This window comes from Phacochoerus africanus, chromosome X, assembly GCF_016906955.1.
Source record: "Phacochoerus africanus isolate WHEZ1 chromosome X, ROS_Pafr_v1, whole genome shotgun sequence".
Taxonomy (NCBI): domain Eukaryota; kingdom Metazoa; phylum Chordata; class Mammalia; order Artiodactyla; family Suidae; genus Phacochoerus; species Phacochoerus africanus.
In genome coordinates this window covers 90,887,143-90,959,231 of record NC_062560.1, presented here as the reverse complement: position 1 = coordinate 90,959,231, position 72,089 = coordinate 90,887,143, and the positions used below count along the sequence as shown (strand labels likewise).

The following is a 72,089-nucleotide window of genomic DNA, read 5'->3' as shown; positions in this document are numbered from 1 at the left end:
TACCTTAAACATTTTATAGAATTCTCTCATGGTTCCAAAGTAGTTTTGTTTTGTTTTTGTTTTTTGGGTTTTTTTTTTTTTTTGCTTTTTTTAGGACCACACCTGCAGCATGTGGATGTTCCCAGGCTAGGGGTCAAATTGGAGCTACACCACAGCCACGGCAATGTGGGATCTGAGCCACGTCTGCAAACTACACTACAGCTCACGGCAACACTGGATCCCTGACCCACTGAACAGTCCAGGGATCAAACCCATATCCTCATGGATACTAGTAGGATTCATTTCTGGGAATTCCTGGTTCGGAGGTTTTATTTGTTGGAATATTTTTTCTCTATGAATATAATTTCTTAACTAGATATAGAACTATTAATGCAGTAGATTTCCTTTTAAATGACTGCTGGTAGTTTCAGGCAGCTAGTTAATATTGTTCATGTTATTGGATTTATGCACAAAAACTTGTTCATAATATTCCCTTATTATATTTTAATGTTTATAGTATCTGTAGTCATGTCCTATCTTTAATTTCTGATAATAGGTAATTTATTTCTTCTCTCTCCTTTTTCTTGATCAGTCAGGCTAGAGTACTATCAATTTTCTTGACCTTATAAAATAATCAGCTTGTGTTTTCATTTGTTTTCTTTATTGACTTTCTGCTTTCAATTTCATTGATTTCTACTCTTATTTTTATCATTTCATTTTCCTGACTGCTGAGGGTATAATTTGCTATTCTTTGCTAATTTCTTAATGTTGCAGCTCAGATCATTAATGAGGGATCTTTATTCTTTGCTAATCCAAATTTTTCATGCTATAGATTTCTCTTTAATTATTGCTTTAGAAACATCAAAAAATTGGGATATGCTGTGCTTCATTTCTATTCTATTCAAACTAGTTTCTAATTTCTCTTATGGCTTTCCCTTTGACACATTGAGTTATTTATGAATGATATTTAATTTTAAAACAATGAGGATTTAAAATTTTTTCTATAATTTACTCCTAGTTCAATTCCATTATGATCAGAGAAGACAGTTTGTATAATTTTAATATTTTAATCTTATTGAATATTTTTCGTTGTCCAAAATATGGTCTTTGTAAATGATGCATATGCATTTGAAAAGAATGTTTATTATTCCAGTTGTTGTATAGAGTGCTCCATAAATATCAATTAGGTCACTTAGTTGATAGTTTTGTCTAAATGTTATTCAAACTTACTTAGCTATTCATTCTATAAATTATTGGGAGAATAGTGTTTTCTTTTTTCTTTTAATATTTTATTTTTTCTCCTTTAATTTCTGTCTTTTTTTTGCTTCATTTATTTTGAAGCTCATTTATTAGGCGCATACCTATTTGGGATTTAAATTTTTTTATAATGATTTTTTTCTCATTATAGTTGGTTTACAGTGTTCTGTCAATTTCTGCTGCACAGCAAAGTGACCCAGTCTCACACACACACACACACACACACATACACACAACATATATATACATTCTTTTTCTCACATTATCTTCCATCATGTTCCATCATTAGTAACTAAATATAGTTCCCTGTGCTATACAGCAGGATTTCAATTAATTGAATCCTTTGTCATTGTTTTGTCCCTCTTTATTCCTTTAATATTTCTTGTTTTGAAATCTTATTTTTTTAAATGGCTGATCCTGAGGCATATAGAAGTTTCTGGGTCAGGGATTGAATCCAAGCCACAGCTGCAACCTACACTGCAGCTGTGTCAATGCAAGATCCTTTAACCCTCTGCACTGGGTCGGAGACTGACCCTGTGCCTCCACTGTGACCTGAGCTGCTGTAGTCAGATTCTTAATCCACTGCACCACAGCAGGAACTTCTGAATCTAATTTTTTTTTTTTCAGGGCTGCACTTGAGGCATATGGAGGTTCCCAGTCTAGGGGTCAAATCAGAGCTACAGCTGCTGGCCTACACCACAGTAACAGCAGCAGCAGATCTGAGCCATGTCTGCGGCCTACACCACAGCTCACAGCAATGCCAGATCCTTAACCCACTGAGCGAGGCCAGGGATCGAACCCACAACCTCATGGTTCCTAGTCAGATTCGTCTCCACTGTGCCATGATGGGAATTCCCTGAATTTAATTTTTATGGTAGTAATATATCTACTCCAGAATTCTTTTGATTAATATTTGCATGGCATGTCTTTTTCTATTATTTTACTTTATTAAATGACTGTACATGGGTATATTTGACATAATGTACACTGTTAGGTATTAAAATCATGTAATACAGTTTTTGACATTTGTAAAGCTCATGAAACTATCACCAGTCTCAACATAGCCATATTTCATTCATTTCTAGAAGCTTCCTCATTCTCCTGATAATCCTTCCTTGTTTCCAATACCTGCAACCTTCCTCCTTTTCCACAGGTACTCATAGGCTTTGTATTTTCTATGATTTCATACGAATGCAATAATGAAATATGAGCTTTTTTTCTCAGATGTTTTTATTTTTTTAATTTTTATTTAATTTTTATATATTTTTTTGTCCTTTGTCCTTTTAGGGCCACACCCGGGGCATATGGAAGTTCCCAGGCTAGAGGGTCAAAATGGAGCTGTTGCTGCCAACCTACACCACAGCCACAGCAATGCCAGATCTGAGCTGCCTCTGAGACCTACACCACAGCTCAGGGTAATGCCGGATCCTTAACCCACTGATCGAGGCCAGGGATCAAACCCGCAACCTCATGGTTCCTAGTTGGATTCGTTTCCACTGCGCCAGGATGGGAGCTCCTCAGATGTTTTTATTTTTAATAAGTTTTACTGGAGTATAGGTGACTTAACAATGTTGTGTTTGTTTCATGTGTACAGCAAATTGAATCAGTCATATATATACATATATATCCATTCTTTTTCAGATTCTTTTCCCATATATTCTATATTTTTGCTTGTCTTCTTTCCTTATGATAATTATTTTGAAATTCATCTGTGTTTTTTTTTAATTCTTTTTTTTTGGCCACAGCTATGGCATGTGGAAGTTCCCCAGCCAGGGATCTAATCCACATCATAGCAGTGACAATACCAGGTACTTAACCTACTCAGCCATAAGGGAACTCCCTGAGATAGATCTATGTTAATAATGTTAATGAATCAGTAATTCATTTTCATTACTAATATATTTCTATAGATATATAGATAGATCAGTACAGAGATGTGGAAATAGGTGTAGATGCAGGTATAGGTATAGATATATTACAGTTTGCAGTTTGTTCATTTACTTGTTAATGGACATTTGGATTTATGTTGTTTGCAGTTTTTGGCTAATTCAAATAAAATGACTATGAACATTTGTGCATAAATATTTCTATTGATATATAATTTCGTTTCTCTTGGGTGAATATCTAAGAGTGGAATTTCTGGATCACATGGTAGGTGTGTGTTTAACTTTTCAAGAACTGCCGAATGTTTTTTTCCCCAAATAATCATGTTTATTGACACCCCTGTGATCAGAAAGGAGGCCAATTAGAAATCTTTGGGAGGAATTCCCATCGTGGCTCAGTGGTTAACAAATCCGACTAGGAACCATGAGGTTGTGGGTTTGATCCCTGGCCTTGCTCAGTGGGTTAGGGATCCGGCGTTGCCGTGACCTGTGGTGTAGGTTGCAGACATGGCTCCGATCTGGCGTTGCTGTGGCTCTGGCGTAGGTTGGCGGCTTCAGCTCCGATTAGACCCCTAGCCTGGCAACCTCCATATGCCGCGGGAGTGGCCCAAGAAATGGCAAAAAGACCAAAAAAAAAAAAAAAAAAAAGGGAGTTCCCGTCGTGGCGCAGTGGTTAACCATGAGGTTGCGGTTCGACCCCTGCCCTTGCTCAGTGGGTCAAGGTTCTGGCGTTGCTGTGAGCTGTGGTGTAGGTCGCAGACGCAGCTCGGATCCTGCGTTGCTGTGGCTCTGGCGTAGGCTGGCAGCTACACCTCCGATTCGACCCCTAGCCCGGGAACCTCCATATGCCACAGGAGCAGCCCAAGAAATGGCAAAAAGACAAAAAAAAAAAAAAAAAAAAAAAGGGAATCTTTGGGAGAGGCTAAAATCAAGGGAAAAGAAATTATGAAAAAATATAAAAAAATACCTATGGCAAAAGTAAACATTTTCATTTATACACAACCATTTATACTTCATATAGATTGCTATATAAACATGCTGTAACAGGAATAACAAAAAACGGGATATAGGAAACAAATGCCCCACCTACTACTCAGATGGCTCAGAGGACAATAAACTCAGCTGACCTTTTCTATAGCATCAATCCTTTAAAGTTGTTTCTTCCTCTTTATTTTTTTGGGAGATATAGTTGATGTAGAATATTATGTAAGTTACAGGTGTGCAGAGAGTGATTCAATATTTTCATAGATTATACTCCATTTATAGTTATAAAATATTAGCTAAATAAATAAATTATATAAATAATTATAAATATTAGCTATATTCTATGTGTTGTACAATATATACTTGTAGCTTATTTATTTTATAAATAATAGTTTGTACCTCTTAGTCCCCTACCCCTATCTTGTCCCTCACACTTTTTCTTCCTCCACTGGTAACCACTGGGTTGTTCTCTATATCCATGAGTCTGTTTCCTTTTTGTTATATTCACTAGTTTGTTTTAGATTCCACACATAAGTGATATCATAGAGTATTTGTCTTTCTATGTTTGACATTTCACTTAGCATAATATCCTCCAAGTCCATCAATGGCACTGCAAATGGCAAAATTTCATTCTTTTTTATGGCTGAGTAGTATTCCATTATATATACATTCCACATCTCTATCCATTAATGTATTGATGGTCACCACTTAGGCTGCTTCCAAATCTTGGCCTTTGTAAATAATGCTGCCATGAACATTAGAGTTCATGTATCTTTTCAAATTAGTGTTTTCATTTTTTTAAGATATATACCCAGGAGTAGAATTGCTGGGTCATATGGTAGTTCTATTTTTAGTTTTTGGAGGAAACTTCAATTTGTTTTCCACAGTGACTGCACCAATTTACATTCCCAGAAGCAGTGTATAAGGGTTCTCTTTTCTCCATATCCTTGACAACATTTGTTATTTGTGTCTACCAAACTGTTTTTCAATGTGTCTGTACCATTTTCTATTCCCACCAGCAGTGTATGACAGTTCCAGTTCCTCCACATCCTTGCCAGTACTTTAGTATGGTTAGTATCTTTAATTTTATTTATTCTAATAGGTGTGTGGTGCTAACTCGTAGTTTTAATTGAATTTCCCTAATTAAATAGTTAAACATCTTTTGATTACTAATTTGCAATTTCTATATCTTCTTTAACAAAATGTCTGTTGAAATCCTTTTTCCATCCTATGTTCTATTTTTTATTAGCTTATTATTGAGTTTATTTTATGTTGTTTTGTTATTTATTTTCTTAGTGAGTTCTGAGATTTTTTTGTACATCTTGGATACATCCTTTATCAAATGTGATTTGAAAATATTTTCTCTCTATATTTTAATTAACATTGTTTTGCAAGGAGGATAGTTTTAATTTTGATAATGTTCAATGCTTCAATTAGTTTTGTTTTGAATCATGTTTTTGGTGTCATATCTTAGAAATCTTTGCCTAACCTAAGGTCACAAAGATTTTTTTCCTACGTTTTCTTTCAGATGTTTTATAGTTTTAGGATTTTTTGTTTGTTTGTTCTTTTTGGCTGTGCACATGGCATGTGGAAGTTCCTGGGCCAGGGACTGAATCCAAGCTGCAGCTGTGACCTATGCCATAGCTGTGGTAATGCTGAATCCTTAACCCACTGCACTGGGCTGGGGGATTGAACCCACACCACTGCAAAGACAATGCTGTATCCTTAACCTGCTGCTCCACAGCAGGAACCTGATGATGCAGTTTGAAAAAAGAAAGTATGTAATGTAAGGTGTATCTCAAAGATGAAAGTAAAAAGGGATATATCCGTGATCTCTATGAATGTTAGGCATTTCTTTTCTGATTCTTTAAGCTCTCTGGAACTCTCACTTTCTACACTGCAGTACCCACTTCTAGGTTTCAGAGTGTATTACATCCAATGCAGGGAATATAAGAAGAGCAAATATGTTAAAATCATTGTCAGTTCCATGATATTTTGAACTTGGTTGTTCTTTCCCAATTTGCCCACTGCTATATACATTTCAGAGTTCTCATATAGCTTCTCTATGCATTTTAGTCAAGTTTTAGTTGTATTCAGTGGCAGAGATGGGAAGTATGTGCTTATTTTGTATTACCTGGAACCAGAACCAGTATTCCCATTTCCATGTGTTTGTACCACTACTTTCACCCCACGAACATACACATAGCCTACAAGCCAACTCCCTTTTCTTCAGAGGATTAAATATAAATGCTGATCATACCCATAGGCCAATAGTCAAGCCTTGCATTAGATGCCAGAAGCACCAGAAAGTAAAGATGTATAAAATATACTCCATTGTTCACTGACTGAATAATAAACTTTGTGTATATAAATATCCCAATACTGCAAGGGAAGAGTTGTTTCTTACAGATATGCACACAAAACTCTCCCTTGCCTAAAAAAAAAAACGCCTTACTTTTTACTATGCTAAGTAGTTCAATCACATACCTATTAGCTGGACTCTCAATATGGATAAACAAAATGTTTTCTCATTGTACACAATCTATGTCAATAACTTATCCCAAAGTTCCCAATTTTTTTTTTTTTGGCTGCACCCATGGCATTCAGAAGTTCCCAGGCCAGGGATCAAACCCCTGCCACAGCAGAGACCTGAGCCCCAGCAGTTACAACACTGGAACCTTAACCTGCTGAGCCACTAGGGATTTCCCCAAACCTCCCAATTTTATGAGAAGATTTTTTTCAACTTCTTATTTAGTATAATATTTTCTCTTATCTAAAATTACAAATACAATTGAATGCTTTCTTTTGATACAAAGGCAGGTTTATATAAATATGATATTAAATACATGTGAAGATAATTGTTTGTGAAGTATACCCTGGGATTAGAACTCTCTCAGACCAGTAGCCCACGTTCTGTATTGCTCACCAAAGAACAGAATTGAGAAAGGCCTATCAAGAGAAATTTCACGGATTAAAGAATCTATTCTCAGTGTCTAGTATAGTGATATTTATTTATTTATTTGCTTTTTAGGGCCACACTTGTGGCATATGGAAGTTCCCAGGCTAGGGGTTGAATTGGAGCTACAGCTGCCAGCCTACATGACAGCCACAGCAATGTGGGATTCGAGCTGTGTCTGCGACCTATACCACAACTCACACAACGCTGGATCCCAGACCCACTGAGTGAGGGAGGCCAGGGATCGAACCTGCATCCTCATGGATACTAGATGGATTCATTTCCACTGTGCCACTACGGGAACTCCTAGTATAGTGATTTTTAAATTTGAAACTTGGAAATATCTTCCAAAGTTCCTGAAATTGAACAATGCACAAGAAATATTTCCCACATTTCTCTTCCTGCTAATTATTTATATTTATATTAAGTCACCTGGAAAACTCATGAGATTTGAACTACTTTATTTTTCTTTCTTTCTTTTTCTTTTGGCTACCCTCCTCCCTGGCATGTGGAAGTTCCTGAGTCAGAGATTGAATCCACGCCACAGCAACAACCAGAGCCACAGCAGTGACAACACCAGATATTTAACCTACTGAGCCACCGGGGAACTCCTAAACTGCTTTATTTTTCTTTTTGAGATTAATACAGCATATGTATTAACCACTTCTTTATGTTCCTTAGATTAGAATCAATTGAAAAATGAGACTTAGATGACTGAGAGGAGGACATCAAAACGCTAGCTTTATTCCTGCTATTTAATCAAAATGCTTGCAAATAATTCCCTCTTGAGCTAGACAAATTTACTTATCCAGTCTGATGCTGTTAGAAAACCGATGCCTTCATATCTCCTAGCACCATAGAACAGGTCCATTTTAACTTAAAGCATAAAGAAAGACAGAATGAACCCTCAGGGTAGACAGTCAGACCCAAAAGACAAAGGAAGGGACTGATTCAGGCATATTCAAGTTCTTCTCCCAAGCTCACCAATCAGGAGTGTTACTATGAAGTCCTTCAACAGGGAAACAAGTACCCAGGGAAATGGAGGACATTCGATCTGCCTTCATTCCAATGTTTCATAAGGTCTTTGTTCTTCCAACTCACATGTCTTAACCATTAATTAAACTCTCAGTAGGCCGAGTGTGTAGCTGCATATCCTGTCATCAGATTTTATTAGAGGTGTCTTTTCTTTTCACTCCATGTATTGAAACTTTCTTACTTGCCTATTGAGCCCTGTGCTATTGGCATTACAATCACAATTCTTTGTGGACTTTGTCAAGCCACCTAGCCACCATGTTCTCTTTAGCAAGATCCCTCATGGCTGTAGCAGCAAATTATTCATTTACAAATATAGCCTTGCTCTCTCTGTAGTCCTAGTCTCCTACTCTATGTTCACTCCCTCTCCTATTTCCTATCCTTCCTTACATCCATCTATGTAGTTCAATACAGTTCATCAGAAGTTCTAAGATCACATTTACATATATAATAATAAAATGACCAGAATGTAGAAATGCTCCAAATTTGAATACAAATCAAAAACTCTCCTTTCCCTTTATGAGCTTCCCATAAGTAAATAAACTCCAAAGAATTTAATAAAATTATTTTGCTCTTGTGTCAAATTCAATAAAACAAAGATTTAAAACTCCTCCAATTATTTTTTGTTTGTTTGTTTGTTTTTTTGCCAAAAGTGTTCCTGATGCCTGGATAATGCTGAGCTTATGTCAATAGCTCCATCCTCTGATGTATTTCATTGGAATGAGTACAGTGTTTTTTAAAAAATCACTTTATTGAGGTATGATTGAAATAAAAAGCTGTAGATTTTAGATGTATACAGCTTTGAGTTTGGACATAAGTATACAACTATGAAATTGTCACCACACTCTATGTCATAAACATATTTATCACCTTCAAAAGTTTTCTCCTGTCCTCTTTATTTATCACTATTATTTTTGTGATAAAGCACTTCACATAAGATTTACCACCTTAATAAATTTTTAAGTATTCAGTTTATCATTAACTACAGGCACTATGGTATACAGTAGATCTATAGGGCTTATTCATCTTGCATAGCTGGTTGTACTTTTTGACTAATACCTCTCTGTTGGTAAAGTATTTTTAAGCCTCAGAAATCACAAGAGTTGAATGACAGGTTTCTCATGAGCTTCACTAAAAAAAAAAAAATTACAAAGAAAGGGCAGGTCTCAAAAGATTTGATTTCCATACTATTCCTTAATTTAATTCATTTAACAAATATATTGGCGGTACTTCTTACATGCCTGGCACTGCTCAAGGCACGAGATATGAAGCAAATGTAAGAGAGGCAAAAATTGCCATGGTCCTGAAGCTGGCATTCTAGGAAGCTGATCATAAGTACGCATAGAAAACAGAAGCAACAGCCAATTTTTTTAAGGCAATTATGCCATGGAAAATTATGTTCCCAGAACATAGTACATGGTGTTGCCAAAGACCATAGCAACATTTGAATGGTATTTGATGAAAAGAGGGTACATGGACACAGTCTTAGCTTCAGTATTGCCGATCATTTATTAAACTTGTTTAGATAAAAAGCCCAATTGTAAATTCAATGAAAGAAATCTCCTTTCCCCCCCTTTTTTGGGCTGCGCCTGCTGCATATGGAAGTTCCCAGGCTAGGGGTCGAATTGGAGCTTCAGCCGCCAGCCTATGCTACAGTTACAGCAACACCAGGTCCGAGCTGCATCTTTGACCTAAACCACAGCTTGCAGCAACACTGGATCCTTTAGCCCACTGAGTGAGGCCAGGGATCGAACCTGCATCCTCATGGATACTAGTTGGGTTCTTAACCTGCTGAGCCACAATGGGAACTCCTGGGAGAAAACTTTTTTTAAGAGGTCAATATGGAAACATATTATTTAAACATCTACAGATGAATGGGAAAGATCCACTCATGAATACTGTCTCTTTATCAGAGGGTATCATCTGAGACATTGCTATCTTCTAAGTTTGGACATTTGCATTGATTGGCAGCCCAAATCACTAGTTTTATTTTTATTTTTTATTATCCAAATGAATTTATCACATCTGTAGTTGTATAATCATCATCACAATCCAATTTCACAGGATTTCCAGCCCACAACCCAAGCACATCCCACCACTCCCCAAAATGTCTCCTCTAGAGACCATAAGTTTTTCACTGTCTGTGAGTCAGCATCTGTTCTGCAAAGAAGTTCAGTCTGTCCTTTTTTCAGATTCCACACGTCAGTGAAAGCATTTGATGTTGGTGTCTCATTGTATGGCTGATTTCACTTAGCATGATAATTTCTAGGTCCATCCATGTTGCTAAAAATGCTGGTATTTCGTTCCTTTTAATGGCTGAGTAATATTCCATTGTGTATATGTACCACATCTTCTGGATCCACTCTTCTGTTGATGGACATTTAGGTTGTTTCCATGTCTTGGCTATTGAAAACAGTGCTGCAATGAACATCAGAGTACATGTGTCTTTGCGAGTCATGGTTTTCTCTGGATAGATGCCCAGGAGTGGGATTGCTGGATCAAATGGTAGTTCTATGTTTAGTTTTCTGTGGCATCTCCATACTGTTTTCCACAGCGGTTGCACCAATTTACAATCACACGAGCCAAAAAAACAAACAACCTCATCAAAAAATGGGTAGAAGATCTAAACAGACAGTTCTCCAAAGAAGACATCAGATAGCCAAAAAACACATGAAAAGATGTTCAACATCACTCATTATTAGAGAAACCCAATCCCTAGTTTTAACTTGAAGTGCCTATCTTTACAATTAAGTACATTTAAGTCTTCTTAATTTCCATTTAAACTCCATTATTCTCATACAGTGATACTTAGTACATGTAAGTTTTGTTTAGTGACATAGTTTCCAGACTCCTTTCTGAGTGTATATTTTTTATCCTATGCCATAACTGCTCCTGTCACATATTCATACAAAGGAACTGTATAGGCTTGTGAAATCTGCTTAGAACAAATGTTAGTTTGGTAAGGTCACAGGATGAAGGAGCAACACACAAAAATCAATTGTATTTCTATATGCTGACAATGGATATGAAGAAACCAAAATTTGAAAAAAAGCATATAATTTACTATAACCTCAAATATATTGAAATACTTAGGTATGCACTTATCAAAACATGTATAGGATCTATATGTTGTTAATCACAAAATGCTGATGAAAGAAATAAAAGAAGACCTACATAAATGGTGAGGCACATTGTGTTCGCAGATTGGATGACTCAACATAGTGGAGATGTAAATTTATCTATAGACTTACTTCAATTCCTATAAAAATCTCAGTTAAGTCTTTTGTAGATGTAGATAATCTTATTCAAAAGGGTGCATATAAAGGCACAGGATTTAGTATAGCCAAAACAATTTTGTAAAAGAAGAGTAACACCACTGTACTAGTGTTGTGAGTATCTATATCATAATGAAGATATTGTTGTACTGGTGGAGAGATAGATACATAGTTCAAGTAAACAGAATAGACAACTCAAATATAGACTCATAGGATTAGCCCAGCTGATTTTTGACAATGTTGCAAAAACAATCTAGTAGAGGAGGGATAGGCTTTTCAATAAATAGTGTGGAATGATTGGACATCCATATGTAAAAAAATAATAATAATAAGCTTTAACCCTAAACATCATGTCTAATTTAAAAAAAAAACTTAAAATGGAGCATAGCCTTAAATGTAAATATAAAATATAAAATTTCTGGAAAAAGTAAAGCATAAGGGAAAATCTCTGGGAAATAAGGTTAAACAGAGTTCTTAATTCTTACACTAAAAGCACAATTTAGAAAAAAGGAAAAATTGATCAATTAGGCCTCACTGAAACTGAAAGCTTTTGTTATTGAAAGTCCGTGTGAAGAAGGCAAAAATAAAAGCTACTAACTGGACAAATATTTGCACAGTACACAGCCAACAAAGACAAGCATTTAGATTATATTAGAGAATTCTCAAAACTCAACAGTAAATAGAAACTAGAGAGTAGGCAAAAGACATGAACAGACATTTTACCAAAAAGAATATACAGATGGAAAACAAGCACATGAAAAGGTATTCAATATATTTAACCATTGGAGTAATGCAAATTAAAACTTCAACGAGACATTATTACATACTTATTAGAAGGGCTAAAATAAAAGATAGGGCTAATGCCAGATATTGGTAAGGATGCAGAGAAATGGGACCACTCATATACTGCTGATGGAAAGTTAAAACAATTTCTAGAGAATTGTTTAGTATGTTCTTATAAGGCTGAGCATGCAATTACTGTAGGACCCAGTATTTCTATTCTTGGGCATTTTTCTCAGGGAAATTCAGATTTATTTATTTATTTATTTATTTATTTATTTACTGTGGCTGCTCTCATGGCATATGGAAGTTCCCAGGCCAGGGACTGAATCTGAGCCACAGCTGAGACCTATGTGTGGCAATGCCTGATCCTTTAACCCACTGTGCTGGGTTGGGGATCAAACCCAGGCCTCCACAGCAACCTGAGCCACTGCAGTTAGATTCTTACCCCACTGTGCCACAGTGGGAACTCCAGAGAATGAAGATTTATCTTTATAAACAATATTCACACAAATGTTCACAGCAGCTTTATTTGTAATAGTCTAAAATGAAAACAACTCGGTCATCCTTCAAAGGATAAATGGTTAAAGAAACTATAGTACAGCCATTCATTACAGTCATACTGTGGAATGCTACTCAGCAATAAAAATGAACAAGTTATACACACAACAATTTGAATGACTCTCCAGGAAATTAGAGTGGGTTAAAAAAAGACAAACACAAAAGGTTATGTATTTTATTTCATTTACATTTTTGAAATAATATTTGAGAAACGGAGGACAGATTAGTAGTTGCCACTGGTTAGGAATGAATGAAGGAGGAGAAGGAGGTGAATATGTTTATGAAAGAGCAACAAAAGAGATCCTTGCAGAGTTGGAACTGTTCAGTATCTTGATTGGGGTGGTGAATACACAAACCTCCTCAGGGTAAAAGATGTATATAATTAAATACACATACACAAGCTCAAGCAAAATGGGAAATCTGAGTAAGAATGGTGGATTGTGTCAACATAAATATCTTTGTTGGGATATTATGCTGCATTTTTGCAAAGTGTCACCACTGAGGCAAGTTGAACAACAAAATGTACAAAGGCCCTCTTGTGCTTTATTATAACTACTTGTGAACAGACAATTATTTAACAAAAGTTTCATTTTCAAAATAGTTTTAATAAACAGAATTGAGCCAAAAAATGGTAGAGTAGGTAACAAGCAAAGTCTGTCCTCCACAAAAACAATGACTAAACCGGGTGGGGGGATGTGTTCACATCAAGTTTTTAAGAACTCTGGACACTTACCAAAAGCTTGCAGTGTAGAATCAATCAAAAAATAAAAAGTAAAAAAAAAAACAGCTGAAGTTTGGCAAGAGAGTTTGGTGACATTTTAATTATCCTGGTTCCATTCCCCACTCCCCAGTTTGGTGCATTTCTGATACAGCTGTACTGGAAGGTTAACAGGGACCTTACTCTCAAAGAAAGAGGAGTGAGGAAGAATTCCCTTCTCTATTTTTTTCAAGATTCTGAGAAAGATAAATACCTATTTTTCTTTAAAAGTTTGGTAGAATTCACCAGTGAAGACTAGTCATGGGCTTTTCTTACTCGGGAGGTTTTTGATTAATCATTCAGTCTCCTTATATAGAATTATTCATATTTTCTATTTTTTCCTGGACCAGTTTCGATAGTATGTGTATTTCTGTATGCAATTTGTCCATTGCATATAACATAATTTGTTGACATCCATCACTCATAGTATTCTTATCACCCTTTTGATTTCTGTAAGTTCAGGAGTGATGTACTCACTTTCATTTCTGGTTTTAGTAATTTTTGTCTTCTCTCTCTTGTTTTTTTTTTTTTGCTCAGTCTTCATAAAAGTCTCTCAATTCTGATCTTTCCAAAGAACCAATTTTGGTTTTGTTGATTTTTTCTATTGTTTTTCTATTCTCAATTTATGTCTCTGCTGTAAGCTTTATTCTTTTCTTTTGTTAGCCTTGCACTTAGTTTGTTCTTCTATTTATAGTTCTTTAAGATATGAAGTTAGATTATTGATTTGATGCCTTTTTTATTATAGGCAATTATGACCATAATATTCTCTCTGAGTCCTGCAGGTGTTGTGTCTCATAATTTTAGTATATTAAGTTTTATTTTCATTCCTCTTAAGTTATTTTTAAATTCCCTTTGTGCTTTCTTCTTTGATCTGGGGTTAAGTGTGTGGTGTATAATTTCCACATACTTGTGAATTTTCCAGTTTTCCTTCTGTTATTGATTTCTAGTTATGTTCTTTTGTGGTCAAAAATATACTTTGTATGATTTCAATCTTTCTAAATTTATTGAGACTTGTTTTGTTGTATAACACATGGTTTTTCCTGGATTCATGTGTACTTGAGATGAATGTGTATTCTGTAGATTTATGGTGAAGTGTTTTGTATATATCTATTATGCTTGGTTGGTTTATAGTGTTGTTCATGTCCTCTATTTCTTTATAGATCATTTCTGTAATTCTTTCCATTCTTGTAAGTGGGATATAGAAGACTACATCTATTATTGTAGAATCTATTTCTCGCTTAAATTCTATTCACATATTTTGAAGCTTCGTTTTACCTGTGTGTTTTAATTATTATATATTCTTGATTATCTGATCCTTTCAATCAGTATATAATGTCCTTCTTTGTATCTTGTAATTTAAAAAATCTAATATTAGTATAGCCAACCAACTCTCTTTTGGTTATATTCTCAGCTTAATTTTATTTTCTTTGCTTTTGTATTTTTTACTTGTTGGTTTAGTGACTTTTCTAATTGTTCTATTTTTGTAAATAGCAGATTCTTTTTCATGTATGGTCACTGAAGTCTCTGTTCCATTAGCCTAGTGGCCAGCTAGTGATTTGACAGAGGTTTCCTTAAAAGTCTGGAGTCATAGAACAAGAGAAAGTAGAAGAAGAAAAAGAAGAAGAAGGAGGAGGAGGAGGAGGAAGAGGAGGAGGAAGAAGAGGAAAGGGGGAGGTAGAGGAGGAAGGAACAAAACACAGACAAACAAACAAAAACAAACAAAACCTCTCCTAATCTTTGTACCTTGGCTCAAAGTTGGGGTATGCTTTCAGGGCTTAGCCAGGCCTTTGAGAACTCAGCCTTAGGTTTCACTTCCTGCTTGCATTGAGCCTTAAGATTGAGCAGAGGTGAATGTGTCCAGCACTTCTCAGGTCTTTTGTGAGTATGCATCTAGTCTTGCATGTGCAGGTGCCCCTTGAAAGGCCCCAGTATAAATAAATCATTTCAAAACCCTTACCCCTCCATGTATCTCCTTCCTCAGTTTCTTCCTTGCATGGCTTTTTCGGTTTGCCTGCTTCCTACTGTGTCTGTTACTCCTTGCTCCAAAGGGTGGCTTGTATGTATCTTTACATGCTTTTGACAAATACCTCTGCTTCAACTTTAAGAAAATTCTGACGGATGCAAAACAAAGGCAAGCCCCTGAGCAATCCCTCAGGGAGCTGCTGGACAAGTCACAATACACAACAAAATTTCTTTGAAAACAAGGTTCATATTGCTCCTCTGGCACTAGCACGCCATACCAGGCTTGTGGGCCGTCATCCCCATGGGTATCTCTGAGCTGGGGAATGGCAGATGATAGGCAGGTAAATGAAAATTCCTCAACACTCTCTTGACAAAATATTAGCAGCATCTTTCTTTTTTAAGAACTCCCCAGGTTGTGGTATGTTTTAAACTGTGGTTAAAAAAACACATAACAGGAGTTCCCGTCGTGGCACAGTGGTTAACGAATCCGACTAGGAACCATGAGAGTGAGGGTTCGATCCCCACCCTTGCTAAGTGGGTTAACGATCCAGCATTGCTGTGAGCTGTGCTGGAGGTTGCAGACGCGGATCGGATCCTGTGTTGCTGTGGCTCTGGCGTAGGCTGGCAGCTACAATTCTGATTGGACCCCTAGCCTGGGAACCTCCATATGCCGCGGCGGGAGCGGCCCAAGAAATGGCAAAAAAAAAAAAAAAAAAAAGATGGAAAAAAACACCAAAAACAAAATTTAACAAAATTTATTATCATAACTATATTTAATTGTAAAGTTCAGCAGTGATAAGGATATTTAAATTGTTCTGAAACAGATCCCCAGAACTTTTTATCTTGCCAAACTGAAACTCTATTAAAATAAGTCACCTTTTCCTCCTCCCCTAGCTGTTGGTAAATCCCATTCTACTTATGTTTCTATGAATTTGACTATTTTAACTAAATGGAATAATACAGTATTTGTCTTTTTGTGACTGGCTTATTCGACTTAGCATAGGATCCTCAAGGTTTATCCATGTTGAAGCACATATCAGGATTTCATTCCATTTTAAGGCTGAATAATAGTCCAATGTATGTATACACCATACTTTGTTTCTCTATTCATCTGAGAGTGGATATTTGGATTTCTGTGGAATGTTTTTGATTAGATCCTAGAGTTTGAAAAAAGTTGATTCTGACAACTTTTAGAAGCTTATTTGTTGCTTCAGTAGACTGAAAGATCCTTGGACTTCTCTGCTCCACAATTTTAGCAACAACAATGGATAAATCTTCTAAAAAAATTCTGCATCATACATTGAAATCAACATTGAGAATGTGGGAGTCTTCTTGTGGTTCCATGGGCTAAATATCTGGCATTGTCACTGCAGCATCTAGGGTCGTTGCTGTGGCTCGAGCTTAATCCCTGGCCAGGAAACTTCTGTGTGCCATGGGCACAGCCAAAAAACAAACATTGAAAATGTGTAAACATATTACAATTTTTATTTGCAATTATTTTGCCTGTACATCTCTATTCTTCTTAAAATGTTAACTTATCAAGAAAAAGGAAAATGGACAATCACCCATTGAATAGGAACTGCAGTATAATTTTTATTAAAAGAGCTTCTCTAAATTGAGGGAGAAATCAAGAAAGCAATCTCATTCTTCTCAAAAATTCAGCCACAATAGTCACTACTGTGAAAAAATATGTAAATGACACCACGTGATGTGCAGTTGACTTATCATGAGAGTTAAAAATGCAATTATGTCTAAGTTAAAACTGTAGTATTTATTTTCACATCAAGTTTTTGTTTGATTTTTTTTTTTTTTTTTTGGCCACCCTGTGGCATATGGAGTTCCTGGAGCAGGGATCAGATTCAAGCTGCAGTTGCAACCTACACTGCAGCTGTGGCAATACTGGATACTTAACCCACTGTGCTGGGCTGGGAATTGAAACTGCGACCCAGTGCTCCAGAGACCCCTCAGATCCCATTTGCCACAGTGGAAACTCCCACATGAAGTTTTAAAAATACTTTTTCTAACATTTTTTTTAAAGTCTTATTTCAAGTTAAGATAAACAGTTAATTGGCTTCAGATTTTAACTTTTAATTATGTATGCAGGCATACTCCACTTTATTGTACTTCATTTTATTGTGCTTGGCAGATACTGCATTTTTTTGGTCTGTCTTTTTACGGCCGCATCCATGGCATATGGAGGTTCCCAGGCTAGGGGTTGAATTGGGGCTGTAGCCACCAGCCTGCACCTCAGCCACAGCAACACGGGACCTACACCACAGCTCAGGGCAATGCCGGATCCTTAACCCACTGAGTGAGGCCAGGGATTGAACCCACGTCCTCATGGATGCTAGTTGGGTTAGTTAACCACTGAGCTATGATGGGAACTCCAGATATTGCATTTTTAATTGAAGTACAGTTGATTTAAATATTGTTAGTTTCAGCTGTACAGCATAGTGATTTGAGGTTTTTTTTCAGATTATATTCCATTATAGGTTATTACAAGATATTGGGTATCCAGTAAATCCCTGTTGCTTATCAGTTTTCTGTATAGACATTTTTATCTGTTAATCTATACTTCTCATTTGTCCCTCTCTCTCCCCTTTGGTAACCACTAGCTTGTTTTCTATATTTGTTAGTCTCTTTCTGTTTTACATACACATTCATTTGTATTATTTTTTAGATTCCACATCTAAGTGATATCATAGGATTTGTCTTTGTCTGGCTTATTTCACTGAGTATAATATTCTGTTTGCAGCAACTTGGATGGACCTAGAGAATATTATGCTTAGTGAAATAAGTCAGAGAAAAACTAATACTATATGATACCGTGTTTTGTACAAGTTCAGGGTTTGTGGCAACCCTGTGTCAAGCAAGTCTATCGGTGCTATTTTTCCAGTGGTATTTGCTCACTTTGTGTCTTTGTGTCATATTCTGGTAATTCTTGCAGCATTTCAAACATTTCCAGTATCATTATGTTTGTTATGGTGATCTGTAATCAGTTATCTTTGATGTTACTATTGTAATTGTTTTGGTACTCCAAGAACTGCACCCATATAGGATGGCGATCTTAATAAATGCATGTGTTCTGACTGTTCCACCAACTGGTCATTTCCCCATCTCTATCCCTCCCCTCCCTGTTCCCTGAGACACAATATTGAAATTAGGCTAATCAATAATTCTACAAGGGCCTTTAAGTATTCAAGTAAAAGGAAGAGTCACTTGTCTCTCATTTTAAATCAAAAGCTAGGAGTTCCCATTGTGGCTCAGCAGGTACAGAACCTGGCTAGTATCCATGAGGATGTGGGTTCAATCCCTGGCCTTGCTCAGTGGGTTAAGGATCCCGCATTGCCACAAGCTGTGGCAAAGGTTGTAGATGCCACTTGGATTCCACATTGCTGTGGCTGTGGTGTAGGCTGGCAGCTGCAGCTCCAATTCGACCCCTGGCCCAGGAACTTCCAAATGCTGCAGGTGTGGCCCTAAAAAGGGGGTAAAAATCAAAAGCTAGCAATGATTAAGCTTAGTAAGGAAGGTGTATATTATAAACTGAGATAGGCAGAAAACTAGGCCTCTTGTACCAAACATATGGAGGTTCCCAGGCTAGGGGTCCGATTGGAGCTACAGCTGCTGGCCTTACGCCACAGCTACAGCAATGCAGGATCTGAGCTGCGTCTGTGACCTACACCACAGCTCATGGCAATGCCAGATCCTTAACCCACTGAGCGAAGCCAGGGATTGAGCCCGAAACCTCATGGATACTAGTCGGATTCGTTTATGCTGCGCCACAATGGGAACTCCAGGAAACACTCTTGAAGGGAATAAAAAGTACTAGTACAGTGAACATATGAATAATAAGAAAATGAAACAGGCCTATTGCTGATATGCAGAAAGTTTTAGTGATTTGGACAGAAGATCTAATCAGCCACAACATTCCCTTAAGCCAAAGCCTAATCCAGAGCAAGGTTCTAACTTTCCTCAGTGCTCTGAAGGCTGAGAAGCGAGGAAGCTGCAGAAGAAAAGTTTGAAGTAGCAGAGGTTGGTTCGTGAGGTTTAAGGAAAGAAACCATCTTATAACATCAAAGTACAAGGTGAAGCAGTAAGTGCTGATATAGAAGCTGCAGGAAGTTATCCAAACCATCTAGCTAAGATCATTAATGGCTACACTAAACAAAGATTTTCAATGTAGCTTTATATTGGAAGAAGATGCCATCTAGGACTTTCACAGCTAGAGAGAAGTCAATATCTGGCTTCAAAGCTTCAAAGTACTGGCTGACTCTCTTTAGAAGCTAATCCAGTTGGTGACTTCAAGTTGAAGCCAATGTTAATTCACTGTTCCCAAATCCTAGGGCCCTTAAGAATTATGCAAAATCTGGAGTTCCCGTCATGGCACAGTGGTTAACGAATCCGACTAGGAACCATGAGGTTGCGGGTTCGTTCCCTGCCCTTGCTCAGTGGGTTAAGGATCCGGCGTTGCCGTGAGCTGTGGTGTAGTTTGCAGACGCGGCTCGGATCCCGCGTTGCTGTGGCTCTGGCATAGGCCGGTGGCTACAGCTCCGATTCAACCCCTAGCCTGGGAACCTCCATATGCCGCGGGAGCGGCCCAAGAAATAGCAACAACAACAACAACAACAACAAAACACAAAAGACAAAAAAAATTATGCAAAATCTACTCTACCTGTACTCTGGTAATCAAATAACAAAGCCTGGCCATGAGAACATATCTGTTTATATGGTTTCCTTAATATTTTAAGCCCACTGTTAGATATACTGCTCAGGGAAAAAAAAAAAAGATTCTTTTTAAAATATTACTGTTCATTGACAATGCACCTGGTTATCCAAAAGCTCTGATGGAGTTGGACAATGAGAAAGTGTTCTTGAAAGGAAGAGTCAATCAGTGTGGCAAATTTCACTGTTGTCTTATTTCAGGAAATTGCCATAATCACCCCGGCCCTCAGCAACCACTACTCTGATTAATCAGCAGCCATCAACATCAAGGCAAGACCCTCCACCAGCAAAAATATTATGACTCATTGAAGGCTCAGATGATGGATTGTGTTTTTTAGCAGTAAAATATTTTACTTTATTTTATATTTTTTTTTCTTTTTACAGCTGCAACTGTGGCATATGGAAGTTCCTAGGCCAGGGGTCGAATCAGAGTTGCATCTGCAGGCCTACAGCACACCACAGGCACAGCAACACCAGATTCGAGTTGCATCTGTGATCTACACCACAGCTTGTGGTGGCATTGGATCCTTAACCCACTGAGCGAGGCCAGGGATGGAACCTTCATCCTCGCCAAGACTATGTTGGGTTCTTAACCTGTTGAGCCACAACGGGAACTCCTTTAGTAGTAAAATATTATAAACTTAAGGTATGTACACCTAACAGACTACAGTATAGTGTAAGTATAACTTTTATATGTACTAGGAAACAAAAAATTTCATGTGACTTGCATTATTGCAATTCTTGCTTTATTGAGGTGGTCTGGCACTGACCCCACAATATCTCTGAGGTACACCTATATTTAACCCTATTCAGCTAATTGTCATATTTACCTAAATGGAGGCTTTTTAATGTAATACATATCCAAATTCCTAGATCCTGGTTCATCTATTCCTTCTAGCAGCCTGGAATGACTTACCAGTCAGCATGCATATCACTGGAACTTATCGGAGCTACTCTATGAATAAGCCAGATGGTAAAGCTTGCTTGGCTTATGACAGATGACTATGTTTTTGAAGATAAAAGTGTCAGAACAAAGTGCTTACACTTCCTACAGTTTATACCAAACTAGATGGACTCTTAAGCAGTCAGCCTGGACTCACAGAGTGGCCAGATAATGAATCCAATGACTCTAGTTGCCTTCTCATGTTAGATGGCTTAATAAGAGGATCCAGTCACTGTCAGTTAGGAAGGCAACTGGAAACCTGTCTGTTTTAAGAAGTCTTTCAGCCAATGAAGAATTGTTATGCCTATAAATGAAATATCAAAGAAGTGTATAGTGAACTATCTTTCTCTAGGCAGCCAGAATGATTAATATATGCTGAGACTTCATTCACACATATATAGACTGTATTAACTTTATGTTTAAAAATGCAGATTTTTTTTCTTGCAAAACCAGTTGAAGTGAGTGATAATATATAAGAAAACATCTCTGTCATTGGTTTGATGTCTCAAAGCTATTTTTTCCAAAAATAAATAGGCATAAAAAGGGAAATTTAGAAATTATCCTAAAGAGAAATCCAACAATTTATATGAATGAAGCTACAAAAAAGGAAAAAATGGTTTACATTTCTGGAAAAAATATAAATTAAAAAAATCGAGGAGTTACCGTTAGCAGAAACAAATCTGACTAGCATCCATGAGGACGCAGGTTCGATCTCTGGCCTCACTCAGTGGGTTTAGGCTCTGGCTTTGCTGTGAGCTGTGGTGCAGCTCACAGATGTGGCTTGGATCCCTTGTTGCTGTGGCTGTGGCATAGGCCAGCGGCTACAGCTCCCATTTGACCCCTAGCCTGGGAACCTCCATATACTACAGGTGTGACTCTAAAAAGACCCCAAAAAATGATACTGCTTGGAAGTTCCCTTATGGCACAGTGGGTTAAGGATCCGGAATTGCCACAGCTATAGTGCAAGTCACAACTGCAGCTTGGGTTCAATCCCTGGCTTGGGAACTTTCATATGGAGTGAGTGTGGTAAAAAAAATGGGTATTGCTTAATATCTGACACCAGTGCCTTTTTATGTAAAAAAAAAAAAAGAATGTGACTTTTATTTTAAAATATTCAGTACAGTTAAAATAAATTAAATGAAACATTTTCCTTTAAAATTATTTGAGGAATTGTTCCATTTCACCTAAAAATTGAGGGTCCAAGCATCAGAAGTTGCTCTTGGGGAGTTATACCTTCAGAAGTAGAAATAGCATAATTACCCCTGGCAAGAGAGAACAAGTGCTATTGAATTCAAGCTTAGGCTTCATCCCTGCCACCATGATAATTCATGGATTCATTGTGCCAGAACTAAGATAAGTGAGGCGAGAAACTGTTTGACAGCCACAGCATGAGTCATCAGATCCACTTGGTTGTTAAATGCCTTCTCTACAGTCAGTTCCTTGGCTGGCCATGAATATGAGGCACAGAGACACATATGCTTTATTTCCATTTTTATGGTCCTATCCACATGGGTCTTATCCAAACTTTTATATCTTCAATTTCCAATCATCATTCTTCTGAGACCATGACATACCGGACAAATCATTCTCCACAGTCCAGAAGACCACCTAAAGCTACTATTTCCTCCATACAAAGTGAAGGACCGGGTGTAATGCTCATAGTTCTGCCAAGCAGAGGTTTTTCCCTTTAACATTATTCTTTAGGGCTACTCCAACTGAAGATGAAATGTGGTGGCAGTCCACTTATAGCTATCATCAGTGTTTATGCTAATACCTCTGTGTACCAGGTTTAATGATTTCCTCTTCCAGTAGTTGGTCATAGATCACCCCCATCCCATGACGGGCATCAATGTAACAATGGACAAAACACGGGGATTTGTGCAAAATGCTGATTTATTTGTGCTTTCTCAGGCTGGATCCTGGAGAATTTCTATAATAGAATGGGTTGCTATTGAGCCTTCCAGAGCTTATCATTTGGTGAATCTTATAATGTACAGTTTATGGTGGACAGCTCCTGTCATATAGTCACATGCTACCTCTCGGTTAGGCACGCCATATATACTGACCTCAATAGCACATAAAGAGTTTTTTCTTTCTTGGCCACAGCTGTGGAATATGGAAGTTCCCAGGACAATGATCAAATCTGAGCTGCAACTCCGACCTGCCCCACAGCTGCAGCAACACTGGATTCTTAACCCACTGCCACCATAACAAGAAATAGCATATAAGGAGCTATTTTTTTTAATGGCCAGTAGTTTACTGGCATAGGAGTTATGGATTTTGCTCAGAACCCCAGGATTCTGTGCTGCAACTCCCATATAATGGCTTAGAATGACTTAGATAGCACATCCTTATTCACCAGATATGCTGGGTCATATGCTTGAGTAGCAGAATATCTTGCACTGCAGATCTGAAAACTTGATGTGGGACCACCGTTTTTCACTGCAGCTGACAACATATGTTAGCAAGACCATGACTTGCTAAGTCTCTTGTTTTTCTTTTTGGGCTGCACTTGAAGCATATAGAAGTTCCCAGGACAGGGATCAAACCAAAGCTGCAGCTGCAACCTACGCCACAGTTGTGGTAATGATGAGTCTTTTACCTACTGCGCTGGGCTGGAAATCAAACCCAGGGCTCCACAGAGACAGCACTGGATCTTAAACTGCTGTGCCACAGCAGGAACTCCTCATGCTTTAATTTTTGTACAAAAGAAATAATATGCCAGTCAACTGTCCATACATTTAGCCCTAGAATATTATCTATAAAGCAGTGGCTCAGATTTATGTCAAACTAGTATGACTCCATCTGACCTCTGATGTGTGCTTCTCATTATGGTAATGACACCCAACTTACTCCTGAGGTTTTGTGCTGTCACCTGGGCCCTGACATTCTAGAATCCTATCATCTCTATTGCAACATAGTGTACTTCCAATCATGCCTTGTGGAGGAGAGCCAACGCTGAGTTTTTAAAAAATGTGAAGTGTTCTGCCTTACCAACACAGTTCTTATTACAGTAGTGTATTCTCTGCCATCTCAGGGAAAACAGGTTAGATATAAGTCCTTAGACCTTTTTTTTTTTTTTTTGCTTTTTATGGCTGCTCCCGAGGCATATGGAAATATGGAAGTTCCCAGGCTAGGGGTCAAGAGCTGCAGCTGCAGTCTACGCCACAGCTACAGCAACTTGGTATCTGAGCCATGTCTGTGACCTACACCACAGCTCATGGCAACACTCAGGGTTCGAACCTGCCTCCTCAGGGATACTAGTCAGGTTCATTACCACTGAGCCACGATGGGAAGTCCAAGAGATAAGTCCTCTTGTATCATGCAATAAATCATTTCTAATACATTCACTCCCTTTGACTTTCTCACCAATTCCTCAGTACTCTGGTAAGGAAGTTCTAATATCTCCATCTCATTTAATGTAGCCTGTTGTCTAAGCTTAAAGATGCCACCCAAGCAGCAGATGAAGGCAGATCCAGGGCAATGAACCCTGAGTCATAGATGTGTGCTCTCAAGTAAGTCCTCAAAACCCATTCTAACATATATTATCCCAGTTCATACATGTACATATTAGCCAGTTCCTATAATTCTTTATGGATCTTCCACCTAAACAAAGACTGTATTTTGGAAGGATTTTTTTTTGGCTGCCCCCTTGGCATATGGAGTTCCTGGGCCTGGGATCAGACCCAAGCTGCACTCATGAACTGTGTTGCAACTGCAGCAACGCTGGATCCTTAACCCACCTTGTGGGGTGGGAGATTGAACCTGAGGCCCAGTGCTCCAGAGATGCTGCCAATCCCATTGCACATCAGTGGGTCCTTGCAGAGACTGTATTTTGTTCCTTGTGCCGTGATGATACCTTATCCTTGCCAAGAGTTGGAAGCAATGAAAAATATGTGTTAAGACAATGTCTTTTGAGGTAGCTGCCTTAGATGAGGCTACTGCCTTGTTTCTAGGGACAGGGAGGCTGGTTTCCAATAGTAAGGGTTAGGGGGCTGTTTTTGCTGGCTGAGGGTTCAGGGGATCATAGGTATTCAAGATTCTCATACCCATACTTAGAGTTCTATTCTTTCCTTATTAGGATACATATTGATATAGAGATCTATAAATGTTGTGAATGCAGTTTCTATGCAGCTCTGCAGCCTCACATTAGAATCTGGGCCTGATTTTCAGCAATCAGCCTTTGGACTGGATGAGATGAGGGTCTTTTTTATCCAATGGGTTAGGGTGAATCACAGGCTCTGCATTCTCATCAGACACGCAAGCCTGGTTACAAAGTCAGATAAGGGTGATCTTACAGCCTCCCCTTACAACCATTCAGCCTGAAAGGGATCTTAGAATCCACACTGGAAGCCAAACTGATCTATTTCTACACGCCAAATGGCAACTCACTCAAAGAGGAGAATAAATGCATGTTTGAGGCACACCTCCCTTACTTCAATACGTGCCACAATATAAATGACATTCCAGGAGGAATTAGGTGTCCTTCCTTTACCCTAAACCAGAATCCTAGGAACTCACAAATGTGCTTTCTCCGCCACCCCTTCTGCACTGAGCCCACACCATTGTAGGTGTGGTTTTCAAATACAGGTAGTTGGTCCATGAGGTTAAGAAAAACTGTTATGATGAAGTGCATCCTAGTCATTTTGGAAATTAAAGCTTGTCAGCTGGCTGACCTTAAATCTGGCACCTTAAATCCCCAGAGCAGAGCTTTAAACCAAACTTGGTTTGCTCTCTTGACCTGCAATTGTATGAATAAATGAATGAATAAATAAAGTAGTATAGAAAATACCAGAACCAAGAGATAGACATAGCTCTACTGAGAAAACTGAAGGTGGGTAATATATTAGAATCAAAGGAACACAATACTGTAGAGGAAATACAGTGTTTCCCCAGGGTATAAGGACTGCATATCGTGTGGTGATGGTTTGTTGTCAAATGATCCTCAGGATCATGATGACCATGAGGAAAGTATGTGGACTGATACAGGTTGTATGCCTGAGGAGTCTTGGTCTTTTTCAGGCAGGAAGTTTCTGTGGACTCTGAAGCTTATAAAATTGTGAAGATTTCTTTTAAAATAACACAAAATCAATCATGAAAGTGAATATTTATTTAGAATGATAAGATAATGTATAACAAGCATTAAAATGATGACAACTACAATAAGTAAAAATTCCAAACAAATCACATATATGTGTATATATATACACACATATACATGTGTATATATATACATACACCACTTATGTAGATGTACAATCTGAAGTATGATGAAGTGAACATCCAAGGTGTAATATATAATAGTTTTATTGAAAATCAAAACATAGGACTTCTGCAAATTTTACATAAACACATGGCCATATGAACACGTAACAAAAGCCCAAGAGTGGCAGTTGTCTCATTCGACAGGTTCATGTTAAGCCTTTAGCATTTATTTTAACATCGAGATTTTAAAATAAAATAGCTCTCATATTTATTCTCATTAAAGTTTTGTTTCAAGTTAGAATAAACAGTCCATTGGCTTCAGACTTCAACTTGCAATAGTGTAAACAAGTCTTGTTTCAAAGTAGAATAAACAGTTCAATGGCTTCAGACTTTAACTTGCAATTGTGTAGTTTTAAACATATTGGGATAATTGTCATATCTAGCCAAATAAAGACTTTTTCTGTGACCCATTTCCAAATTCACAGATTCTGGTCCATCTACTCTTTGCAGTAGTCTGGAATGATTTACCAGTTGGAATTTATATTATTAGAAGCAACTGGAACTACTGTATGAATAAGCCAAATGATAAATTTGCTTAGTTTGAAACAAGTGACTATATATTTGGAGATACAATACTCAGAACAGAGTGCTTGCATTTTCTACAGTTTATATCAAGCTAGATGGGCTCTTAAGCAGTCAGTTTGGATTCATACATCTAGAGTAGCCAGACCATGAATACAATGATTCTAGCTGCCTTCTACATGTGGTCAGAAGGCTATATTAAGATACAGCCACTGTTAGTTATGAAGACAGCCAAACGCCTGTTTTAAGAAACCATTCAGCTATTGAGTAAAAGACACTGCCATAAATGGAATTTCAGGGAAGTGTAGGCTGCCAAAATTATTTTCTGCATGTTAAGATGTTCTTCATACACACATAGGCCGCATGCAGATAATATATTTACTTTATTTTTGAATTCCAGATTATTTTCTTGCAAAAGTAATTGCAGTTAGTTATAATATATAGCAAAGCATCTCTATCTTTGGTTCTATATCTCAGCGATATTTTTTCCAAAAATAAATTAGCATGGCAGAAAAAATAATTCAGCTATCTTACGAGAAAACCCAATATCTTATAAAAATTAAGCAAAAATATATAATTGATGCCTCTGAACTCTTTTCTAATTATCTTGCTTAGTATCTAATCCAGTGCAACTTTAATATTAAAATGATTGTGCACACTGTATTTAACTATACAGCATAGACACAAAAATGTCAAAAAACAAAATAGTGCTTTCCCTTATAAAACATTTAGGAATTATGCATTCTAAAAATGCATGGGAAAGTAGAATTGCTGAAATATGTTAATAAATTGACTTCAAAGAAGCGTAAGAAAACGGAAGTGAAGATGTAGCAATTCTCACAGATCCTTGAGATCGCAAAAAACAAAACAAAACAAAACAAAACAAAACAAAACACCAGTGAACACATCACCAAATGTCTCCCATTTCTGGAAAATATTTATTAGAGAGAATCACTCAAGAGATTTTTTTTTCTTAAATCAGTATCTATGGAAGCTCCCTGTTATGGTTTGGACTCTTAGAAGATTTAACGAGCCTCATTTGTTAATGGTTTCCGTCTCTTTTCGAATATGATTTTTGCATCAAATAATTCTCTTTCTCTGTATCCTAGAGATGGCCCTTTTAGATACTTTGCTTCCGCTGCCTTGTAATCTAACCCATCAACAGCAGAAATTGAACAAATGATTGCTTCTGGCAGAAGAACTTCGAGGATAAATTTAATTTTATCATCTCTGATCAGAGTCAGCATTTTTTCATCTATTTGTTTATAGATTTCTTGTAAATATTTCACCACCTCATCCAACTGATCTTCATCCTCAAAGTATGTTTCAATACAGGGCGTGAACCTATTTGCATTCAAAAATGATTTAAGCCACCTGGACCCTTTTGTGCCTTTTAAAATGGCTAAAAGATGGCTCTCTGTTCCCTTTGCATTCACAATGAAGTCCACCAGGTTCTTGTTGGCTCGGTCCCGAGCAGACTTCATTCGATCTGGAAGAATTTTCTGGAAGGACATTTTCTTGGTTTGGGAAGTCACAACCATTGATTCCGTAGGATTTTCATTTTGCAACTTTGGAAATAAGTTCCTGAAGGTATCCTGCTTGATTACTTTTCTAAGTGGATAACTGATGTCAGCAGCATAATACTCAAGGAAAGAGCCTGCAAAAGAACCACAACCTATTCTAACTCTGTAGTCACAAATCAGCGAGATGCACCAGTCAATACTTTCACTGTATTCCTCCCTGGCCTGATCCACTAGTGCTTGTTTCTCTTTGCAATCAAATTTCTTTAATCTTCTAAAAGGCACTCTAATGCCTCTCTTTTCAGGATTCATATTTGCCTCAACAAAAAGCACACTTGCCTTTCTCTCTTTGCGCCTGATGCTTTTTACCACTGCTGGCCAAAATGGATATTTTTGATATTTAAACCAGACGATCATTCCTGTTTCAAACGAACGTGGCTCATAATGAAAAAGGAAACGTGGAAGTTCTTCATCTTCCTCGTTGTCATCTAATATGGAAGCATCAATGGAACTTACATGCACTGACTTGTCAGAAGCTTGAAGTTCTTCCCCAAGATCCTCAAAATCCAGTCTCTGAAGATTTCTTTCATTATTCCCAAGAAGGAGTGAATCATCCATGGCATGGCTGGAGGCACTCAGTGAAACCTGACATTCCCATGAAGAAGGTCGAGCGCAAGCACCCGTCTCTGATTCCACGGTAGGTTGATTCTGGCTGGTACCTGAGCATGGATTCGAGGGACCCTCTCCAGGATCTTCAATATTCTCTGTGAAGGTAGAGCATTCAGAGGAAATAGCTGGGGCTTCTGGGCAGATGTCCTCTGCCTCTTCTTTCAAAGCTTTGGGCACAGTGAAGTAATCCAATGGCAAAGGTGGACTGAACTTTTCTTCCTTAACACATACATCCTCCTCTTTGATGGTAGAATGCAATGGCATGACTCCAGAGATGTCAATCTTTTTCTTGCTTTCCTTTTCCTCTTCATCTTCTGAAAGTGATGGGAAAGTCTGGCACCAGCTGAAGTCTTGTGACGACTTGGTTTCCATTTCACTTGGAATAGCATCAATGATTGCACGCACCTCTGATTTATCATCACCCAGGGAATCATCACTCTCTGACGATACTAACAGGGATGGTGGATTTTCATTTTCTTCAAGACACTTTGGTAAGTCTCCTTCGTGCTTCCGATACTTTTTACGAGGGGGCGAACCTGAAAGCTTTTGTAGTGCATTTTGAGACAGTGTAGGGTTCTCTTCTTCATCTGAACTGCTAGCTTGAATCAGATTTGTTCTCTCATTCAGAATATCCAGTGCTGCTTTTAGTGCCCTTCCATAGGCTGTTTCCTCTCTAGGTGGGTCACTGGCCTCTGACTCTGCTGCTAGTGAGGAGGCAATAGCTTCAACTTGAGATTTATTTAGGATCTTTGTTTCTGTGCTTTCCACTTTAATTTTTTCATCTAGTAAGAGTATTTGAACTTCGAGGGAAAATGTCTTTTTTCTCTTACTGTTTGATGAGGCCTCAGATCTGGACAAAACTTTTGCTGGCCACAACTGATCTTGCCAGTTGCATAGGACGTACTCGGCTTCCATTGCGCTTTAGATTTGTGTGCCAAGAGGGTATTATCAGAGATTGAGGTGTCCAGCTATTCCTGTCACTACTGAGGCAGTTCCTACCCCTACCCCAGACAATACTTTTTTACCAACGTCTCTTGTAGAACTACAAAGAACTACAGAGGCTTCACGACTCGTGTGGCCTGTTCTCCTTCAGCTGAATTTCCCAAGGGTGCCAGAACACGTTGTTTGAATGGGACACTGTGAAAGATACTGAAATAGTGAAAAGGAAAAGAAGAAGCGTCAGCGAAATAAAATTATTTTGCCAAAGAAGGTGGGCAATTGCAAATAGAGAAGAGATAGAAAAAAGGACAATATCCAGTGGGGCATCAGATGGAGGAGAAAAATGCAGCATAATGTAAGGTGGAGGATAAGAACTGGAAAAATGTTTTTTCATAATACGTCAAATTGAAGACTTTCCCTCATTATTGCACATGATTATTAATGAGTGACAGTATGTGTGCATGATGGCAAAGATAGGAGAAGTTGTGGTGGTGGGTCGGGAACTCTATGCTATTAGATACTTTTGTATCTCTACAAAAGTAGGTATTTTGTGCCTCTAATGTTATACCTATGGCAGTGGGACTCTAAACTCAGCACGTCTCAGAAACATCTGGAGAAATTGTTAAAACTAGATTTCTAGACCCTATCTTGAGAATTTTATTCAGAAGGCCTAGACAGCATCCAATGTTTTATGCTTCTAATACATTATCAACTGATGTTGAGGCTACTTGTCCAAGAACTCTCTTAAAGCACTGTTCTAGCTGAACACACAGCTTTATAATTTTTAAGCTCTAAATGCTTCCCTGTCTACCCAAAGCAGGCAGAGAAGGATAACAGGGGATGTATGTCCTGAACCAAGACCACAACACAATGACCTTATTAATAGCATACACTTAGAAGGTAGAGATTCAGAATGGTTGCTAGGTTCACATATTGGATAGGATAATTATCAAGGATTTCTTGAGAGTTAGGTGGCTGGCTAGGGCCTTAGGTAGACAGCTGAATAGTCTCTTGTATGAATTCTTCATGGTGGTTTAACACATAAGATTCTTTCCCCAAAGTAGAAGCTATTGCTTTTAATTACAAAGTGTCACGGCTATGGAACAGGGAGCAAAATGAATTATACCTCGAATTCTCAACCTAATATGATTGTAATATGAAATGTAGTTTTTAATTAAAAATGCCAAGGCTGTGGAGAAAGAAGCAAAATAAATTACACCCCACGTTGCCAACATGTTTTCAATGGAAATATTTTGTGAAATGAAAAGAGCCCTACCCGTGTCACATGGATCAGGAGGGGTCTGGCCCTGTGATCCGGTTGTCTTGATTCTCACTCCAAAAGGAGACAGGGAATCAAACAAATTAAATGGATAAGGCATAAAGAAATTTCTCTACCAAAACCTGAGCAGGCATGTCATTCTGAAACACAGGAATGAAATGAAATCTCATTCTGTGATGTAGATATTTATTGTTGTCCTTGTTCTTATTATTTTAAATTCTGTGTGATATTTATGAAATTTGCTTCACACTTACATCATCTTTTTCAGGAAATGTGTGAGGTAAGGTCAAGTGAGAAGGGAAGTAACAACTGCCTTGTGTCTACAATAAGCCAGATTATAGATTTTGTTTGAATCCTCGAATCAATCATCATGTAACTTTTCCTCCTTTACATACATATTTTTAAACAGAATTTAATTACACTTTACATGGTGTCTCACAGTCCACTAATACAAAATACCTTTCATTGCTTTATTAACCTACTTCATAAAAATGGTTGCCTGGATAAAATTTAGGAAACCTGGCACACGCCATCTTGTGACCAGAATCGGAAATGCAGCCTCTGCAAAGCTTTACGCAGAGCCTCTCAATCACTATCAGATTTTTCTTACGAGAGAAAGATGGGAAGCACACTTAGCCACTCAGGAGCCTTCCCAGGCTGCTAGAACTTTCTAAGTTTAAGGGTTTGGTTGCGTAGAATGATAAGAGGATCATAATGTATTGAACTCACTGTTTCTAGCTGTAAAACATCCAGAAGATTATTAAAAATTGAGAAGATGCAGAAAGGTATGTACAAAGCTAAGGAAAATTCTATGTACAAATAATCACTCTGAATATTTTCTATCTTTCCAGAAGTTTTTACATGCATAGATAAATGCATGTCATTTCAAAACAACAGGTATCAATTAAGACCATAGTTTGAACATCATCCTATATGTGTTTTCCACATGATTTTTGAATTACATTAAATGAGGTTTTCCCCACATTTGCACCATTTTATCTCAGTATTTTCCTTGATGATGTAAAACAAGTAAATGAGTAAGTATATATCAATATTTTAAAAAGAGAAGGCAGTAAAGCTAGTCCTATCTCTCCAACTACACAAATAATCTTGTTAAAAATGTGGCCGATATGTTTTCCCAGATTTGGTTGCATGAATTATATCATATATATGTTTTACTAACACACATATTTATTTTTAAGTGAGTTTATATGGCAAATGCCATCCTACAATTTGATTTTTTCACTTTATTTCTCGGCCATTTCAAATCACTACATGTAGAGGTTCATGCTTCTATTTTCCAGATACATAGTATTCCACTGTATGGATGCACCACCTCACATAATATTTAAAAAATCGCTAATAGAAATAAACCAAATTCCCCCTCTGTCTCGCACTAAAACTTAAAAGGATAAAGAAAAATGGTTATTGCTGACCATAGCCATACCTGTGGCCTGAAAATAATGAATTGCAAGGAGGACACATGCAGGGCTGTAGCCAACACAGCAACCAGGCTACGTGCTTGATCAGGTCTGGGAAAATTTCCACTATCGGCAAAAGATGGGGAGAAGGGGGGCTTTGTCTGCACGTCTGTGTGTGTCTATGAATGCTTATGTGTTTGAAGCAAATTGGGTACGTTGTTTCAGCTTCATTTTCCTTTCATGATTATAAAGTTAATCATGTGGAAATCTACTCTAAGGATGCTGATATAGGCTAAGAAATAACATTAAAATAGTAACTTGACCATCCAGAAATGCTGACTAACATGGGAGCTTATTCCCCCCTCCCAGGTATTTTCTGAATCACATATATATACATGCATTTGTATGTCCAAGTGTCTTCATTCAAATACATATTTGTTCCCCTTTCCATGCTCATTACAAGTGACACATACATAGTCTATGTGTCTATCAAATTACAGAAGTATTTCTCCCTATGCTGTCATACATTTTTATCTATCATTTTCTGTGTAAATTAATAAATACTTAAAAATGCAAACAGTAACAGAATATCTAGTAATATAAACATGGAATGCCAAGTCAATAAATTAGCATGAACAGCCATGCTGCACTAAAGTCTTAATATAGAGGCTGTAATTTGATCACCCCTTCTCCCACTGTGGACTTTTAAAGCATTGGGAGATACAAAAATTCCAAAGGATTAATTCTTCCAAAATGCCAGCAGTTCTCTCAAAACCACACACCCTTCCCACCACTCTAAGACCACTGTCCCTGTTTTTCTCATCTTTACTCTGGGGTTCTGAGAAATCCCTATAAAATAACTAGATTTAAGACAGCCATTACCTTGAAGCTTCCTGTCAGCTGCAGCCTGGTGAAATGCAGCTCCTCCCCCAAGACTGGTCTGGCACAGCTCACTCCCAAGCTTCTCAGAGGATGCTCCGCCCCCTCCCTGTGATGAAGACAGACCGCCCTCCCCTGAATTAGGGGAGGGAGAATTGCCAAGTTAAACTGCACAAGTGTTAAAGGGTAGAAATATCCCTTTTAAAAGAACTTGAAAGTGAATTGGCAACAAGTGTCTGTTTAATTTCCCTTAGGACAGCAATTTTTTTTAAATTAAGAAAATCCACTTTAAACTACTTAATCAGATTTTTTTCCCTTGTCTTCTCGGTACCTTACCACCGCAGGTAAATTTAAAACCCAGCTGGTCTTGCTTCATTAAAGCAGTTCAGTAAGGGTCTTGATTGGGATTGCACTAAAACTGTACATTATTTTAGGGAGAATGGCTTTACAATATTTTTGGTTTTTTTCAGGACATGGTATGTCTCTGGTATGTCTCTCCTTTATTCAGTTTCTTTCTTTTTTTTTTTTTTAATGCTTCAGAAAGTTACAGAGACGTCTTCTTGTGTTTTTCTTTTTTTTGTCACGTCATTTCCTGAGCCAGGAATCAAACCCCTGCCACAGCAGTGATCCAACCCACTGCAGTGAAAATGCCGGATCCTTAAACTGCTGCAGCACAAAACTCCCGGAGACGTCTTCTTGAACATGGATATTTCTGGCCAGAGGCTGAAAATCATCAGTTTGGCAGGGAAGTACCTATTTCGTATACTCTCATCAATAACTGGAAATTCCTTCTTATATCTTATTGGTATTTTTGGTATTTTTGATTCACACAATTCAAAGTGGAGGGAATTAATTTTTAAAAATACACATATTTATTTGTATGTCTGAAATATATTTTGCAGATTTTGTTCATTAAAATTCTGTTAAAATTTAGATTTCTGATTTAACTTAGAAAGCTAATTTTAAATATAATTAGTGATAATTTGGGGAATTAAGATATTTGGGAATGAAGTGTTTTCATTGGCCTCTGTATTTTATAATATGTACTATATAAACTATATCTGTATGTAAATATTTATATGCACATTCATCTTTATATTTTATATATACATTTATTATATATAAATAAGCTTTTTTATTATAGCAGAAAAAGGAAATTAATACATTGGCCAAAGAGAATGACTATCTGCTCCTGATTAACTCAGAACCTGATTCAACATCTGGAAATATACATAATTAACATAAATGTTGAATTGACGGTGTTCAGCGTATAATCCGGTTTGAAACCCAGAATGTGAGCTATAAAGAGACATAAGACATTGTGGTTTGTGAAGACCTCAGTTCTAGGGTCCTCCCAAACTGAGGATGATGTTGGGCATTCCTCTGGCAAAGCAGTAAAAGCTTTAGTTTTCAGCGGCTGCTAAGTATCTCTAGTAATCTCTACTTTATTCTTTTTTGGGGGGGCTTAGAAAACACCTTTATCAGTTTTGATTAGGTATCTCTGGAAACAACTCCATATTAGCCCTCAAAATAATAGCCATTCCTTTTTGTTACCGGTGTACAATACAGTGATTCACAATTTTTAAAGGTTATACTCCATTTATAGTTATTATAAAACACTGGCATATTCCCTGTGTTGTACAATATATCCTTGTAGCTTATTTTATACATATTAGTTGATACTTCATAATCCCCTACCCGTATTTGGCCCCTCACCCTTCTCTCTCCCCCTAGTTTTTCTATGTCTGTGATCTGATTTTTTGGTTATATTCACTAGCTTGTGGTATTTTTTAGATGCTATCATATAGTGTTTGTCTTTCTCTTACTTCACTTAGCATAATACCCTCTAAGTTCATCCATGTTGCTGCAAATGGCACAATTTCATTCCTTTTTATGGCTGAGTAGTATTTCATTGCACATATAGATCATATCTTCTCTTTCCATTCACCTATTGATGGGCATTTAGGTTGCTCCCATGTCTTGGCTATTGTAAATAATGCTGCTGTGGACACTGGTGTGTATGTATTTTTTCAAATTAGTGTTTTTGTTTTCTTTGGCTATATACCCAAGAGTGGAATTGCTGGGTTATATGGTAGTTCTATTTTTAGTTTTTTGAGAAACCTCCATACTGTTTTCCACAATAGCTGCATCAATCTACACTCCTACCAACAGCATGGGGGGGGTTCCTTTTTCTCTATATCTTCACCAATATTTGTTACTTGTCGTCTTTTTGATGACAACCATTCTGACTGCTGTGAGGTGGTAACTCATTGTGATAATTTTGGGAATGAAGATATTTGGGAATGAAGGGTTTTATTTGGCCTCTGTATTATATAATATGTAATGTATATCAATATATAAATATTTATGTATAAATCATATTTCCATACATTTTATTTTATATGTATTTATATGTAAAATAAATATATAATTTTAAAATCTTCATTTATGTAAGCATTAATATTTGAGACATAATAATAAATTACTGAATGTAATCTCTAGGCTAATATGTTATTTAGGGCTATAATAATTACAGTAATGTTTTGTGCTATAAACAACCCCTAAACCTCAGAGACTCAGCCCCAAAGAGTTTATAATGCTGATGTCCAAGTTCAGTGGAGGTCATCAAGTGGCTGGAAAGGAAGATTTTCTGTTCTAAGGAGCCATTAAGAGACTCAAACTTCCTCCATCCTACCATCTTCTTTGGCCTTGAAGCCCTCCACAGTTTTTGCACTGGGGTAGCAATCTTATGAAGAGGGTCACTGGAGAATCCTGTGGAAGGTTTTAGGGGCTATGTCTGGCAAACATCACTGCTGGTCACAGTCAATGAGCTAAAATGTTAGAGGCAGGGAAGGTAGTTTCTTCATGACCCAGGAGGAAATTGACACAAAATCTAGTGAACACATAGCATTCCCTCTGCCACAGGAAGTTAACCCTTTAGATCTTTTACAGACTTCTGTTAAGTGCTAAAAATTTTTTTAAAAAACAATCATGTATCTTATTTATAATGATTGGGACAGAAACTTCTATTTGCACACCCTAAATTCACTCTTTGCATTCCTCCTCATTAACAGAACCCCAGTTGCATTCAGGGTGGCAGTGTAAACTCTAAAATTTTTCTTTTTCCAGACTCCCTCACTATAAGTCATGGCCATGTGATAGAATTTCTTGCCAAAGAATGTAAGCAGAAATAGTTGCGAAGACTCTTAAAGTACCTCCAAAGAGGGTAAACAGTCCTGTTGGGCTTTTTTTTTCTTTCTCTTTCCCTCTTTTTTCTTACTTCTTCTCTAGAATTTGACCATGGTAGAACTCAGACAGCTATTCTGAACCAAGACGTTACTTAGTAAAAGGATGCAACTCACTAGGGATGAAAGATCCTGAACCCCTGAATAATGGGACCACCTCATTCCAATCACTTTAACCTAGTGAAGCAATAAACTTCTAGCTTACCTAAGTCACTGTATTTTCCAGTCTCTTCCTTGTAGTAGAAAAAAAGTTGATCACAAACAAAAATAATATTCTTATTATAGAATTCATCTTTACAAAGCTTTCAAAATTGTATTATATAATTAAAAGAGGATTAATCAGGCCAACATAAATATGGATTTATTCAAGTGAAGAGATATATTCAATTATATATTTTATAATGTAATATGTCTCATTCTGTCTTATTCCACATGTTTGGGAAACACCAAATGCACATAAAATGTGGTCATTACATTAAAACTATACTTTTCTGTGTTTATTTTGTCTATTTTCTATATTGCATGCACATAAATCAGGAAATGCTATACCACCTCACCATTTTGCAAACGAAATGCAAAGGAAAAGATTAATTCCTTGGACAACCTTTTATCTTTCATTATTTTGTAGGAAGAGGGGGAGAAGAATGAGAACCAATAATAATTAATGCTAATGCTACTACTACTATCATAATGAAGCTATACAATAATTATAAATATAATAATACCTAATACTTGTAAAGCTTTTCGCATGCCAGGTACTGCTCCCAGCACTTGACATATTATCTCATTTAATAATCAGGTGGTTATTTCATGTAGGAGAGTCCCATAACCAACTCATTCTGCATAACAGGAGTAACACTATTAATAATAATGACAAAGACGATAGAAACCAAAACTGTTTTCTTGCCATGTGCCAGGCACTCTGCCAAGCGCTTTATATACACCATCTCCCTTGCTTCTCACAAAATCATGTCAGGTGGATAATTCTTAGTATTCCCAAATTGTAGATGAGGCGTTAGAGAGATTAATTAACTTTTACAAGGGTATCTAGAGAGTACCCGGGCATAGGGGATTTGAATCCAGGTACTCTGACTCCAGAGTCCATGCTATTAATCATTAAAATACACTGAACCTACCTTGTCGCAAATGAAAAATGCTCTAAAAGTGTGGGCTGGATGAATGGGTGAATAAATGAATCCGAAATAGTTACGCACCAGGAGTTACTGGAACTTAAATGAGAATCCTGTATCTAATTTAACATAAATTAGTCTTTTATAATGTAATTATGGGAGGGAGTGACATCTCGTCACTTCTGCCAAATTCTGTTGGTTGGAAGCAAGTCACAGGTTCTGCCCTTGCTTAAGGGGAGGGAATTACACAAGGGGGTGTGTCACCTAGGGTATGTCTACCACAATACCATATGACTCCATTTATGTGACATTTTCAAAAAGGTAAAAGTATAGTGACAGGATCAGTGGCTGCCAGGGGTTACAGGTAGGGAGAAGGTGTGACTATACGAGGAGAGCAAAGGGAGTTGTGGGGGTGATGGAATCTTCTGTATCCTGACTGTGTGACTGTATGAATCTATACATGTGTAAAACCCAAAGAAGTGTATACAAAAAAGGCATGTATTATGTATGACACTTTAAAATATGCTTTTAATGTGTAATAATTTCAAAGTAATAATTTAAATAGAAAAAATTATTAACTATTATATAAAAAATCAACTCTTCATAGGTATGCTATAGGAACCGTCTGCTTCTTCCTAAAGCATGGTTAATAACAAAGAAACAAAAATAACACCCATACACATATTAATACAAAGCATTAGTTCCATTTTGACTTAGCATACAAAAAGCTACGAGCAAATGTCACCCGTAACTTAACAATGATAAAAATCTAAATAATCTACAAAACCATAACATCCCTTGAGCTCATCACAGAACTGAGGTAAAATAGCACAGGAAAATCTACTCAATAGTTTTCAATAACCTATATGGGAAAAATGCATATATTTATATGTATCACTGATTCACTTTGCTGTACACCTGAAACTAATACAACACCATTAAGTCGACTACACTACAATAAAATTTGATAAAAACATAAATAAATGTAACATGTCAATATTAAAAAAAAATAGATTCCAAGGGGTAACCCCTTAACCCTTTGGCAGAGCGTGGAGACTGAAGAAGCTGTCATGCAAGCAGATAAAGATAAATCAGTTGAACTTTTAATGAATTATTAAATTCTCAAACTCTTAATGGGCCAGTGCGTCAGTAGTTTGGAATATGTGGCACCCAAGACACCTATGCACTCCCTACCTAGTTATTTTTCACAGTCCTTAACTAGAAGCACACAAACATGACTGGGGACAACTCAAGAGCAAAAAGAGCCCATGTCAGTGGTTCAGGTGTGCAGGAGGCAACCAGCTGTTGCTGGCAGACATTCATGTAGCCCCACACACTTATCCAAAGCCTTCTGTCATAGGAAGCAAAAGCCTTAAGTCACTAGGGGGGAAGGAAATGCCATTTTTCTGGGGAGGGGGAGATAGGAAACCCTCCCATTCCCAAGAAAAAGGCAGGATTCATTGCTTCTGGGGAGCAGTAGAAGCAAAAATCCCTCTGCCCTTGAGGAAGAGCAGGAAACCCTGGAGTCCAGGATCCTATATGAATAAAAAGCAGTGGTGAGCTGCTGCCCAGGAAGCGGCAAGAATGTATCTCCCGCTGAAGATCAGCCCCAGATACAAATTAGAGGTTAGCTGTCATTTGGAGAGGAAAGAATGCTGAAAACATGCAACCATCAGTCTAGGTACATGGGGCTGTATAAGGCTAAGGCTGGACAGAACAACTCCCTGCCTCACCATGAGCCTAGCACCCAGTAATAACAGGAGCCCACTGCTGCAAAATAGGCAAGAGCATAAAGAGAGACATCGTTCTCCCCAACCAGTGGCACAAGTGTAAAGGAGCTGCTGAAAATTTAGGAGAAGAAAGATCATTGAGCAAAGTCCTCTGGCACTCAAGCTGCACTCCAAGCAAAACAATGTTATCCAAGCCAGATGATAATGAAGTGAGAAAAGGAGGAGACAGTCTTCCATGCATTTTATGATACCAGCATTAACCTCATACTAGAAAAAAATAAAAAGAAAATTACAGGTCAATGTGTCTCATAAACAGAGACAAATCCAATGATATAGATACAGAAATGATATAGTATTATATAGAAAATGATACAGAAAAACCCCAATGGTTTAGAAAAAGGATGAAACATTGCGACTAAATGGTGTTTATTCTGGAAGTGAAAGGATGGTTATACATTTGCCAATCAATCACTGTAATTCACCATATCAATAGACTAAATAAAGAAGAAAAATGAGATCACCTCAGTTGATGCAGAAAAAAACATTGGACATAATTCCATAGACATGCATGACAAAAACGTTTAGCAAACTTGGGATTAAAGGGATCTCACTCAAGCTGATTAAAGGCATCTACAAAAACCCTAAAGTTAAACTCATACTTAATGGTGAAACACAGAATGATTTTCCCCTAAAATCAGGGACAGAGGATGTCTGCTTTCACCACTTCTAGTCATCATTATATTGGAGATGCTAGCCAGTAAATAACACCTGAAAAATAAATTAAAGGCATGCAGATTGGAAAGGTAGAAATAAAACTGTTTTAACTGCAGATATGATGATCTATGCAGAAAATCCCAATGAATTTACCAGAAGAAAAAAAAAAAGCTACCAGATATAATATGTAAGTTTATCAATATCACCATATAAGGGCAACATAATTTATTTCTATACAATAAAATCTGGGGCATTCCTGTAGTGGTCCAGTGGACTAAAAATTTGACTGCAGCAGCTCAGGTCACTGCGGAGTGCGAGTTTGATCCTTGACACACTGAAGTGGGTTGAAGGATCTGGTGTTGCCACAGCTGCAGAGTAGGTTACAACTGTGGCTCGGATTCAATTCCTGACTCAGGAATTGAATGCTGCGAGTGTGGCCATAAAAAAAATTTTGGAAGTTGAAGGTTAACAAAGTACCATTTATAATATCATCAAAACCCAGAAAATACTAAGTTAAAAGTAATGTAACAAATATGTGCATAATTTGTATGCTGAAGACTTCAAAATACTGATGAGAGAACTTAAAGAAGACCCGAATAATGGAGAAATGTATCAGGTTCATTGACTGAAAGATGAACTATTTTTAGCATGTAACTTCTCCCCAAACCTCTGCTCTTCAAAAATAAGACAAAAATCCAGAGTGGGAGAATATATTTGCAAAACAAATATCTGATAAAAAAAAAAAAAAACCACTTGTATCCAGAATATATATAAAGAACTCTTACAATTCAAAAATAAGATTAACAATTCAATTTTAAAAATGGACAACCAATTTAAACATACGCTTATCAAAGAAGATACGAATGTCATATGAACACATTAAAAGATGCTCAACGTGATTAGTAATTAAAGATACATGCGTAAAACTACAATGAGACACTGCTAACAACTTTATAAAAATGGCTAAAATTAAAAAGAGAAAAATTCTAACAGTATCAAATGCTGGCAATGGTGTAGAGCTTACACACTGCTGGTGGAAATACAAAATATCACAGCTACTTCAAAAAGCAGTTTCGCAGTTTCTAATACAGTTAGACGTACACTTACCAAAAAGCAAGAAATCCCACTCCTTGCGTACTTACCCAAGAGAAGTGAAACTTAGGTAAAAAGATCTGTTCTGGAATGCTTGTAACAGTTTTAATCATAATCAGCAAAAACTATAAATCTACGGGTAAGCTGATTCACAAAATGTAAGATAAAAGAATGCCTATAGGCTACAATAAGGAATAAACCAATGATATGCGCAAGTACATGGGTAAATATCGGAAATGTTATGCTAAGTGAAAGAAGCCAGATGCACACGGCTAGATATTGTATGATTCCATTTATATGATATTTTGGAAAATGAAAAACTATAGGGGCAGAAATCAGACCAATGGTTGCTGGGATAGAGAGAGTAATGACTACAGTGAGGAAGAAAGGAAATATTCTGTAGCCTGGCTCTACCGGTTATTACATGACTGTATATGTTTGTCAAGATTCATCAGACTATACACCTAAAAGAGTGAATTTAACCCTATGTAAACTACCTTAATAAATCTGAGTCTTAAAAAGGTGTCCAATCAGAATATGACCTGTATGGAAAGCTGGTATTTTACAGTGAGAGTAATGGGGATACACACAGGAATTTTATTTGTACTTTTGGTCAATGATTGTCAAAGGAGGTTACGAGGACCACAAGGAATGTGTAAAAATATCTTCTGTAACGTACAAAGAACATTTTAGACATTCAACTTGTTGAAACCTGCTTAACTAATTTTTATTAACTCCTATTTTTGAATTTGCTTTAGAAATGTGTGAGACAGGTGTTTGAGACATAGGACTTTTGATGCAGTTATGTAACTCTGTGCATAAATTCGTATCTCCACTAAATATCTCTTTCATTGAAAGTCAGGCAACAGAAGACAAGTGTCAAGAATCCAGAGGACATCAGCACCTTACAGCATGTGTAATTTATTCTTATTGGCAGAGTATTTAACACCACTGAGGTTCTCACATGCCATTTAACCACATGAGTAGAAGGAAAGGAAGGACAGAAGCCAAAGTGCTATGATCTAGCAACAGAGATCTGGTTAAGAGTATGTCCTGAGTGAGAAAGCAGAAGCCAAATAACATAAGAGAGACAAAGTGGTTCCAGAATAAATAAATGCCAATATTTTTAGTGTATGAGGTTCATATAAAAGAGTAGAAAATGGTCCATTTAGAATACTCCCAAAGACCACCAGGGGGCCATGAGCATAGGTAAAGCAAGAAATCTTAGCTCCTTCACGAATATTCAAAATAGTCAATGACCCCTAAGGCATAGGCACAAACAACTGAAACTGTTTTTAAACAAAGTTAAAATCTTATTAATGTTCACGGGCCAAATGTAAGCCCACTTGAAGGGGGAGAACTTCAGAAGAAAACTTATTAAGAATGAGAATTCCTCCTATTGTATAGCACAGGGAACTATTGCCAATCTGTTTGTTTGTTTTTGCTTTTTAAGGCCGCACCTGTGGCACAGGGAAGGTCCCAGGCTAGGGGTCGAATTGGAACTACAGCTGCCAGACTACACCACAGCCACAGAGACACTGGATCTCAGCTGCATCTCTGACCTACGCTGCAGCTTGCAGCAACACTGGATCCTTAACCTATTGAACAAGGCCAGGGATCAAACCCACATCCTCACGGACACTATGTTGGGTTCTTAACCTGCTGAGCCACAATGGGAACTCCCTCCAATCTCTTGTGATAGAACATGATGGAGGATAACATGAGAAAAAGAATGTGTATATATGACTGGGTCACTTTGCTGTACAGTAGAAATTGAGGCACTGTAAACCAACTATACTTTAATTTAAAAAATTTTACAAATGAATGAGAATTCCAGGTAAGAAAAAGGGAAGCCAGGTAGTAATTCCCTGCCAGGGCCAAAGGGACATGATAATTTCTGGTCAAATGTATGTGAACATGATACAGAAAAGAGGAAAAAATCCCAACCAGTGGCCTGGAGGACACAAGAATCTGCTAGGTTTGGAGATTTTGTATTTTCTAGGTAATGCTAAAACCTACACAGGATGAAGCTGACAGGAGTTCAAGAGTCAGGATGATGGAATGGGAGGCATCAGAAGACATAAAATGAAAGAAAGATTGATGAGGATCCCACATCATCATCCCAGCGCATAGCAAATAAAGCTTTATTGCGCTCTGAGGATTGAAGGAGACAGACTAGGCTGTAGTGTTCTTCACAAGATTAACAAGCAAAGAGAAAGACGTTCACTGGATCTGTCTTGGAGGATTTCAAGATAAAGGGAACCTTTGTCCCACCGCACCCTCCATCCCTGCCATCCACTGAGACACTTGCAGGAAAGGAAGTATTCAGGCTGGACCAAAATGATTCCTGTGAGCACTCTGAATAAAGGTACTTACCAGTTCTTTGGTGAGGAGATACAGGAGACAATAAAAGATACACTGTCTACACTTCAGAGGTTGTCAGACAAGCATTATGGCAAGGTTGTTATGTGTTAGAACTTCTCAGATAGATATCTAGACATGGGTTTGGGACTGAGTGCTAACTTGAATAGCTCACTAAAGGGACCACTGGTACCACCAGATATCAAAATATATTACAAGTTTAAACAATTCTCCAAGTCCAATAACAATCTAAGTATGCAGCAACTTAGGAGTAGGAGTAGATGTGAACATAAGGAAGGGGAAAAGAAGAAAAGATGTTGAAAATAATCTACTGAAGATCTGAATGTGTAGGTAATTGATTGGTTCATCTGGATACAGACTGGAAATCAATCAGTAAACTCTGAATCGTCTAGAAAAATCCTCAGGTTGTTGGTCTGTGTATGACTGCCTGGTTGACCACAAAAACAGTGATTTTAGAGGCATCTATTGCCTTAGGGCTACTAAGTAGCTTCCTCCTTTTGTGCTTATATATGTCCTCCTGAAAAATTGCAAAGAAGCTGGAATAAATAATTTTGAATGGGCGATAGTGGTTTAAAGAAAAGGCAAAGAGAAAAGACAATAAGCAAAGGGATTTCTTCTATCAAAGGGGAAGGAAGGTGGAATATAACAATGGTGAAGATACACAAAAAGATGAATAAATACTGGCACCAAAGAAACATACTGTGGTTGGGGAAAATTTATTTAAAAATCCAAGAAAAGACAAATAGTTCTTTAATGCCCCAGTATGTAGGCCTATTAAATATAAGGCCTATTAAATATAAGGAATGAATGAGTGTGTATACGGTGGGAGCTTGGGTAAGGGGTGTGTTGAGGAACACATCAGGGACACCTTTTCTGTTATTGGGTATTTTATTATTTTATTTTATTTTATTTTATTTACTTTAGGGCCGAAGGTATAGCATATGGAAGTTCCTAGGCTAGGGTAGAATTGGAGCTGCAGCTGCCAGCCTACACCACAGCCACAGCAATGCCAGATCCGAGCCTTCTGTGACCTACACTGCAACTCATGGCAACGCTGGATCCTTAACCCACTGAGCGAGGCCAGGGATCGAACCCACATCCTCATGGATACTAGTTGGGTTTGTTACCACTAAGCTACAATGGGAATTCCTATTACTGGGTATTTTAGTATTTTGGGTCCTTTTGAGGTTTATTCTAGGGTAATCGCCTTTTAATTTTTTAAAGCTGCCGGTGCTGCCCTATCTTCTCAAGGCAGCCAGACACAGATACTAGGTTTTGTGTCTCCTGGATTCAGGCAACAATACAATGACCTCATTAAGAGGATAAGCTTAGGAGTCAGATATTTGGAATGGCTGTCATGGCTACTTATTGGATAAGGTAGTTTTCAAGGATTTATTGAGTCAGGCAGTTGGCTGGGACCTGCAAGTCTTCCTTAGGTAGACATCATCATACTCATTTGTATAATTTCTTTTTTATGTTGAAAAGAGGATTTCTGCTTTATCTTCAAGACACAGAAATATCCTACCTGGTGGTGATCATGGCCAGTGGCTCTCCTCAGGTGGCCAGCAGTGTGGGGCCTGGGTGCCCAGCCCCCAGGGGCAAAGGGAGCACACAAGGCCCACTCCCAGTAAGGGCCTTGAGGCACCAGAGGGTGGTGTGATCCGAACTGGGGCTGTGTCATTTGCATTATTTCTTCACAGGAGTTTTACACATTTATTTATTTCCTGAATAGAATCTGTGGTTCTTCATTTAAAAAGATATGGTCCCTGAACCAGAATGAAAATAAATTGCACTCCGCAGTCTTAATTTAACTATGTTTTAACATGAAATGGGAAGAGCCTTACCCAATGTCTCGTGGATTGTGGAGGTTATGATCCGGTTGTTTATAGTCTCACTCCGACTGCTTGTCCAGCAGAGCCCTCCCCCTGCTTGGCACTTTGGTGGTGGTCGCGCTGCCTTTCTGGGCCTCAACTGGCATCACATGCAGACTCCCCAGCTCAAGCGCATCTCTGATATTAACCTAAGCTGTCCAAAAGGAGACAGGGAATCAAATCAAATACATGGAAAAGGCATAAAGGAGCTTCCCTGCCAGAACTTTAGCAGGCGTGTCGTTCTGACACACAGGGATGAGATGAAATTGCATCTGTGATGTAGACGCCTTGTTTATTTTCCTCCTTGTTCTTATTTGAAATGTTGTCTGTGATACAGTTCTGTTACTAGGCTCACATGAAAATCGTCCCTCTCATGAAAAGTATGCTCAGGGGACAGGAAAGAAGGGAAATAACAATTGCCGTGTGTTTCTCTTTGGCCCACATCTGTGTTAGCTCCTCTCTCTCTCTTTTTTTTTTTTTTAAATGCTCTCTGTTTGAGGTCCCACATCAGTCCTCGTGTAGGACTTTTTCTTCTAGATAGGTAAAATTTTTTCAATGGAACTATAATCACACTCTACATGCTGTCTTGGGGTCTGCTAATATAAAATACGTTTCATGGCATTGTTTGCTTACTTCATAAAAATAGTTGCCAGGAGAAAATTTGGAAAAATCCTACAGGCGCCATCTTGTGACCAGGGCCAGAGCTGCATCCTGTTACTACTAGACCCTTCTTAGGGGAGAAGGGTGGGAACTTAACAACCTGGCAAGCCAGCAGTTTTCTCAGGCTTCTAGAATATACCATACTCAAATTTAGAGTTTTGTTATGCATCACACAAAAAACTGAATGCTAATGCCCTCCAACAGTCTGATAAAAAAAGCACATGTTTACTAAAAACTGAAAAGAAGGATTTTTTTTAAAAAGTGTAATTCTGGAAAAAAATCAATATTACTGATATTTGTGAATATATTTCAATATTTTTTCTTTACTATATACACAAATACATATAATTTCAAACTAGCTTTTTACCATGCTCAAGTGCACAGTTTGAAAGTTTTTTATATCAGTAAGTAATGTGGTTTTGTCTGAATCACTTCAAATGTAATTTTCCTGCTAATTTATAACATTCTACCTCAAACTTTTTTCTGATATTGTTAAAAAATGGCTATATATGTATTAAGAATTACTTTTAAATAGAGATAGTAAAGGCAGTCCTGTCTCTCAAACCACACAAGTAATCCATTAGTAAGTAGCCTTCTGTTTTTTCTAAAGTTGTTACACATATTGTATTAACAGTCTTCTACCTTGAAATACATAATATGGTGCTTGCCATTCTGTAATTTGCATTTTTGGCCTGATACTACTTCTCAGACATCCTTTCAAATCACTACACATTCATATACTTCCGTATGACAGCTATATAACATTCAATTGTATGGTATGGATGTACTACCTCACATAATATTTTTAAAACTATTGATAGTGATAAACCAAATCCTCTCTCTGTCTCACTCTTAAACTTAACAGATAGAGAAAAATGGTTATTGCTGACCATGGCCATACCTGTGGTCTGAAAGAGTGAGTTGCAAGGAGGACACATGCAAGGCTGTAGCCAACACAGCAACCAGGCTACGCGCTTGATCAGGTCCAGGAAAATTTCCACTATCAGCAAAAGATGGGGAGAGGTGGGTATGTCTGCATGTCTGTGTGTGTCTCTGGATGCTTATGTGTCTAAAACCAAATGGGTACACATTTATTTCAGCTTCATTTTGCTCTGCTAATTATAAAAATGATCATGGAATAAAGCAGTTCCAAAACTGCTGAAATTGGTTAAAAGTATATTTTGAAATACCCAGTGTTCTGAATACACCAGTGATGTTGACTTTTAACATGGGAGTCTAGTTCCCTCTGAGAGGAAAATGCGCACACACACACACACATATATATATTTAAATGTTATCACTCAGTAGCAGATCTGAATCCCTTCCATCTTCGCTGTACATTTATATTTGTGTTGGAATGTGTCGAGCACTTTTTACGGTGACATTTTTCAATCAGTTATATTGTGTATAGAATCATAAATGTTTAAATATAATAAAATCTGTAATGAGGATAGAAACGTGGAATGCCATGTAAAAAATTAACATGAACAGCATGCCTCACCGAGTCTTAATTTAGATGCTGTAATCTGATCACCCATTCCCACACTGTGGACTTCAAAAAATATCGGGAGAAACTGAATTTTCAGGGGATGGATTCTGTCACAGGAACAGGAATTTTCCCCAACTATATCCTATTCCCACCTCTCCCAGGCAGAAATCTATTTTTTTTTTCCTCTGTAACACCAAAGCCCGAAGAAATTCCCAGGGAAAACAAACAAACAAACAAAAAAAAAACAAAACAAAAAAACAAAACAAAAAAAAAAACTAGCTTTAAGACAGCCATTACCTTGAAGCTTCTTGTCAGCTGCAGCCTCATGAAATGCAGCCCCTCCCCCGAGAGTGGCCAAGCAGAGCTCAGTTCCAAGCTTCTCAGAGGATGCTCCGCCCCCTCCCTGTGATGGGGAAAGCAGGGGGCCTTTCCCTCAATTAGAGGGAGGAGAATCGCCAAGTTAACTGAAATTCACTTAAAGGGGAAAAACGTTCATTTTTAAAAGACTTAAAAGAGAAATGGCAACATGCGGCTCTTTAATTTCCATTCACACCACAGGGGGAGGTGATTCTTGAAAAGAAATGGCAAATACCCTTATCATATAATAAAGACCCAGTTCAAAATATCTCTTACCATATTTTTCTTGCCTTTTCTGGTAAAATTTCTACAAAAGATTTTAAGACCCAGCTGGTCAAGGTCCACTAAAAAGACCCGCTAAGTCCTTGTTTGTGACGGCAATGAATTCATACATTATTTTATGGAGAATTAAATCTTTACAATTTGCATTCTCCTGACCCTGGGGCATGATATGTCTCTTTTACTCAGTGTGTCTCACTCATCCTTCAGAAAGTTTCCATTTTTTTTCAAGTGAAGTCATTTTTTAAACAGAAGACATCAAGCAAAATCTTCATTGAGCGATAGGTATCTGAATATAGTAAAATGGAAAAAAAATATTTCTGGTAAAAACACTAGAAAGCCAAGTGGACAACAGAAGAAGAAACCTGACAAACTGGTTTTGTTTCAAAAAATAGCTCTACTCTAAAGTAGCTTTTTACAGATTAATAAGAAAAGAACAGGGAAGTACAATACATGAGCAAGGGACATAGACAATTTACGATATTCTGAGGGAAAAATCCTTACCCACTCCCAATATTTACTTCCCTGTGAGCAAGCACATGCAGTGCACCCACAGGTATCTCTGTCCTTGAACTGTTGCAAACCTCCAAGCTGTTTGGTAAAATTGTTTAAATTTGGTGTTTTAAGGCCTGCCTGACTCTCACAATATCAGTGCCCTGCCACCTACCTTCACCTTATACGAAAGCCAACACTTAGGCTTCCATCTGCAGCTTCATTTTTTTTTTTAATCAATTGGTTCAATTTGTTTAGGGGAGAAAGGGACGTGCTATTCCTTCAAACATTCAAAATAAAATTTAAAACTAAACAATCCAGAAAAAGACACTCACCTTTTCTAATAAAGAGATGCAAACAAACAGCAATGAGGTTTCCTTTTTCTACCTAATGTGACTTATAATGAAGCCAAAAAAATGATACAGGGGACAGGTGGCAAGAGACTGAGGAAATGGGCACTCCTGCTCCTGGGCAAGGTCATAAAGCTGGGAAGAGGGCAAATCAAAATCCAAGCAAAAGTCTTATCTGAGTCCCAAACAGAAAGACGTGCTTTCTCTCCACTAGTACTCACCGTCCCGTGGGCCTGGAACTCTGTCTCTTGAGTCCAACCAAGGATGATGTCATGTACCTTTAGTCTGCGGGGGAATTAGTGAACGTAACCCCCCAGTGTGTGTTGCTTATTCTATGTCCCTGCTGGTGAACACACTGGCGAACTACAACAATCTTCAATAATTACCTATTTATCTATGAACTCACCATCTTTTCACATATATCTACATTCTTTTTTTCCTGTCTTTTTTTTTTTTTGGTCTTTTTTTTTTTTTTTTTTGCCATTTTCTTGGGCCGCTATCACGGCATATGGAGGTTCCCAGGCTAGGGGTCGAATCAGAGCTGCAGCCACCGGCCTAGGCCAGAGCCGCAGCAACGCAGGATCCGAGCAGCGTCTGCAACCTACACCACAGCTCACGGCAACGCCGGATCCCCAACCCACTGAGCAAGGCCAGGGATCGAACCTGCAACCTCAGGGTTCCTAGTCGGATTGGTTAACCACTGAGCCATGACCGGAACTCCAACATTCTTACACAAATTTAAAAAAAAAATGTTTCTGCACTATGCTTTTGCACTGGCCATGTCTGCATTATAGTTTCGGTTGGCCATAGAGTAGTTATGACATATCTCTTTTTGGTTGCAGGGGTCTGGCAGTCCCTTCCCTTTCAGACAGATATGGCTCTTCCTGGACAGGCCCTGAAAACCATTTGTTCTGCAGAGAAACGTCCATTTCAACCTACCCCCACTTACAACTGGCAACTCCTTGTTCTTGGGCTTTTGTGGTGTGCAATTTCTAATTCAATATCCTCTTTTATTGGGCTTTTTTTGTTCACAAAATAGCCAAGAGATGAAGAGTTAAATTTAGATTTTTATTGCCTTTAACCTAGGGGTGTTGTTTCCCAGGAAGTGACAAAACCTGCATACTGCCAATGGATCATTCTGAGAGTTAGTTCTCTTAAGATAATGTTAGGCTAATTTAAAAACAAAAAATTATAAAGTGTAGGTCAAGTTGGTGAGGTTCTCACAACCCCAACATGGGAAATGAGTAAACACGACTCCTGTCTCCTGCCTCCTCTGACTAATTCAGGTTAGAGAAACGGAGCTGCAGTATGACACAGCTCTTCCTGTGATTAACAAACAAAGAGGAAGAAAACTGTCTGCATCAGGGGCTCTAAAGAAAGAAGCCATCATTCTTCCAGAGACATAACAGAAGGGTCGGGCTGGATCAGAATTACTCCTGTAACCAATCTGAGTAAAGGACATCAAAGGTTCTTTGGGGAGGAGATATGGATTTCTGTTGGCAGAACCCAATGTCTAGCCTTTAAGAGTTTGTCACAGAGGTATGTCTCCAAAGCATTCGAACAGGCAGGCAGGCAGGCAGACAGTTGTGGGTATGAAACCTTTATTACCTCAGGGGAGAGAAAAAGTTCAAATCCTTGACAACTGTGCTAACCTGTCATGTCCCCATACTAGACAGCATAGTTAAGAAACATGCATGACTCACATGCCTCTCTGACATTAACCTCGTTGTCTAAATATTAAAGCACATTTAATGCTATAATAATAAAAAATAGAGTTTAGTACCCTGGTGTGTAGTGAGAGATAGATGAGGCAGGAAGGATGGGAAAAAGGGGCAAAGAAGTCCTAATTTAACCAGAGAGAAAGCGAATTTGCACATGGTCAGTCAGTGCATCTGGATACAAACATCGATCAATAGATACACAGTGTGCTGGCAAATTCCTCAGGACACTGGTCTGGTTCTAGCTGCCTGGTTTTCTAGAAAAGCGGTGTTTTTGAAGAGTCCTTAGCTCTATTGTGTTAGGGCTAGTAAAGGGCTCTCACCTGCTGTGGCCTCTTCTTATCCTTCTGCGTAAAGTGTTTTCGATGCGCAACAACTGAATTAGATGAAAATATGGCAAAAAAGAAAAGGAATCAGCTCAGTTTACTCGGCTAAGCAGAAAGAACATGGACAATGAGGTTGAAGATAAGACACAAATCAGAACAAAGAGTGCAGAGCAGACAGAGGTCAGAGACACGGACATCTTTGGGGGAAGGGGAACAAAAACAGAGAAGAATTATGAGAACACAATCCCAATATCACATCTTTATTATTTCTGTTGTACCATGAGAAGCGAAGGCATGTGGATGGGGCTTTGAAAGTGCCATGGATGTTATTTGTGTTCCAGGATAATTGGGGCCTTTTAAACCCACTAGGTTATCATGAAGGAATCCTGGGGTTTAATGTTTCCAAAGCTACGAGTGCTGCCCTGTCTGTTCAAAGCAACCAGCGATCTCATGCACCAACAACCTTTTTCCAGAGAGTATACAGAACTCTATTTAAGGAAGGTTGTGAAACCTTAAACAGGTCTGAAGAAATACTTGTAACTATGCTATCTAGTATGTGGTGATGACAACCTAGCACAGCTGTCAAGGATTGGAGAGTCAGGCATGGCTGGAACCTCTGGCAGATACCAGAATAGTCTCTTGCACTGTTTCTTCATGGTATTTTACCAAATGAGACATTTTCCCCCAGATTGGAAGCTCTGACTTTTAATTACAAAATATTATGGCTGCAGAACAGGAGCAAAATGAATTGTATTTCAGAGTCTCAACCTAATGTGATTTTAATATGAAATGTGACTTTTAATTTAAAATGCTCTGGCTGCAGAGCAGGAAGCAAAATAAATTATACCCCCAAATGCTCACCATGTTTTTAATGTGAAATACTGCAAGAAATGGGAAGATTTCATGTGAAATATGGAAGATTTCACTTACCCAATGTCTCGTGGATTGTGGAGGTTATGATCCGGTTGTTTATAGTCTCACTCCGACTGCTTGTCCAGCAGAGCCCTCCCCCTGCTTGGCACTTTGGTGGTGGTCGCGCTGCCTTTCTGGGCCTCAACTGGCATCACATGCAGACTCCCCAGCTCAAGCGCATCTCTGATATTAACCTAAGCTGTCCAAAAGGAGACAGGGAATCAAATCAAATACATGGAAAAGGCATAAAGGAGCTTCCCTGCCAGAACTTTAGCAGGCGTGTCGTTCTGACACACAGGGATGAGATGAAATTGCATCTGTGATGTAGACGCCTTGTTTATTTTCCTCCTTGTTCTTATTTGAAATGTTGTCTGTGATACAGTTCTGTTACTAGGCTCACATGAAAATCGTCCCTCTCATGAAAAGTATGCTCAGGGGACAGGAAAGAAGGGAAATAACAATTGCCGTGTGTTTCTCTTTGGCCCACATCTGTGTTAGCTCCTCTCTCTCTCTTTTTTTTTTTTTAAGTGCTCTCTGTTTGAGGTCCCACATCAGTCCTCATGTAGGGCTTTTTCAATGGAACTACAATCCCATTCTACATGCTGTCTCATAATCTGTTAATAGAAAATACATTTCATTGTTCTGTCCACTTCATAAAAATGGTTGCCTGGAAGAAAACTTAGGACACCTGGCAAATGCCATCTTGTGACTAGAACTAGAACTGCAATCACTTAGGTCCTTGGTAAGAAAGGGTAGGAACTACAAGCCATCAGACAGAAGTTTTCTCAGGCTTCGAGACTATTTCTTTCTCAAGAGTTGTGTGCATGTCATAGAGAAATGGGATCATATTTCCTCATTTTAATGTTTGTTATTATAATATCTTTCGATGCATACTGTATATCTTTCTTCCTCTTTTGATCTTTCAGGAAAGAAAGCAAATCCCCACAATAATGGTCAAAATATAAGTTTGCTCTATATTATTTACAGGGTTTTCTTATACATATTTATAAATGTGCACGTCTTTTGAAAACAGACCTTTATACCTCCCAAGAATGTATTTTAACACCTTTCCACATCAGTAAATATTTTCTACATCATCTTTTTGTGAATTACAAGATTATTCCATATTTCTAAAATTTTATCTCTCATAATAAAAATTATTCAAGATTAAAATTTTCACAATAAGATTTAAAAAATGGAGAAATGTAACATTTAAAAGGTTGAAATGTTCTGTTTCCAACTACACTTATACCCCCAATTAATAAAGTAGCATGTACATTTCTAAAATTTTCTTGTCTCTGTTGAAATATTACAGACCATTCTGCAATTTGCTTTCTTTTAGAGTATACCTTCCATATCCTTTCTTATTTTTGCATTTAGCTCACTGTATTAGCTTATTATTTTTACAGCTGCATAGTATTCAAAATTATGGATGTATTATACTACATGACTATTCCATAGTATGTCAAACATTTTTGAATTCTTTCTCAAGAGTACATAAAAATACAAATAAATACCTCTGCTTGAACCAAAGTCTGGACAATAGTCTAAATATCTGAACTGCAAGAAAAGGACAAGCAACTAGATAACCAGCCTTTTCAGATCTACAGAAAAATCTACCTTCAGCTAAAGACAAGGGAGTGTGTGTGGGTATCTATTTAAATGTCTATAACAGAATGGATTTTTCTCTTTCAGCTCCATTATGTGTTTCCAAAACAAAATTTAAAGGTACTTAAAATCTAGAGAAGAAAATACATATCATTTGTACTCCAACCCCTGAGTTGTTCACTGCTTACATTTGAGTCTAATCCCCTTGATTTTTCCCTCATTGTATATATACATACATGTATATGCATATATATGTAGTTTCATCACATATATGCATATATATGTAATTTCATCATATATACCTAATTTCAAAGTGTATTAATATATATGAATATATATTAGTCCATCCTTCCTGCTAATATGTTTATGTTAGAATACGCTATCTGAAATTACATTTATTCACCAACATATCTGAACATCTTTATTTTTTATTTTTTTATTATTTTGTTAAGACTTGCAACTTTTATTTTTTTTCTACTGTACAGCATGGTGACCCAGTTACACATACATGTATACATACTTTTTTCTCACATTATCATGCTCCATCATAAGTGATGTTTCTATATGTTTAAACATTTTGGGGTCAGGTAGTTTTTTCCCCCCACGTTTTAAAATTCTCATCTCAGTAATTTTTATGCTAACGTAGGTACTACATGCTAGGTGAAATGTGAGAAAAGAAGCGGAAAATTTCCTCTTTTTTCCTTAGACATCATTTATTACTAGATATATTGTGTTTTACTATATCAGTGCATATCAACTATTTTTCAGTTTACGATCTTTCAGATATTTTTCACATTACAATATGAATAGGAATATAGCATTCTTCTGATGGCTAGGTAAAGATATAGACAATGATCTTCCTTTGCACATCCATAAAAGGCGATTCTTTTAAGACACTGCATATTCCCTGACAAATAATCAAACTTCTTATTGTCAGGAGTACTTAAATTTGCAGTTATACATTACTTCACATTATTAGCAATTACTGTACAAACGTCACCAAGACAGTAAGATTTGTTAGAAACACAATTAACAGCCAAAGTAAACATAAAAAGCAACCCTCCCAACTAATCACTTCACTTTTCATCTGGGATTATTACAATTCTCTCTCTCTTTTTTTCAAAATAAGGAAGATTCGGTTTCCAAGTTTTGTTTCATCACTTATCCCTGCTACCACCGCTTTTTTGACTGAAACATAAAATGCCCTGTTCCACAGTTAGCTTTTGCAACCTCACGAAGTATTTTTTCCGCAGGTGTAATCCGATCACCTCCCCCACTTTGCAAATGTGGACTTTTAAAATATCTGGAAGGAATACAAAATCCAGATGTTAATTCCCTCACGGAAACAACGACGCTCACAAAACGACACTCCTTTCCCACTCCTCCAAAACACCAGTCCCTTCTTTTCTCACCTTTACTGCCCAGTCTCCGGAAATCTCGGAAAATAACTAGCTTTTACGACAGCCATTACCTCCAAGCTTCTTCTCTTCTTCTCTCTTCGGCGGCGGAGGCCTCCGAAGTCTGTCTGTAATGCGGCTCCGCCCCCAAGACTGGCCAGGGCCGGCTCCCTTCCAAGCTTCTAGACGATGCTCCGCCCCCTCACTGGGATGGGGAAAGCAGGAGGTCCTTCCCTCACTTGGAGGGAGGAGAATCTACAAGTTAAACCAAAATGCAGTTCAAGGGAAAAAAAAAATCATTTTAAAGGACTTGAACGTGTAATGGAAACATATGTCTGTTCAATTTTGTTCCAAACCCCTGGGGTCTCTGATTTCCTGAGGCAAGGGAAAGAGGTAGCAAATCTCTTTTTCCTATAATGAAAATGCAGTTAAAATATTCCTTACATATTTTTCAGGCCTTCTCTCGTACTGTATCTCTGGGAAATTTAAAACCTGTTAGTCAAGCTTCACCAGAAAAAAATGCTAAGTGTCTTGACTGGGATCACGGTGAAGTACTAACTTTATTTTAGGTGGAATTAATTCTTTACAATTTGGAATCTGAACCTGGACCACAATATGTCTCTCTCTCTCTCTTTTTTTTTTTCATTCAGGTCTCCTAATACCGCCTTTCTTGGGTGATTTCTAAAGAAAAGTCCTGAAACAAATCAAACAAATCTGACTGATAGTAAAATCTCAAGCCAAAGTGGAGAATTAATCACAACCTTAGAAATGCTTTTCAATGCATATGATTGAATAAACAAAAATATTCCTAAACTGGCTCTTATATTTCAGTAAGAGAGAAATTAACGACACAGTAGAGAATCAGGCAATGGACATTAGCAGACAGTTCACAAAGTGCTTTCCTACTTCTGATATTTCCTTCCCTGTTAAGAAAGTTCAAATAATGCAACTTGTAGGCACTTTCTGCTTATTCTAAGACTAGACAGGCCTCTGGGCAGAGGGATTGTTTGCTTAAATCTGGATTTCCCTTTCTTTCGGTTTATTCTTATAATGAGCAATATCCTGCAATTCATTTTCCTTTCTTATTTAAGCTGACGTTTTTTCATCAGCTATTCCATTTCTTATTGCAGTTAGTTCATTATTTCCAAGATATGACAACTGTAAATTTTTATGTACCTACCAAGTAACCTAAAAATGTGTAATACCACAAAAATGTATAGAAATACATGACTGATCAAGCAAGAAAATGTTGTTTGGCTCTAACACTAGTGGGAGGTAAATGTGGCCACCTCTTCCTGAGGCTCTTTTAGCATACAAACCATTTTGACGTCCCCTAGATTAAAGTCTATGTGTTTGGTCTTTTGTCTAATAATTTCTAATAGCACATTCTCTCAAGGGCTCTGATATAAGTTCAAAAACCAAGACTTCTCAATACTGCAACTCTATAAAAACAGCTTTCTGTTTGTGAGAATTTCTGCAAAATTGTGGAATCAGTTCTGCTGATTATTATCAAGGACATAATACTAAGAAACATTGTTCATTGAAATGTAACAACATCGAGAACAGAGAATGGATAAGCTTCTTTCAACTGTAAGACCTTGAGAAACTGATAGAAGGAAAAGTTTCTAGTTTGAGGGTTGTTCTCTTGTTGATAGTATTTTAATTTTCTTTGGTATTTAAAATACTTTCAAAAGAAACCAGTGGAATATAGAAAGAAGAAATACCAAAAGATAAAATATCAAATATCCTGAGTGTTGTTGAGGACGAGGAGCAACTTGAAGGTCCATACACTGCTGGACTGTAAACTGAACCTAATATTTTGGGAAATGTTTGGTATTATTCCCCAAATATGAATATCATAGAAATTAACAGAGAATAGCTAGGGCTTTCAGTAGCAGAGTTGCATGTCTAAATTGGTCGTAGAGAAATGATCCCCACAGAAAGCTATGCCTAAATCCAGAGCACATACAGAACTATCCAGTGGGGTATATGAAGTATATGATTAAAATTCATTTTTTTCATTTTTATTTATTTCAAAAGCTTTATTTATAAATATTCATTACAAATTATTAGTACTGTAGTATTATTGTATTTTTATATACTTTATAAAATATAGAACTATGGACAGTATCAACAAATTATTTTATAGTAGTGATAATAAAAAATACCTGGAGAATTTGCTCTATAGAACTCACAGCCCACATAGTCCTCCCATTTACTTCTCTTTTGATTTGCATGGTTTGGTATATAATCTCATAAAAAGACTAATCTGAACTTCCTAGCTCGTCTATAAACTGAATTCACAGCTCAGAGAAGCTACCATACTCCCATTAAATGTGTAAGATAATAATGAGAAGTTGAAATGTAGTAAGTCAAGTTTTTACTGGAGGATTGGTTTTTGCCACCTTCATACAGTGCTACAAAGTATGTGGGCCTACAGTTATTACATTTGGATTATAAAAAAATCTATACGTAGAACTTCCACATGACCCCGCAATCCCACTCTTGGGCATCTATCCGGACAAAACTCTACTTAAAAGAGACACATGCACCCGCATGTTCATTGCAGCACTCTTCACAATAGCCAGGACATGGAAACAACCCAAATGTCCATCGACAGATGATTGGATTCAGAAGATGTTGTATATATACACAATGGAATACTACTCAGCCATAAAAAAGAACAAAATAATGCCATTTGCAGCAACATGGATGGAACTAGAGAATCTCATCCTGAGTGAAATGAGCCAGAGAGACAAAGACAAATACCATATGATATCACTTATAACTGGAATCTAATATCCAGCACAAATGAACATCTCCACAGAAAAGAAAATCGTGGACTTGGAAAATAGACTTGTGGCTGCCTGATGGGAGAGGGAGGGAGTGGGAGGGATCAGGAGCTTGGGCTTATCAGACGCAACTTAGAATAGATATACAAGGAGATCCTGCTGAATAGCATTGAGAACTTTGTCTAGATACTCATGTTGCAACAGAACAAAGGGTGGGGAAAAAAATGTATACATGTAAGAATAACTTGATCCCCTTGCTGTACAGTGGGAGAATAAAATTAAAAAAAAGGTTTTCACTGTAATATAATAAAGCCAAAATTTTAATGCCAACAGCAATTATTTCTTTGTTTAGTGTCAACCTAAATTTAATTTCAAACTTCCCTATTTGACTTTGAGACCATGAAAATAATGAGTGAATATTTTTTGACTCCTTGAAAATTCCTAAGAAAATCAGAATCCATAAATACAGACCCAAACATACCAAGTTGCAATGCAACAGTTTTTACTGGGAGTCCTACATATGAAAGTATTTACATTTTATAAAGTTCAAATTTAAATGGTAAAATAAATCTGGTATACACATCACCTTATATGTTGAAAGGATAATTATATTTTAAAGTTAAAACTTAAACTTTTCTATAATATGTATTTATGTATCTGGGTCTATATGTTTAAATATATATGTATTAAATATATATGTACATTAATTTAAATGAGTAGTTTAGGAATAATAGAAAGAAGAGGGTCAAATAACTAAAGTGAAGAATGATCTTAGAATGTATCTGCCATCACAATGAGATCATATAGACATTTATTTTTTGTATATTCTATCTAGATCCCAGAAAGATTTAATATGCTTTACTGTATGTATATTTTTCCATTCAAAATAATTACCCTGTATTCTTTTATTTATTTATTTTTACATTTTCTTTTTTAATTACTCAATGAATTTATTACACTTATAGTTGTACAATGATCATCACAATCCAATTTTATAGCATTTCCATCCCAAGCCCCCAGAGCATCCCCCCACCCCCCAACCTGTCTCATTTGGAAAACATAAGTTTTTCAAAGTCTGTGAGTCAGTATCTGTTCTGTAAACAATTTCATTTTATGTTGCTGCAAATGCTGTTATTTCTCTCCTTTTAATGGCTGAGTAACCTTCCATCATGTATATGTACCACATCTTGATCTACTCCTCTGTCGATGGGCATTTAGGTTGCTTCCATATCTTGGCTATTGTATAGAGTGCTGCAATGAACATCAGAGTCCATGTATCTTTTCAAGTCATGGTTTTCTCTGGATAGATGCCCAGGAGTGGGATTGCTGGATCAAATGATAATTCTATTTTTAGTTTTCTGAGAAATCTCCATACTGTTTTCCACAGTGGTGGCACCAATTTAAATTCTCACCAACAGTACAAAAGGGTTCCCTTTTCTCCACACCCGCTCCAGCATTTATTGTTTGCAGACATTTTGATGATGGCCATTTTGGCCGGTATAAAGAGGTACCTCATAGTGGTTTTGATTTACATTTCTCTAATAATGAGTGATGTTGAACATCTTTTCATGTGTTTTTTGGCCATTCATATGTCTTCTTTGGAGAATTATCTGTTTAAATCTTCTGCCGATTTTTGGATGGGGTTATTTGTTTTTTCGGTATTGAGCTGCAGAAGGTATTTATAAATTTTGGAGATTAATCCCTTGTCAGTTGCTTCATTTGCAAATATTTTCTCCCATTCTGGGGTTATCTTTTTTTTGTTTTGTTTAGGGTTTCCTTTGCTGTGCAGAAACTTTGAAGTTTAGTTAAGTGCCATTTGTTTATTTTTGTTTTTATTGTCATTGCTCTAGGAGGTGGATCCGAGAAGATATTCCTGTGGTTTATGTCAGAGAGTGTTTGGCCTATGTTTCCCTCTAAAAGTTTTATAGTATTTGGTGTTATATTTAGGTTTTTAACCAGTTTTGAGTTTATTTTTATGTATGGTGTTAGGAAGTGTTCTAATTTCATTCTTTTGCATGTGGCTATCCAGTTTTGCTACCACCACTTATTGAAGGGGCTGTCTTTTCTCCATTGTATATTCTGGCCTCCTTTGCCATAGATTAGTTGACTGTAGGTGCGTGGGTTTAATTCTGGGATTTACCCTGAGTTCTTTTATACTGCCATGCTTATAAATGCCTTATTTCTGGAAGAGCTAAAAGTTTTACTTATCGTTGCACTTTCTGCTATGTTTATTTTAAATATTGTGTTGTCATTCTTGACTACGTATCCAAGGATAAAACTGATCATTGTTCTTAGGTACCTATGTTCTAATCTTAATTGAGAAGCCAGCTTCCCCTAATAGCCCTTTTGTTATTTTCTTCCCTCAGATCCAACCCTAAATTTAGAGTAATAAAACTGACAAGGTGTCTCTTACACCCAAATTATCTTTGGCAGTTTCCAGATGGCTAGAATGTAGCACAATAGGCTCATTTCTTCACCTTATAAAAGGGTGGATGAAACATAGACTAAAGTGTACTTGTTATGCTTTTTATTTCATAATCTAATCCACAGCGTTAGAAGAACTACTTTTTTTTTTTCAGATACACATCATAGGAAAACTGTTAAATAAAAAAAGAGAAAAATCTATTTCTAGATGAATTTTTTATGGCTAAAGTACTATTCATTTTAAATATGTTTCTGTAACTATATTTTCAGGATAGATAGAAGCATACTCTTATTCGTGCGCATGGGCTGACAAAATAACTTTTACAAGTTGGTGTATAAAATTTCATTCCTAGATTGTTAATCCTTGCTTATTGGTGATGACAGTAGTTTACACTTCATGGGAAGATTTTTTGAAAACAGAGGTTTGTAAATCACAATCCACAAAATGTTCTTACACCTACTTTTGACAAATACTGCTTAAGTCTCTAAGAAAATATCATGGTATTTCCATATATTTGTGTATTTTACCTAATAGGTGAATCTATGCTCTTATCTTGACATAGTTGATTGCTCTAATAAATGATCCTAAGCCTATCAGTCTTGTATCTCCTTTCCACACACATATGAACTTAAGGGCCCCTGTTATAAGCTACAGGTCAATGTTTAGGTATAATGGAAGGAACTCCTAAGAAAGTTAGCTTTATATCCACAAAGAATGGTATAGATGATTGAACAAAGGACAGGAAATTCAAAATTTCTGGGCCTATATCAGTCCAGAAGCAGAGGACTTCAAGAAATAGACTGCTGATTCAAGATGAGAGGAATAAGAATTATATGTGGCTAAGGGAGGATGGAGTGAAATGAATGAGAAAAATCGGTGATTGTCTGCATTGGGATGTTTTAAGTATCATGCTTGATATTCTCTATTCAGAGTCTTATACCATAAAGTTTTTCTTTTTACATTTTTTCTCTCTTCTTCCTACTCTTTTTTAATTCTTACTCTCAAAATCACAAGGTAGCAGAAACTTCTCACTCTTCAAGTGGCATGCAATTCAAATGATCCTCCCCCCAATCCACAGAGAATATATTATAGTGTAGTTCATGTCATCAAATTTTAGGATGTGACAGATTAACTTTAGAATATTATAAGATAGAATATAGCCCATTAGAATTCAGAAAGATATAAAATTTCCTATGTGTTTATATTATGATATTTTAATGTAAAAATAGATTGTAAATATGAATTTTCAGGGGAATATAAAACAGATGATGACTCCAGATATATAGAAGATTGTTTAAAATCCCAGTTTTTAGCCTTTATATATTGCCAGGGAGGCATATGGCAAGATGTTTACATGTTCGATATTGTCAATATGATGGCAGTTTGACAGACATTAATTTATTTCTCAGCTCTGCCACCTATTAATTGTGTAATCTTAAATAAATAAATTCTTAAGTTTTGGTCCTCAATTCATTTATCTATAAAATGTGTACAGTCTTAATATATATCTTTAGCATTGACAAAAGTAATGGAAAGTACACTGTAGTTCAATAGAAGTCAAATCAAATTTGTAAATGTAATTGTACAAGAAATGTCACATTTGAAGATAAAATCACCTAATCAGAATTAACAAGCCACTACCTAGAAACAAGGATCATACTTGATAACAATGCTTAAAAAGACCTTACAGGAAACTGGTTCTTGTTCTGTAGCCCAAAGAGTCCCTGCCTCACAGGCAGTAAAGCGTATCTCTTTTCTGGCAGGTCAGGAATCTTGGAAATTTGGGCAGAAATCTGGAAATGTGGGACTGTTGCATAATAATAGGAATTGCAAACAAATAGAGATGCATTTCTTGGTCTGGTTCCCTGGCTTTGGATAAGTTCATAAAAAGGGGAAAGAGCATTTCTGAGGTAATAGGAATTATTTAAAACAGAGATTTGAATTCCTTTCATAGACTTCTAACAAAAGTTATCAGGCCTTGGTTGTTTCTCACCATAAAAGTTGTTGACTATAAAATTAGGAGTCATGTGTATGTTTAGTAATGTTACTGAACGAAACTTGGGTCTACTTGCCCTGGCACAGTAAAGCCAATTTACTGACACCAGGTAGTGGTGAAGGAAAGTTCAGCATTTATCACAGGGCACCAAGAAAGGAGAACGGGTATCTCATGCTCAAAAGAGATGAACTCCTTGATGGCTTTCAAGGAAGAGTTTTTAAAGGTAGTGTGAGGGAAGGGGCTATAGGGTGCATGATCAGCTTATGCACAATTCTTGTGTTGAATGGTGTCAAGGTGAAGTTTCAAACATCAGTAGTCTTTGGATTTCCACTGATTTCCATTTCTACATGTTTGTGGTCAGCAGTTTTCATCTGGTGGAGCTCTGCTTCCTTTAAAAACAACTTAATAATGTGTGTTGGGAGGGTTCCTATTGTGGCTCAGTGGGTTAAGAACCTGACTAGTATTCATGAGGATGCAGGTTCAATCCCTGGTCTCACTCAGTGGGTTAAGGACAGCACGTTGCTGCAAGCTGCAGTGAGGGTCACAGATAGAGCTGAGATCTGGCAATGCTGTGGCTGTAGATAGGCCAGCAGCTGCAGCTCTAATTCAACCCCTAGCCTGGAAACCTCCATATGCTGCAAATTTGGCCCTGAATAAAGAAAAGAAAAGAAACATTAAGGATGTGTGTCAGGCCTTTATCTGTATCTTTCAGGGAACTGGGAGTTTAGTGATTCTTCTACATGGCAAATTTATAGTCTAAATTGTTATCAGTTTCCCAGCCCAACAACTATTCTTTGTTTCTACGTCTTAACATTTCCTAATCATTAACTCTTGAGTCAGCCTTTTGAGACTCAGGGGAGGCCTGGGAAATTGAAGCCAAAATCTTTTGCTTCAAAAGGCAGGGACACTGAGGCTTATATAGTTTCAGGTCCCCATTTTCTTTTTTCTTTCTTTCTTTCTTTTTTTTTTTTTGGCTTTTTGCCTTTTCTAGGGCCACTCCCATGGCATATGGAGGTTCCCAGTCTAGGGGTCTAATCGGAGCTGTAGCTGCCAGCCTATGCCAGAGTGGAGCTGCATCTGTGACCTACACTAACAGCTCACAACAATGCCAGATCCTTAACCCACTGAGCAAGGCCAGGGATCAAACCCGCAACCTCATGGTTCCTAGTCAGATTCATTAACCAATGAGCCATGACGGGAACTCCTTTCTCCCCCCCCCCCCCATTTTCTTTGATACTCCTCAGTCTTGAGGGGAACTGATTCAGGATAAAAAAGGGAATAAAATTTTGAATAGATTAATCCTAAACTTGGCTTTAGGGGGTCTAGGTTTCAGTAACACTCTTGATGCACTTATGTAAGTATATTGGGGTATATAGAAAAATAACACAGTCTGAACACTCAGATTCATAGACAACATTAATTTGTTACTGTTAAGATTGACTTACTTTGGAATTTTATTTGGAAATTCTTCCCAGATGTTGGAAGTTGAACTAAAGGGAACAATATCAATATAAGTACAAACATTACTGATAATCATGATTGTAATAACAGTGTATAAATTAAGCCTATATCCAATTTTTGCTAAATTCAAACATTGTAAAAAACGATTAACCAAACAGTAATTTAAAATGAGAACAATTATTGCTTTTTGCAGGAGGAAACTGAAAGGAGTGATGATCAAAGAACAAAAATTATCCCCAAACTTAGAAAAGGTCAAGCTTTATATTCCACATCTTTGTTTCAGCTTGGAAAAAAAATCACTGGGACTAACTTATTTGCTATTCTCTTTCCAAATTCCATTGACTTTCGTTTCATACTTTCCTGATAGATGTCCCTATTATTCACTATTGCTGGAGGATGAAAACTTAATCCCAACCTCAGGAAGATATAGTCAGAACATTTGCTGCATGAATATGCTGTTTTTTATCTTCTGACTGATAGCGTATACCATATTGCTACAAGCTTCCTTTGTAACAACTGGCAAGGACATCATGTATTTAAGACTTTGTGAAAGGAAACTTAAATTACTATAAAAATTACTTGTATTTATGTAAGTATTCATAGTCTCTAACTTTGTAACCATTCCATTTCAATGTCCTTTCAGAACGTGCACATTCTCTTCTAGATGTTTTTGTTATCTTGCTGGTTCCCTTACTATTGAGTTAACAAATTTTGACACATGTTTAAGATAAATTTATGTAAAGCAGTTTTTTTTTAAATCAAATGGTATACAAAGCATGCAACTATCCCTAAGCCATTGGCCTTGACCAATATCCAAGACAGTCTGTGAACAAAGAGCATGACCATAAGCATGCATTACTGGTTAAATGTCAGCCCATCTTAAGTACAAGAGCAGGAGAAAATAATTTATTGGAGTTGAGTGCTCACATACAGAGAAAGACAAGCTAGTCATGGAGTAACTGCCGAGGCCAAAGGTGGATGAGGAATCACTGGCCAAATGTGTGGGAACATGGCAGTGAGGGAAAAAGTGCTTCCAGTGCGGAGAAAGGAATACCCACAGAGGACACTCTAACCCATGGCCTCTAGGAATATAAGTTTGAGTTTGTTCCATTTGGAGTTTGTGTTCCTGAGTCAATACAAAAACTTACACACTGCCAATGGCTAATGATACTATGAATTAGACCACTTAGGGTGATAGCATAGTAGATTAAAAAATTTTTAAGTAAGTCTGCCGATGAACTGACAACTACCTTATCACAGTGCATGGGTAATTAACATAATGACAATCAACTCTTGCCACACTCTGAGATCACAGGTTAGAGTTGTAGTGTGACACAACTCTTCTTGGGATTAGTACCCCAAAAGCAAGTCCCCTTTTGGTATTTCTTGAGGACTTTGAAGCAATAAGGAGTCCTCTTACTCTCTAGGGGGCCAATAAAAGAAGGATGAGTCTGTATCAGAATTATTTCTATATGTACTTTGAATAGAGGTCATCCTCATTTTCTAGTGAGAAGTGATAGGTAGTTGTATAGATCGATAGATGGACAGATAAATAGACAGCTATTCACAAGACCTGTTGTTTAGTCTGGGTAAATTGTCAAGGAAGTGTATGCCAGGTAGGTTATGTACTTGATAGTTAATATGACAAGCAATGTGATAGATATGAATTTACTTCCAGATTGCCACTTATTCATCATGTGATCTTATGTAAGCTCTTTAACTTCTGTGTACCTCAGTTTTTGGAGTATAAATATATAAATTTTGAGAAATCTTAATACCTTCCTCTAGAGTTGATAGAAATTATCAAAGAAATACTGTAGTTGAAGTGAAATGGAAATATCTAAAAAAATGGAAATACCCGAGAATTTTTAAGAAAGTTGTGAAAAAGAAGTGTAAATATTATGGAAGACTAACACCATCGTATAGAAGCCACATAAACAAAGAAAGCGTTTAGTACTAACTTATGTGGATGTACATCAAGAGGTTAAAGAAGGCATAGCAAGAACAAGAGAAAGGGGAAAAAAAGCCAAAAATGAACCACAGATTATCTGAAGACACACATGGTCTGTTAACATTTGTGAATATGGACAAGAAATCTGGTTTGGATTCTCTATGCTCTGGAAAAATCCTTGGGGCATCGGTCTGTGTTTCATTCCTGGTTCTCTAAATGCCTTTAATCATACTCTTGTTTTAGGATAATTTATTGCTCTCACCTTTGAGGCCCTTGTCTATTCCTCCTAAAGCTCCGAGGAAACTTGAAAACTTGTTTTGAATGGACAAATTTGAACATACTGTGTTCAGAACAGGACAGAGCAGAAGAATCATCAAAGGAATGTCTTACACCAAAGAAGGAAACTTGTCAATGAGATTGCAAAAGAGATATGAGCATGAAGAAAAGAGTGGGGATCATTCAGAGGAAGCCTCATGCAAGGAATCTACTGGAAGGAAAAGAACTATAAGAGTACTATGATAATGCCACAAGACCAACATATTCTCCTTGTTAGTTTATTTTAAGGTGTAGTGTGTTTGTCTGTATTCATGTGTGTGAGAGAGCAACACTGATGTTATAGAAACCCACTTGCTTGAAGTCACCTTCCACTTCCATCATCAGAGACAAAGCACACGAATATCCTGAAGCTATGGCGATCAGAACAGACAAGAGCTGGGTTACCGAGGCTTCTGGAACTCCCACTGCTACAGTTAGAGCCACACACTTGACATAGTGTATTCCCAAATTATATTATTCAATTTCGTATGTGTATTAAGAACCTTACCACAATATGATTTTAGTTCTCCAATCACAATTTTGTGCTACTGTTAGCACAAATTTTGCTTCTATACATGCTATAAAACTCTCACACACACATACATATATATATATAGTCTAGTATAAAACACCAGAGATACTCACTGTTAATGTCTGTAGTTTTACCTTTCATAAATTTTCATATATATATATGTGAATGCCCTTTGAAACTAGGATTATTTTATTCAATGATATATTTGAACACTTTCACGTAAAAATTATTTTTCATCACTTAAAAGGTAGTTTTAACAAGATAGCCCTATGTTTCTAAAATGTTATTTCATTTTTCTGTTAGTAAATATAATGCAGGTTTTTTAAAGAAAATGTGAACAGTATAGACTTGTATAATATAGAAGTTGATATGGTTCTGTATCTCTACCCCCATCTCCTGCTGGCCATCTGTTAATTATTGTCATATATTTTCCAGATTTTTTACACATTATCCCCACACATGTATTCTACTTTTAAAAATGGGCTGTCAGGGAAGTTCCTATTGTGGCTCAGCAGTAATGAACCCGACAAGTATCCATGAGGACATGGGTTCAATCCCTGGCCTTGCTCAGTAGTTTAAGGATCCAGCATTGCTGTGAGCTGTGGTGTAGTTCCCAGACATGGATCGGATCTGATTTTGTTGTGGCTGTGGTGTAGGTCAGCAGCTGTAGCTCTGATTTGATCCCTACCTTGAGAACTTCCATATGCTGCGGGTGTAGCCCTAAAAGGATTGAAAAAAAAAAAAAAGATTGACATTGTCTGTTCCTAGCTAAAAATAAGTTAGGTGTTCAGGAAAGAAATTTCTCCTTTGTACATTATAAACCAGACAATATGTGATATAATGGAATAAGTACATCCTTACACTATTCCTTCAATTAATAAAATATATTTTTAAAAATAAAATTGGGCCATGGAATACATGCCATTCTGCATTTTGCTCTTAAAAAAAATAACAACATGGCATGTTTCCATGTTACTATATATGCCAATTCATTTTTTCAGCAAATATGTATTGAAATATCTAGTATATGAGCATTCTACTTAGAGTTTCCTGACCTGCTTTTCTTTATACAGCTTTATTGAGGTATAACTGACATATAATAAACTGCACAGAAAGTTTTACAATTGTTTTGACATATGTTTGCACTGATGAAACTAACACTACAATCAATATAATGAACATATCTGTCAAATTCCCAAATTTCCCTGCACCATATTGTCCTTCCCCTTCCCTACTCAGTTTGCAGTCAGCCACTGAGGTGCTTTCTGTCACTATAGATTTTTCTAGAAATTTATTTATATGTATGTATATAGGAAGCAATCTTTTTATCAGCTTCTTTTGCCTGGAATAATTATTTTGCAATTTTTTCTTAGTTGTGTATATCAACATTTTTTCTTTCTCATTATTGTTATTTTTATTGCTGATTCATATTCCATTGAAGGGACATACAACAATTTTATTTATTCACCGGATGTTTCCAGTTTGGGGCTATTAAAAATAGAGCTGCCATTCCTGTACAAATTTGTATGGATGCATGCTTTTTTTTTTTCTTTTGGGTAGATGCTTTAGGAGTGAATGCCTAGATTATATGGTAGGTGTATGTTTAAGATTTTAAGAAACTGTCAAATTGCTTTCCAAAGCGGTTGTACCATTTTACTATCCCATCGGTAATATATGAGAGTTTAGTCCCTCATATCTTCACCAACATTGGTCTACACATTTTTAAAGCCATTTTATTATGTGTTCAGTAGTTTCAATTTACTCTTCCTTCATTTCTAATGACATTCAGCATCTTTCACAAGCTTATTTGCCATTTGCAAATCTTCCTTGTTAAAGTGTTGATTCAAATCCCTTGCCCACTTTTTCAGAAATTGGATAGTTTATTTTCCTATTTTTTAATTTCCAGAACTCTTTATACATTCTGGATAGAAGTCCTTTCGAACATTTGCTGATGGTCTGTGACTTGTCTTTTTGTTGTCTCAGAGTAGTGTCTTTCAAAGAGCATAAATGAAACATTTTGATGAAGTCTGATTTATCAGTATTTTCTCATATAGATTCTGCTTTGATCTCACGTCCAAGTAATTTTTGTCTAACTGAAGGTCACAAAAGTTTTCTTTAAAAAATTTTATAGTCTTGGGGAGTTCCTGTTGTGGCAAAGTGGAAATGAATCTGACCAGGAACCACGAGGTTGAGGGTTCGATTTGTGCCCTTGTTCAGTGGGTTAAGAATCTGGCATTGCCATGAGCTCTTTGTAGGTTGCAGACGTGGCTTGGATCTGGCATTGCTGTGGCTGTGGTGTAGGCTGGCAGCTATAGCTCTGACTGGACCCCTAGCCTGGGAACTTCCATATGCCACAGGTGCGGCCCTAAAAAGACCAAAACAAACAAATAAATAAAAATAAATATATAAATAAACATTTTTATAGGCTTGTTTCAAATTTAGTTCTATGACCTATTTTAAATTAATTTTTGTGCATAGCATAAGTTTTAAATCCCAGTTCATTTTTTAAAAATGTGGATATTCAATTGCTCTAGCATCATTTGTTGAAAAGACTAAATTTTCTCCACAGAATTGTCTTTGCACCTTTGTAAAATATCAATTGTCCAGGTAAGTGTAATCTGTTCTTGGACTCTCTCTTCTATTCCTTTTGTGTATATTTACAGTAACATGCCAATATCTTGATTAATATGTCTTTACAATAAGTTTGGAGGTATGTGTTCTAAATTTGTGCTTTATTAAAATTGTTGTGACTATTCAAATTTCTCTTCATTTCTCTGTGAATTTTAGAATCTGCTTGTTAATTCCTAAAAATAAAAAAAAAAAAAGACTGTTGAGCTGCTTACTGGGATTGTAGTGGATCTATTGATCAATCTGGGGAGAACTGAGACCTTAACAGTATTAAGTGTCTTGATCAATGGACACAATTTATTTAAAATCTATGCTGTCTGATATCAATATAGCCATTTCATCTTTCTCTTAATTAGCATTAGCATGACATATTGTTTCTGTCCTTTTACTTGTGTTTTAGGTGTGCCTTTATTTTTACAATAGGTTTATTGTAGGCAGCATATAATTGAGCTTTGCTTTTTAAAAATTCAAACTTTCAGCCTCTAGTTATGGGGTGTTTAGACCCTTTATATTTGATGTGGTTATTGATGTGATTGTGTTTAAATATATCGTCTTGCTATTTAACCCATCTACTCTTTTTTTTTGGCCATTTCTAGGGCCGCTCCCACAGCATGTGGAGATTCCCAGGCTAGGGGTCCAATCGGAGCCGCAGCTGCCGGCCTACACCAGAGCCACAGCAACGCGGGATCCGAGCGAGCGGCATCTGCAACCTACACCACAGCTCACGGCAATGCCGGATACTTAACCCACTGAGCAAGGCCAGGGATCGAACCTGCAACCTCATGGTTCCTAGTCGGATTCGTTAACCACTGAGCCAAGACGGGAACTTCTTAACCCATCTGCTCTGTGTTCCTTTTTTTTTCTTGTTCTTCCTTCTTTTGAATTAATTGGCTATGTTTTATGATTCCATTTTGTATTCTTTGTAAGTTTATTACCTATTTCCCTTCCTTATATTATTTATTGATTTGTCTTTAACTTGAAATAGTGTATTCCCAAATTACATTATCCAACTTCGTATATGTATTAAGAACCTTACCACAATATGATTTTAGTTCTCCAATCACAATCTTTGTGCTACTGTTAGCACACATTTTGCTTCAATACATGCTATAAAACTCAAAATATCTTATTTTTTAAAATGATTTGAAGATAATTAAATAATAAATTATTCACTAATGTAGTACCACTGCTGGTACACTTGACCACTTTGTGTGGATCCAGATTTCCATTTGGAATCAACTGAAGGACTTCCAGAAATGTATCTTATAGCAGAATTCTGCTGGGTAATGACCATTTTCAGCTTTGTATATCAGAAAAATTATTTCACACTTGCTTTTAAAAGATATCTTTACTGAGTTAAAGGTCTAGCTTGTTTATTTTTTCGTTCATTAATTTAAACATGTAGCTGTATTGTTATCTAATTTGCATTGTCTCCAGTGAGAAATCTGATATCATTACTTTCTTATTGGTCTGCCTTTTTTTTCCCTTCATGCTTTAAAATTGGTCTCCATCATTCGTTTTAAGCAATTTGGTAATGATATGACCTGCTATAGTTTTTGTCATGGTTCATATGCTTGGGATTATATGAGGATTTATTATTTTCACCAGATTTAAAAAATTTTGAGGCAATTATTATTTCAAATATAACTTCAAATATTTTCTTCCTTGCTCTCTTTTTAAAGGATTCCAATTAAACTTATATTAGGTCACTTGAAATTATTTCACATCTCATGAAATCTCACTTTCCCCATATTTCTCTCTTTGTTCTATTGCTCTGTCTTCAAGGCCAATCATCTTTTTTATATTGTATCTAATCTGGTCTTAATCCCATTCCAGTGTATTTTCCATCTCAGAAGCTGTAGTTTTTATCTGAGGAAGTTGGATTTTGGTCTTTCATTCACAGCTCTACTTACTTCATTCAATTATTTCTATGGTTTTTGGTACACATGAGTGAATCTATAAAGATTCTTTTAATGTATTTGTCTATCAGTCCTGTCATCACTAATAGTTCAGGGTCAATTTTGTCTCTCTCCTCATTCTAGTCATATTTCCCTCCTTCTTTACATGCCTGGAATTTTTCATTGGATGCTAAACACTGATAAGTTTACCTTGTTAAGTGCCCAATATTTTATATTCCTACAACTATTCTTGTGCATTATTCTAGAATGTGGTTATGGTCCTTAAAAATAGTTTGATTCTTTCAGGTCCTGTTTTTTAAACTTTTCTAGTTGGAATCAAAGTAGCCTGTAATCTAAAGCTAATTTTGCAAAGCCTTCTGTATATTTTTAACTGTGCTTGGGATTGACAAAGTTTTTCACTCTAACTGGTGATAAGAAAATATTACTTGCCTTGTTTGAGCTATGGGTATTATTCCCTCTAATCAGTTCATGTGATTTTTTCCCTTGCCAGGAGACGATATCCTACACAAACATGCTGATCATTACTCAGCTGAAGACTAAAGCAGAAATAGCTCCAGGTGTCTAGAGTTGTCTTTTTGCAGTTAGCTCTTCCTCAGAACTATGCTGTCTCAACTCTAGCTTTGGCTTTGACTCAAGATACTGTCTCCTTAAGTCATGGAGGCTAACTGGTTACCCCTTCCCTTTTTAGAGGCCTGTAGACTCTCCAAACAGCAAGGTGGAATAATGTTAGGGC

General features: G+C 37.1%; 1 protein-coding gene across 10 annotated transcripts; it reads right to left on the bottom strand.

The window, feature by feature from the left end:
* Positions 1–26,380: 26,380 nt before the first annotated feature.
* Positions 26,381–55,471, bottom strand: PWWP3B (PWWP domain containing 3B). Of its 10 annotated transcripts, XM_047765228.1 has the most exons (8): positions 55,353–55,471; positions 52,351–52,531; positions 51,418–51,470; positions 48,196–49,661; positions 47,311–47,409; positions 45,723–45,903; positions 33,589–33,720; positions 26,381–30,216 (listed from the first exon to the last, which is right to left on the bottom strand). In XM_047765228.1, the coding sequence occupies exon 8, from the start codon at positions 29,980–29,982 to the stop codon at positions 27,904–27,906; it is 2,079 nt and encodes a 692-aa protein (XP_047621184.1). In that variant the 5' UTR covers positions 29,983–30,216; positions 33,589–33,720; positions 45,723–45,903; positions 47,311–47,409; positions 48,196–49,661; positions 51,418–51,470; positions 52,351–52,531; positions 55,353–55,471; the 3' UTR covers positions 26,381–27,903. The 10 variants fall into 10 exon arrangements, 9 of the variants coding, with proteins under 9 accessions (XP_047621184.1, XP_047621177.1, XP_047621179.1 ...); XM_047765221.1 differs by lacking the exon at positions 47,311–47,409; XM_047765223.1 differs by lacking the exon at positions 47,311–47,409 and having other exon boundaries at positions 33,589–33,694.
* Positions 55,472–72,089: the final 16,618 nt, after the last annotated feature.

What these genes read in the sequence shown, in the direction of transcription:
- PWWP3B (XM_047765228.1), bottom strand. Translation starts at nt 29,982, where the DNA reads ATGGAAGCCGAGTACGTCCTATGCAACTGGCAAGATCAGTTGTGGCCA.